The sequence below is a fragment of the Rattus norvegicus genome, chromosome 14 (assembly GCF_036323735.1).
Source record: "Rattus norvegicus strain BN/NHsdMcwi chromosome 14, GRCr8, whole genome shotgun sequence".
NCBI classification, from domain to species: Eukaryota; Metazoa; Chordata; class Mammalia; order Rodentia; family Muridae; genus Rattus; species Rattus norvegicus.
The window spans coordinates 29,459,379-29,531,467 of record NC_086032.1 but is presented as its reverse complement, the minus strand read 5'-3'; positions in this window follow the sequence as shown (position 1 = coordinate 29,531,467).

Genomic DNA, 72,089 nt, shown 5'->3' with positions numbered 1-72,089 from the left:
TCCTTTGGCTGGCTTTAGTGCAATCCATGTGAGAAGACATGTCATCGACAAGCTTAAAAATTGTGAGGCCTGCAAGCTATAATAATTAGAGCATTGAGGTAATATTGGCACATAGAGTTAACCACCTGCTTTTTGATTTGGTGGAAGATCTATTTCATAGAAGAAAATACATGTCTGGTACTGTAAGTCTGGCAAAATTCATGGGCAGAGAGCACCTAGACTCAAGAGGTAAAAACCTGCTGATATTATTTTGCTAAACAGACATGGATTCACACTGGTATTTGAATACAAATATTGATACCCTTAGATTAATTACAGGTATCAGTCCTCATTCAAGAAGCTAGATTTTGATATGGGAGAGTGAGGGAAGAATCTTAGGGTGAATCTATTCAAGAATACATTAAAATGATTTATAAAATTCTAAAAAAATTATAAAGACAGGAGAGGAGCAGGTTGAGATTAAATGTTTTTTAGGAAATTTGCGTGATTATAAAATCAAGATTTTAAACTACGTTGTGTGATAGATGCAAAACCATGTAAATACATCCAGACCCCATTATATTATAAAGTTTAAGTAAAATAATTGAATCATATATAATTGTAAAATAAACAAGGCCATTAAATAACATCCATAATATTTGTAACTACAGGTTTCTTGGGCATAAAATTTTAGATATAGAATCACATCTTTACACTTTCTTCTTTGATATGTAATTGTTGCTACTTTAAATTTGTGCAATACTGGCCCTAATGAAGACTAAAGAAAAGGGTTTCTAATAGAAACTCTGGTAAGATGAGTCAATAGAAATATTCCTTATGAACATTCTAGTTATATAGGTGGGCTCTAAAACCCTTTCTAAGTATGAGAGTAAAGTGTTGCTAGCAAGAAAGGGAAAATCACAAATTCTTTTGACAATTTTGTTTAAATCTAGAAACACACTCTTTTTGGAGTCTGTTTGAAAGATAGTTCCCTGGCATGTACAAGACACTCGATATCCTGTGGGAGTCATGTCAGACAGCACAGTGACACCTGCATTCTTTATGGTTAGCTTGATACAAGGTGATGCAGGAAACGGGCCTTTACATATCATATACAACAATTTTTAGCAAACCCAATTACAGAATTCCTTACTGACCTAAGACAGTTCTTGTGAACACATATCTCATGTTAATATTAGTATATAATAAGAAAATGAGAGTGTTCAGTCATAAATCTTACTATATTTCTCCATTGGAAATACAATGTCAAACAAGGAATATCAAATCATATTTTAGAAAACTTTTGCTAGGAAAATTTGATGTGCAAAGAACCATATGATATAGCAGTTTTTGTTCCTTCTTATAAAATGAAATTTCAATAAAATTATAAATTAATTAATATAAATTAATTCTTTGTCATGAGAATGCACTCTCTTAGCTTTAAAATATAGGAATTTTACACTAATCTTTATAACAAACACATGAAAAGTCTCCACTCTTTCTCACACAAATTATTGAACTGAAATATAAGACAAACCACTGGTAAATGTTGAGAAATAAATCCCAACTATCATATTGAAGCCTGTTTTTCTGATTACGTTTTATTTGCAAATGTGCCAAATGTTCCGGGAAGGGTTTATATTGAACATCTGAGAAGTAATCCTCTTGAACTCTGGCAGAAAGAATAGAAAATAATCCTTTAGGATTTCTCAAATGATAAGAATTACTACCTGAAAGGACAGAATTTTACCAAAGCCTTAGGTGGAGTGATCTCCTCCCTGTCAAGGCCCCTTTAGCTTTCTTGTATCACAGAGTGATAGGACAGAAAAATAATGAGACAACAAAATAAATAAAGGAAAACAACAACAAAACAAACAAGAAATCAGGAAAATTTTAACGATGTCTGAGCAAAGAGAAATTGATCAACAGAATGACTCAGGCTTAATTCCAAAATCATAAATCATTTGAATTCCTATAGTTTATCATAGTATTAAATATCTAGTAGGTGATTATAAAAGATGCAAGAGGATGACAACATCTCCGGGATGTCCAATGACACAAACAGCAATTGCAAATGCACTCAACACTTTTGATACTGAGAATTGAGAGGAATGATAGGTTGATCAGATGAACACATATCTCATCCTAAGGCTTATTATACTCAGTTCCTTTCTACTTCCTCCATGTCTGAGATTGAAAATTGCAGCACTCTAGTAGTATTTAATTTCTATTTACACTTTTACAGACTAGGACAAATAAAATTACCTGGAGAAACTCTACATAGTGCATGGCTTAATCATTGAGATTCAATTACCCTAGGAATCAAAGCAGGAAAAAGTTACATTATATGAACTTTGTTTAATAAAACCTTGATTCCATTACATTGTTCTGATAAATATTACCTGGATTTCTTATATCAATTTTGTTCCACTAAGATATGTTGACATACATGGGATTCAGGTCACTCGGAAAATTGTGTTTCTATTGATGCTTTCTAACAGAAATTATGATATTTGACAAATTATGTTTGCCTTATAATTTGTTTTCCCAATTTTATGTCAAAATGGAAGTCATTTATTTTCTTAACAGAGGAAATCCTCTCAGATGCCAATCTCAACATAGTTTAGAGACCATTATAAACACATTGTGAGGCAATGAAAGGGATCCTGGTTCCTGGTTGAGCTGAGGTTTGAAACCCCAGTGACCCTGAAAGGTGCCATTTCCCTAAGCTCCCAGGAAACCAGGCTGGTCACTAGCCTGCAGCTCTTTACAGATTTGTGACTATCAGACACATAAAGGCAACACCACAAGCCCCTTCACACAGGTAAAGGATGTGACCACAGGTCACATAGACTCAAGACAGATCTCCAGTATAATGAGGAATCTAAAGGCCTGGAGCCTTAGCCAATGACGCTTTCCTGCCCTGCAAAAGGTATTTATTCTCAGTGCCACTCTGAGAATGGTTTTATTTATCTACCTTCCGCCACGACAATAAATGCCTTGAAAACATGAACTGCTCCATTTCATGGGATACGTCATGGGGAGCCATAGAGAAACCCTTTGCCTACCATCTAATCTCCAGAGAGAGGGCTTCCCTAAGTCTCCAGAGGTAGCTGCCACCAAGCGTACGGCCTACTGCAGTCCAGTCAAGAATTCTCAATGCAGGACCAGCTGGAGTGTCTCCCTTCCATTTCTCCCTCTTTCTGGGCTAGATCCAGCCCCTTGGCCTCTACTCTATTCTCAGCTCTTCCGTGGCATCCCAAGGTGACTGGATGCCCAAAAGCCCGAGAACCAGACAGCTCAGGCCTCCTTGCAGGTCCGGAGAACACCCCAGGTACTTAATGGTGGGGGCTTGCATCTGCTCTGCCACCAGGGAGGCTGGATGTGGGAAGTTTGACCATGCTTATCTCATGCTCAGCAGGTATTGAGCTGTGGGAAGCCTCAGGAACTACTCCTGGGGTGGGGAAGGACAGTGTGAGTCACAGGACAAAGCTGGAGCTGGCTCAGGGGTCCCCCAGCCTGCCAGGAGGTCTGGCCATCATATTCTCAGGCTCTTGGGCATCCCAGGCGGATGCTGTGGAAGAGCTAAGTACGGAGTGTGGACCCACAGGGTTGGATATAGTCTGGGGCGAAGGGGGAAAAGAGGAAACTCTGGCTGGTCACCGGAAACAGTCCTTGGCTTTTCAGAGGCAGGCTGCAGGCTTAGTGGTGGTGGCTGGGAACCCAGGGAGGCCTTCTACAGGAAACTAGATGGCAGCTCTGTGGGCAAAGGATTTCTCTACAGCTCCCTTCCCATGGCAGATTCCGGTTAAAAGAGGTATCCATGGTTTAAAGGCATTTTTTTTGTCATGGCGCTAGGGGAATGAATAAAACCATACCCCACTTCTCAGAGTGGGTGTGAGATTAAATACCTTTTGTAGGGAGGAGTATCTAGGCAAGAAAGCTTCATTGGCTAAGCCTCCAGACCTTTAGATTCCTCATTATCCTGGAGATAAGTCTTGAACCTATGTGACCCGTGGTTACATCCTTTACCTGTGTAGGGACTTGGGGTGTTGCCCTTCTGTGCTGTGAATGGCAGCAGGCTAGTGACCAGCCTGGTTTCCTGGGAGCTTAGGGAAACGCCTACCTTCTCTTCAGGGTCACTGGGGTTTCGAACCTCACATCAACCAGGGACCAAGGCTCCTTTTATTGTCTCACAGCATATTATGAATAAACAGTTTGTAGAATGCAGACTACAAGTTACCTGTCAAACAATGAAAAATATACAGTGTATATGTTCCTAAACCCTGAAAGAATAAGATAAACCAACTGATGTTTCTGCTCCTTGAATGCTAAATAGCACGAGAATTATCCCTGTTTCTGTGCTTATGACTGGCCAATCCTTCACCTCTGAATCTTTTGAGGTGACATGCTACATTCCTGAAACAAGAGTTCTACTGAATCCAAAACAGAATAGGCTTCTTTTGTTCTTTCCAAAGGCAACAACCAAGTGGTACTCTTAGCAAACCACAGTCCATTGAGTAAAGTGCATTTCAGTCTGGGAGAAGTTCTAAATGTTCTGTATCAACATTCTTTTGGCAGACAGACAATATTTTGCTATAAAATTATAAATAGAAACATATACTGGTAATAAGATGGTGAAATTAAGTTGCCATATTTAAGAGAAAGAACTTACAGTTTAGGACAAGCATAGTAGTGTGTATTCCAACATACAACTGGTGATGTGGAGGCTTGCCAAGGCTGCATAGTAACACACGCGCAAATGCGTGCGCGCGCACACACACACACACACACACAGAGAGAGAAAGAGAGAGAGAGAGACAGAGACAGAGACAGAGAGAGACAGAGATAGAGAGACAGAGAGACAGAGACAGAGAGACAGAGAGACAGAAAGACAGAAAGACCCATCAGAGATAACAGAGACAGAGATAGAGAAAAAATATACAGAATTCTAAATAAGTATCTTATAGAAAGACACTCTCAGCCTCTACCCTCATCCATTCCAGAAGTCCCTGAGTGTAAGAAAGCCATTTCCTCCAGTGGGTAGAACTAAAAATTTATAATATATTGGCTGTCCTCTCCAGAGATAGCTAATTCCTTTATTCTCTACTTTGATCTTTGGTAAATAATGCATCAGTGAAATATTTCATCAATCATGAGCCTTCAGTTGCTACTTATAGAGTTATGGTTGAATAAATGAGTGAAGTACTCGTGATATTTTTTTCTTACTAGATAAGGTACAAATGTAACTGTTGAGAAAAATCCCTAAAGGGAAGAATAGTTTTTATATCACCTCTTATTATTATAACTATTCCTGAAATGGTACCAAAATATCACAGTATAAAATAAAAGAGGAATTTCAAAGAAATAAGATCATTAATTTAGGTACATGCTGTAAATGTGGCCTAGGGGCAGGAAAAAAATCTTCTTAAAATTAAGGAGATTATTATCATTGTATTTTTCATTTATACCTAATAGTTAGAATTTAATAAGCAAGACAATCCTTTACATTCCTGTATCATATTTCACATGGGGAAGTGATTTCCTATGAATAATTCAATTCCCCACAGGTCAATAGACATCACATATATTTAAACTTAATCTGGATTTATCTCTTATTATGTCTTATGAAAACTTATCTTTTCATATGTGTTTCTGCTAACTCTTTCTTTATCTTCAGTTTTTAACCAAGAAATTGTCTCTGGAAAGTCTCTGATCATCTCTACACCAATTTCAAAGATTTTCTTATTCAATAATACAAAATTGAAAAAGACATTTTGTGTTTCCTACTAGACCTTTTCTATTTCCTGGTCTGCATTTACATATTTATGTGTGTGTGTAGTTTGTATATGTAAATATATACATGTTTGAATATATGTATAATGTATGTTATATATTTTATATAAATATATTTAACTGAAACATGTTTACCACATATCTTTCATTGTAGGATGCTTATATGTAACTCTATAGAGCATGCTAAATAAATTAATGAATGAATAAAAATCAGAAAAAAATATGTCAGTGGAAACATAGTTCAAGACTCTACTGATCAGTTTTAAGTGGGAGGCCATAACATACTAAAATAGAAAAGAGTTAGCAGGCATTTATATAGGCAAATATCTCAGCTCTATCATGTAAGATCAATATGTAGTGAGGTCCAAAGAATAGCTACATACAAGGTCTAAGAAGTTATATAAAAAGGCAGGCAGGAAAATGTGTTGTAGATATAGAAAGCAAAGGAATATAATATAGATCTCATCTGTAAAACTGTGCATGCACCCACATGTGCGTGTGTGCACACACACACCCCCACATTACTTTTTTAAAGGTTGCTTTCAAGGAAAAGACAATAATGACATATTTCCAAAATACCTCAAAAAAACTTAATAATCACATAAAAAGAGAAAATTCCCTAATTCATCACATACAAAATAAACATCTATCAATTAAACTCTTAAAATAATACTATAAATTCACAACTCCTTTAAGAAAATAAAGGAAAATCCAATGAAGCTGATGGGTTCAACAATTATTTTCAAACACGACTTGAAGTTGACTTGAAATGCGTAAGCAAATAAACCAAGAGTAGAAAACATAAAGGAATCGAATAAAATGTACCTAAATATCAGAGAAAAATCTCAAGTGTTGAACCTGATAGGAAAAGATGTTGAAGATGAAAGGTAAGATATTTGCAAATTATCATGAGGCATTCATGTTTAAAATATAAGAGAAACTCAAATTTGGTATAATGATAAGTAAGCAGAAAAATTTCGAAACAGATAAAAGATGAAAATGGGCATTTCTAAAAATATATCCAAATGGCCAGTATATATGTGACAAAATTTTCAACCTCAGTAATCATCAGAAAGCTTAATCAAATCTTTAATGAGGTAGGTACCAGTCAAGCCTGTGTGATTATAACAAAACAGAAGCTGTGGAGAAATCGAAGTCATTTCTCAATAGTGATGAGTATCAAATTATAGTAAAAATGTGGCATGAGTGTTCTACAGGCACTGATTGTAAAATAAGTTTGATTTAGAAAATATGTTACTAGAAATGCGTGTAGATAGATTTAATTTCTTAAAGCAATATCTCTACTCTCATTGTGACACAGTATTCAAGGTATGAACTACACTTGTACAACAGCCTTTCACAACTCAAATAGACAAAATGTCTTGTCAGGTACTCAAACTGGAATGCTCTTTAGTCAGAAAGGGAACATTGTGCTTTGTGAAAACCTGAATCAACTTATAAAAATATCAAAATAAGAGAAGAGGTTGCTCGGAAAAGCACACTGTCCAGTTGCTCTCATGCATTTGTGTAATCTGTAAAGGTGGATGTCAAGGAAATTAAAAATAGAAAGATAGATAGCAGAGCCTGAAAAGAGGAGGATTAGAATGGCACTGATGTGTGTCAAGGACAAACAAGCCCTGCAAGGCATGATGGATAGATCCTAGAAAGTTACTGCTCAGCAGCAGGAGTCCCTTTGATAATTATGCATTAAGTTCTTGACAATTCATCTTGAGAATAGATATATAGATGTTTTTATGACAAAATTATAAACACTAAATATGTTAAATAAGATATATGCTAGTAAAATATAACCACTTACGACCTACATGTATTTAAAAGGAGTTTACTTTCTAGGTCACATATATACAATTTTAATTTAAAAGTAATTTCAAACATAATCAAAAACTTGTACCCTTTAGAAAAATAAGTATTCATTTTCCTTGATAGATAATTCATTTCACTCAGCTGCAAACTGATTATGACAATGTTTCAAACAATTAGAAGAGTAAAACTGCACCATCCTTACACATCAGGAATTGAAAATTAATATTAATTTGATATTTCATCTATCCCAGTTCCAGAAGCTAATACCAAACCACAAAAGGCAATATTTTCAGGCTTAATAATTGGCAAACTTTTCGTTTCTACTTAGTTGATTTCAGCTCTGAGTTTGATTATTTCCTGCCTTCTAATCCTCTTGGGTGTATTTGCTTCTTTTTGTTCTAGAGCTTTAAGGTGTGCTGTCAAGCTGCTGACATATGCTCTCTCCTGTTTCTTTTTGCAGGCACTCAGAGCTATGAGTTTTCCTCTTAGTTTCATTAAATTCTAAGAAGTCTTTAATTTCTTTCTTTATTTCTTCCTTGAGCAAGTTGTCAGTGAGTAGAGCATTGTTCCACTTCTATGTATATGTGGGCTTTCTGTTGTTATTGTTGTTATTGAAGAGCAGTCTTAGTGCCTGGTGATCTGAGAGGATGCATGGGATTATGTCTATCTTCCTGTATCAGTTGAGACCTGTTTTGTGACCAATTATATGGTCAATTTTGGAGAAGTTTCCATGAGGTGCTGAGAAGAAGGTATATCTTTTTGTTTTAGGATGGAATGTTCTATAAATATCTGTTTAATCCAATTGGTCCATAACTTCTATTAGTTTCTCTAGGTCTCTGTTTAATTTCTGTTTCCATGATCTGTTGAGTGATTAGAGTGGGGTGTTGAAATCTCCTACTATTATCATGTGAGGTGCAATGTGTGCTTTGAGCTTTAGTAAGGTTTCTTTTATGAATGTTGGTGCCCTTGTATTTGGAGCATAGATATTTAAGATTGAGAGTTCATCTTGGTGGATTTTTCCTTTGATGAATATGAAGTGTCCTTCCTTATCTTTTTTAATGACTCTTGTTTGAAAGTCCAAAATATTCCACAAAATTGAAACAGGCAGAGCACTACCAAATTCCTTCTATGAAGCCACAATTACTCTTATACCAAAACTACACAAAGACCTGACAAAGAAAGGGAACTTCAGACCAATTGCCCTTATGAATATTGATGCAAAAATACTCAATAAAATTCTGGCAAACCAAATGCAAGAACACATCAAAACCATCATCCATCATGATCAAGTAGCCTTCATCTCAGGGATGCAGGGATTGTTTAATATATGAAAATCCATCAGTGTAATCCACTATATAAACAAACTCAAAGATAAGAACCACGTGGTCATTTCATTAGATGCTGAGAAAGCATTTGAAAAAATTCAACACCCCTTCATGATAAAAGTCCTGTAAAGATCAGGAATTCAAGGCCCATATCTAAACATAGTAAAAGCAATATACAGCAAACCACTAGCTAACATCAAACAAATGGAGAAAACTTGAAGCAATCCCACAAAAATCAGGAACTAGACAAGGCTGCCCACTCTCTCCCTACTTGTTTAATATACTACTAGAAGTCCTAGCCAGAGCAATCAGACAGCAAAAGGAGGTCAAAGGGATACATATTGGGAAGGAATAAATCAAAATATCACTATTTGTAGATGATATGATAGTGTACTCAAGCAACCCCAAAAGTTCCACCAGAGAACTACTTAGCATGATAAACAACTTCAGCAAAGTGTCAGGGTATAAAATTAACTCAAACAAATCAGGTGACTTCCTCTACTCAAAGGATAAACAGGCTGAGAAAGAAATTAAGGAAATGACACCCTTCACAATAGTATCAAATAATATAAAATAACTTGGTGTGACTTTAACCAAGCAAGTGAAAGATCTGTATGACAAGAACTTCAAATCTCTGAAGAAAGAAATCGAGGAAGATCTCAGAAGATGGAAAGATCTTCCATCCTCATGGATTGGCAGGACTAATATAGTAAAGATGTTCATTTTGCCAAAAGCAATGTACAGATTCAATGCAATCCCCATCAAAATTCCTACTCAATTCTTTGTAGAGATAAAAAGAGCAATTTGCAAATTCATTTGGAATAAAAATAAACCTTGGATAGCAAAAACTATACTCAACAATAAAAGAACTTCTGGGGAATCACCATCCCTGACTTCAAGCAGTATTACAGAGCAATAGTCATAAAAACTGTATCGTATTGGTACAGAGAAAGACAAGTAGATCAGTGGAACAGAATTGAAGACCCAGATATGAATCCACACACCTATAGCCACTTGATCTTTGGCAAAGGATCTAAAACCATCCAATGAAACAATGATAGCATTTTCAACAAATGGTGCTGGTTCAACTGGATGTCATCATGTAGAAGAATGCAAATCGATCCATTCTTATCACCATGTACAAAGCTTAAATCCAAGTGGATCAAGGACCTCCACATCAAACAAGATACACTCAAACTAATAGAAGAAAAAGTGGGGAAGAGTCTCAAATACATGGGCACTGTGGAAACTTTCCTGAACAAAGCACCAATGGCTTATGATCTAAGATCAAGAATTGACAAATGGGACCTCATAAAACTGCAAAGCCTTTGTAAAGCAAAAAAACACTGTCATTAGGACAAAACGGCAACCAACAGATTGGGAAAAGATGTTTACCAATCCTACATGATAGAGGGCTAATATCCAAAATATACAAAGAACTCAAGAAGTTAGACTTCAGAGAGCCAAATTACCCTATTAAAAATGGGGTAGAGAGCTAAACAAAACATTCTCAGCTAAGGATTATCGAATGGCCAAAAATCACATAAAGAAATATTGAACATCGTTAGTCATTACGGAAATGCAAATCAAAACAACCCTGAGATTCAACCTCACATCAGTCAGAATGGCTAATATAAAAAACTCAGGTGTCAGCAGATGCTGGCGAGAATGTGGAGAAAGATGAACACTCCTCCATTGTTGGTGGGATTGTGAACTGGTACAACCACTCTGGAAATCAATCTGGTGGTTCCTCAGAAAATTGGATATTCCACTCCCTGAGGACCCAGCTATACCTTTCTTTGGCATATACCCAAAAGATGCTCCAACATACAACAAAGTACATGCTCCACTATGTTCATAGCAGCCTCATTTATTATAGCCAGAAGCTCATAAGAACCCAGATGCCCTTCTACAGAGGGATGGATTCAAAAAAATATGGTACATCTGCACAATGGAGTAGTACTCAGCTATCAAAAACAATGACTTCATGAAATTCATAGGCAAATGGAATGAACTAGAAAATATCATCCTGAGTGAGGTTACTCAATCATAGAAATACACAATTGGTATGCACTCATTTATAAGTGGATATTAGCCAAAAAGCTCAAATTACCCAAGATGCAATCTACAGACCATAGGAAGCTCAAGAAGAATAATGACCAAAATGCAGATGCTCCCACTCCTTATTAAAAAGGGGGAAAATATTCATAGGAAGGGATATGGAAGCAAAGTTTAGAGCAGTGACTCAAGGAAGGGCCATTCAGAGCCTAATACACATGTGGCCCATATATATACAGCCAGCAAATCTAGATAAGATTGATGAAGCTAAAAAATGCATATGGAAAGGGACTGGATGTAGATCTCTCCTGAGAAACACATCCAGAGCATGTCCAATACAGAGGTCAATGCTACCAGCAAATCACGGAACTGAGAATAGGACCCCATTACGGGGGATTAGGGGAAGTATTGAAAGAGTTGAAGGAGCTTGCAACCCCATAAAAATGGCAATGCCAACCAACCAGAGCTTCCAGGGACTAAACTACTACCGAAAAACTATATACATGGACTGACCCAGGGCTCCATCTGCATATGTAGCTGAGAACAGCCTTGTTGGGGCACCAGTGGAAGGGAAAGCCCTTGGTCATGCCAAGGTTGGATCCCCAGTGCAGGGGAATATGGGGGAGGGCAATAAGGAGGATGTATAGGAGGAATACCCATATGGGTGAGGGAACGGGGAGGGAATGGGAGCTTATGGACAGAAAATCAGGAAGGGGAATAACCTTTAAAATGTAAACAAATATATAATAAAAAATTAAAAAAGGAATACAACAGGAACATGTCCCACAATAAACAGCAACCGCCAAACCATAATAATAATAATAGTAATAATAATAATAATAATAATAGTAATAGTAATAATAATAGTAATTGGCAAACTTTATTCATTGAACCTCAGGGTACAAGCTAGTGCTTCCACTATTTATATCACTGTTAAGCCTCCTCAAAAACTAGAGATAGAGATCAATAGATGTTAATAGGTCCAAAGAATTCCATATCCTATTCTAGAGAAACCAGCGTTTATCCATGTCCATTGTTCTTCTATTCACAACAGCTAGGAAATAGAAACATATTAAATGCCCTTCATTTAGTGAATAAATAATGAAAATATGATATGTTTACACAATGTCATTTGTTATATTCAAGGTTTCTATTTCTGCACAAAACATCATGACCAAGGAGCAAGTTGGGGAGGAAAGGGTTTATTCAGCTTACAGTTCCACATTGGTTTTCATCACCAAAGGAAGTCAGGACTGGAAATCACGCAGGTCAGGAAGAAGGAGCTGATGCAAAGGCCATGGAGGAGTTCTGCTTATTGGCTTGCTTCCCCTGGCTTGTTCAGCTTGTTTTCTTATAAAATCCAGGACTACCAGCCCAGGGATGGAACCACCCACAATGGGCCCTCCCACCCTTGATCAGTAACTGAGAAAATGCCTTACAGCTAAATCTCATCGAGGTCTTTCCTCCAGGGAAGTTCCTTTCTTGTGATAACTCCAGCTTGGGTCAAATTGACACACAATACCAGCCAGTACATAATTTTATTCAGATGTTAAGAAAAATAAAATTATGAAACTTCCAGGTGATTTATGGGACTGGAAAGAATCATCCTAATTGAGAAAATTCAGACACAGTAAGAAAACTGTCCCATATTTTCTTTTCTGTAGAGGTTACTTTTGAAACTTCAGATATGTATATGAAATTTGTATACTTTGCTTCATATCTTCCTATCTATATCCATAAGATGGGTATATCTATTTATATCTACAAGATTGGTGTAAAAATCTCTATTAACATAAGTCACATTTACCATATGCTTATAGAGAAATTATATAGTCTTCTAAGTAATAAATAATAACTAAATCAAGTTCCTCAAAAGTGTGTTAACTGTGTTAATAAGAGTGCTGATCAAGTCATCCAACTCAATCAGTAGTGATCTATTAGAAGCTTGTGTGCCATATATTTCCTGTGACATTCTTAATCTAATACTCTAACTTATATATCTCCAAATATCAAGTGACTGTTGAGAATAACTCATTGTATAAGTAGTGTTTGCCATACATGATTATCTACCAACATAAAACTAGTTTGAGAAACTTGACTGAAGTAAGCTGCCTAATTAATGTTTCTAGGATGAATTGTTGAACCTGAAACTAAACTACTACATTACATTGATAGTTGTGTCCAGTTCTAGAAACGTTTTATCATTATATGAGACTGATGTAGTTTATAGAAGTATATTTTTAAGTTGAGATAGTCTAGTGTTTTATAACATCCTTTTGTCATTTGTAAAAATGAAGCTATAAAATGTTAGCACCATAAAATATTTTAGATGTTGAATTATTTCTGTGAGACATAAAGGGCTAACACATTTACAGACATTATCTACTACATAATTAGTATTTTACCATTTGTACTGAGTTAATGCGACAGTAACAAACACACACAGATCACTTAAATATTTGCAAAAATTCTGACATGTGTCCAGATAAGTTTGGCATTGAGACTACATCATAAAGTGTTCTCATACAAACTCTGAAGTGATAACCTACTTTATATGGCTTGGTTTAGTTTTTCTTGGCCAACAACCAGCATAGCATACTATTTTAGTTAAACTGTAGAAAACTTTTGACACAATGATATAGAGGTATGCACATAATTGTGTGAAAATATGCAAAAGTTATTGGATAAGTCTGTATAAAGACAAAAGACAGGTATATTTATAAAACAACTACCATCAACAATACCTACAGGAGACTACTTGAGTGACTGGTGGGCAGATATGCCAGCCTAAGACTAATGAAGTGCTAGAGAATTATAGACATTGTATGTTTAAGCTATGATGTTTCTTAAATACTTATTAAAGTAAAATAAAATTAAAATTTTAAATAATATTCTTTAATTATATATTTATCATTGAATATAAATTTTATAAAATTTATATAACTGTACATTTTAACTATTGTAATTGCTTTTGTCTCTTTTGTCCACTCTACTGTTCACTTAAGACATAAATACAGAGCAGACCTAGAACCCGTCCCCTCTTCACGAACATCATCTCCCTTCTGGTCTTCATGCCTCCCTGGGGAGATTTACATGTCTGGCCCTGTAAGCAGCCCACAGTCTCCAGGTCTACTAGTAAGGTGATGATTTAATCTGGCTTATTTGGTAGTATTTGGTAGTTGCACCCAGTGATCGACATACCTGTTAATTCTAAACTAAGTTCGTGTGGTGTTTTCCTTGTCGACTCATCTGAGTTAAACAGAAAGGTTTGAAGCACCAGGGAATTTGGATGTGTGGGCCTGGTGTGGTAGCGACCCTCCGTGGAAACAGCGTGAGTTGGGTGGAGACATTTTGAGAGCTCGGCGGAGTCTGGCTGGGAATGTGCGCAGAGTCCACAACAAGAGAGCCAACAAGAGAACCACACAATTGGCAGACTCTGCCGTGGAGGCAGTGAGACCGCTGGGGCCTGAGAGTAGCCAGCGAGAGCATTAGATGGAAAATTCTTTTTTATTATTTAATGCTACAGAAACCCACACCCAAAATTACTTACATGGTATGTACTCACTAACATGTGGATCCTAGCAAAAAGCACAGAATACCTAGGATACAACTCACAGAACTTAAGTTTAACAAGCAGAAAGGCCCAGTCTCACTTGGAAGAGGAGAAAGTAATCATGGGAGGCAGAGGAAAGGAGGGATCGGTGGGAGAGTGGAGGGGGAGGGGAAAAGTGTATCAGGATCGCGTACAGGGGGTTGAGTGGACAGACACTACCAGACCTTGGTCCTTTGTGTGTATTTTGGTTGTGTTCTTACAGGAATCCTAACAGTGGAAGTAAGGGCTATCCCATATGTAAAAATTGTAAATCTAAAATATAGTAATGTTATTATCCCTTTCCTTCTCGAACCTCACGAACCCTTGTTTGAATGTGAACAACCAACTTACACTCTTATCTTTGCATACTTGGTCCACAGATTTTTTGGAACAGTTTGGGAAGGAGAATTTTTCATTTAGTTTTAGAATCCCAATTAGTTACATAGGGCACTAATAGCTACGATTCTTTTCTTGAAGTTATGAAACGTGTATGAAAACTTATCTTTATAAAGTAATTTAATTTCCAACTTAACTGCAGCTGAGACTGACACTAGATGACTAAATATTGGCTAACTGAGTTCTATAAAGATTTACTTCTATTAATGTTGGTTCTGTGTGCATGTCTTTGTATATGCATCCGTCTCTGTCTGTGAAGGCCAGAAGAGGGCAGCAGACCTCCTGAGGACGTTAGTATTTTCAAATCAATTGCATTTTACATTTAACATTCTCAGTTTCAAGAGAAATAATAAAGCATGCAATAAAAAAAAACACCAATTTCTAGTCAGATAAGCAAATTGAAACATTAACTAAAATTTCTAATTATTTTCATGGCACTAAATAGAAATTCTATATTTATATAAATAGCAAATGCAGAAAAAGGAGACTCAAAATGCTCTCTAAAAATAGAACATTTTGAAATTCTAATATTTTGAATTTAGTTTTATCAAAAATAGCATATACTGTATTAAATTTACCTGTACTATATTACATCTCTCATGTGCATACTTTTGCAATTTATTATGTTATATATTAAATATAAATTACATATTATAAATAAAATACAAGAAAGATGCATACATATATACATATATACACATAATTTAAATGAATATACATATATATGAACATATGTACAAATATATGAATTTATATACATATATGTCTACAATATATACATGTACATGTATATAATTATATATTTTAAGTTTTTGGTCTAGAAGTTTCAAATGTATTAAAACTAGCTACATATTATATCAACAATTCAAATAAAATTATTTAACATCTTTTTCAATCAATTTAGAGTTAGTGAATTAGAGCTTAATATTATGGGAACAATGACTTTGCGAAGTCAGACAAATTGTCCTTGGGGTAAAATGCTCATGCCACAGTTCCTTGAAGACATTATTTCTATCAGATTTCTTAGGTTTAGTTTACATAAACATGTAGTTTTATTTTTATGTGTACGTTCTAAAGTTACACTAAGAAGTCTGTAGATATAATTTAATATTTTTCTGAGCATGTCAATGGGTATTGGCTGACATTCTAGCCAATTCTTTTTCTGGACTGTTATATCACTAACTTTTGATATTACTTTATTGCCTCCTTTAATAAACAATTCTAATGCATTTTATTAATTAAAATTAATGAACAAATTAATTAATGAACATTAATTAACATTAACAAATACATTAATGAACAATTGTAATAACTTTTAGTTATATTATGTGATCTGTTTGCATCTGTCATATACAAAATTTTTACAAAAGAAAAATGTTTACAACATTCCTTAATTACACTATGATTCAAAGGTTACAGGGGTATTTTGTAAGCCAATGGTATATTTCTCCTAAGTAAGAAAAGAAAAGATAGGAAATAATTAATTCCATACCAGCAAAAACAAGGGACATAGATACAAACATACAGAGATACTGCTACTACTAACACAAAAATAAGAAGTAACAATCACTGGTCATTAATATCTCTCAGCATCAATAGAATCAATTCCCCTATAAAAAGACATAGGCTTTATAGAAGAGACATTAAAAGCAGGATCTATCAATCTGCTGCATATGAGAACCATACCTCAGTATTAAAGGTAAACTTTACCTCAGAGTAAAGGGCTGGAAAAAGGTTTTCCAAGAAAATAGACCCAAGAAGCAAGCTGAAATAACCATTCTAATTTCCAATAAAATAGTCTTTTAACCAAAATTAATCAACATATACAGGGAAGGACACTTCATACTCATGAAAGGGAAAACCCATCAAGATGGTATGTCAATTCTAAACATCTACCCTGCCAGCACAAGGGTACCCATAATAAAGGGTAAAAGAAACATTGGTAATGCTTAAATCACACATCAAACCCCAGACATAAATATTGAGAGTACTCTGGGTTAAGTTATCAGGAATCAACTGAGACCCAAGCAAAAAATGTTAAGAGATATTTTAGAATTCATTAGTTCATGAGTTTCAAAATTGCATTCTGCCCTGACAGAAAGCAATTTCACATTCTTCTTCATCAGGAATACTCTCCATGCTTTTGTCATCCGCTATAAATGTAAACACACACAAACACCACACCACACCACACACACACACACACACACACACACACACACACACACACACTTAAATATTTTTAATGTATTAAACTTCATAAGTATATAGAGATACTGATGCTACAGTTTTACCAATGGCTTCTCTAGTTTTGTCCTCTCTGGGGGCTCAGAGGTAGATTTTGATATTCGATTGTGAGAAACCTCCCAAGAACTTAATATTTGCCTGAATGTGCAGAACAAGGCTTTCCCAGAAGAATGGACATAGGCCTATAAAGGGGAACAGAATGGTTCTGGAACAATTTTTATTGCATAAATTTTATTATTCAAATTAATTTGAGATTTTGCAGTCAAAACTTACAATTTTTCAAATTAGTTCATACAAAATTTGAAGTCCACTATTTTTTTATTCTTGTGTATCAATAGTAATTACTATGTTTGGAATCTTAATAGCCTGGTTATTGGTTTTATTCAGCAGAAGAATAGGTTTATTACCAGTATCATAATTTTACTCATTACATAATTAATTAAAATCATTCATGTTGCTGTTTTATGTCATTAATATTTATTACAATAAAATTTGTAACAAAATTTTTATCTACTTTTCAGCACATTGTCCTTCAATGAGGAATCTATTTGTTTTCTGCTATAAATAGATGTCCTTCAGCAGGTAGTCAAATTTGGTACATGACAAGTGCCTTGTCTGTCAGCTAATTCCAAGTGACCTGTTCAGTTGCAAGCCAAATAATGCTCTTCATAGCTAACAATAATTAGAGATGAGACAATGTATGCATATTTATGTCAGATCATGTAGCAGTTACTCTGGTTCCTTACATGTAAAAGTATTTCTCTCTGTGTTTATAGAAAATATTTCAATGCCAACATATACTGACTTCAATGTCCTTTAGAACATTCTATAAATAGGGCCCCATATGTTATTCAATTAGAAGATCTTCCCTTCTGAGAACACAAGTAGTATTTTAGCAACAAGACATCCTTCTGTGCTATTAAGTCACGGACATGGCCCCTCTTGTGAGGTATCCAGCTGCATTTTCCTTCCCATATGGTAATAATCAAGAATTTATAACTCGTTGTTATAACGTCTGTTTTTAAAAATTTTTGCCTACTAATTAAATTGGAAAACATCATTTTATCATTTATTTGAATATGTATGTTTTTCACTCTAATTCAGCAATAAAAATAAAGAGAGCGGTCCATTATAAAGAGTGCAAGTATTATAATTTAAAGATGTATAACTGGTTACATTTTACACACAGCTGTTTTGTTAGGCATAACTCATAAGTGTGTCTTTATTTGTTTTTTTTTTTGTTTTTTTTTTTTTTTGGTTCTTTTTTCCGGAGCTGGGGACCGATAAGTGTGTCTTTAAAGTATGGAGAAGAAAATACAGGAAGTGGGTGTTTGGAGCTTCAGGAATATATGGGGGATTCTGGACACATCACAAGATGAGTCTGGTCAACTCGTTTTCATCAACATTAGTAGTTGCTTACTTCTTCAAATGCACCCTGTGAGTCTGGTTTTTTTGTTTGTTTGTTTGTTTGTTTGTTTGGTTGGTTGGTTTTGGTTTTGGTTTTGGTTTTGGTTAAGATAATTTACAAAATGCAAACTCCTGAAAAAGAAAACCTAGCTATCAGAAAGAGAATTTGGTAATCTCTGAAAGGATAGCAGAAAACCAAAATGTGTGATGCAAAGAATGTGAGATGCCAAAAAGGAAAGGTCATCCAGAACGGTCAGCTTCTAAGAAATCCACGGCGAGTAGGGAAAAATCGTATTGTAGTTGTATTTTAAGAGATTATGAAAGTGTGGTGACACAGGTCCATGACTCTGATGGAAGATAGCAGCGTAGAGTGGTAATGTCCGAGAGCATACTGAGATGAGCTGATCCAAGGCAAGGCTTTCACGCATCCTGCTTGAGGATTAATTAAGACATGAAAACTTCTATGTAGTTTAAAGATGTCTCTTACGTAGCTACTAACTTATCCTGACTTCTGAGCTGTCCTGTCTTTCCACATGTTCTCACTGTCTGCTTAGAGCTCCAACCTTTTCCCTTCTGCTTCCTTCTGCCTCCTTCAGTATGCCTCTCCATCTCCTAGTTCCTCAGTTCCTCTGGCTGTCCTTACTTCCTGCCCCAGCTCTAGCTGGACAGTTCTTTATTATGCAAAACCCCACATTCCTTACTCAACTACTAGATGGAGAAAGGTCACCTTTCCCAAAGCAGCTTGCTTTACTTTTAAAGGCAGGTGAGGGTGTGACATTTACATGTTCTGCTAGCCTGGCACTGCAGCCTCTAAACAATTATCAAAAACACAAGATAACACTTTTGGAGAAAATAGAATATTTCTGGGCCACCCTAATACTGATGAATGGAGAAATGGGTACATTTCACGTTTTTATTGGGTAAAAACAAGAATAAGTTTCTTGTACAATTTCAGGAATTTATGAGTGTGTTTTAAGGATCACAACAAAAGAATGTTCCTTTTGTGAAAGGAAGAGCCTACATATTTCTCTCCCTCAGAATTTTACCTACAGTTCATCAACTAGAAGCTAGAAAAACATTGATTTAGGAAGATCTGTGGAGTAAAGCACACAAATGAGGGAACTATATTGAAAACCATAGCAACATGTGCTTAGATTTTTTTTTCCATTCACATATGAGGGAACATTTTAAACTAATTAACAAGTCACTTATTTTTACCTTATTCTGTGAGTTTGTGGAGAAAGCCTTAGGAAATGTATAGATTGAGCCACCCCAGCTAAGTTTGAACACTAATTAACAAACAATAGCAGTTTAGAAAGTAAACGTATTCTTTTAAATTCCAGACAAAAATGTCTTTGCTCGAACTGTAATGATCACTAGTGACCTAGAGAACATTGGTGAATACAGTAAAAGCCAGAAATGTAGAGGAATATTATTCCCAGTAATATGACTGGAGTATAGACATACCATTAATCCCAGGAGTCAGAGACAAGTAGATCTCTGAGTTCAAAGCCAGCCTTGTCTACAGATCAAGTTCCAGTTAAGAAAATCTTACGTCTGGGCATGGTAATGCACACCTTTAACCCCAGAACTCAGGAGTCAGTTCTCCTCAGTCAGGGCAGTTCTGTGCAGTGAAGCTGAGTCAGTCAGTTGGGAGGCAGGGTAGTGAATGCACTGTAGTGGAGTTGAGTTTGTTCAGTGAGTTTATGAAGTTCAGTTCAGGTCAACAGAAGCAGTTAAAGACAGAGAATAAGAAGGAGCCAGAAGATTAGAATAAATCGCCAGAGTTAGTTTGAAGCCATGCAGAGCAACTCAGTGAGAAGCTGAGCTAAGCCAGAGTGACTCAGTCATGCTGGAGAGGAGTTTGAGTCAGAACAGTTGGTTCACAACCAGACAGAGCTAGAAAGGTAAATATATTCAGCAGTGAGCCTCTGACACATAATTATATCAGATAAATAAAAGTTACTTTACACAGGAGCAAGGCCAGGAGCCATTCTCTGGTTTGAGTATGTTTTTGTTTGTTTGTTGGTTGTTTTTCTCAACCCACAGCACTAATTGGACTGTAATCAATAGATGATCTTTTTTTTTTAAATGTAATCTTGGTTTACCAAGCAGATTTCAAATGCTGGAAAATTTGCAGCTAAGCTCTGTATTATATAAGTGACCAACCACTGAGGTGAGATTGCTAAACATTTCAGTGAGACAGTATAGTAGAGCAAAAAGGAGTGTGCAAAGATAAAATGTAGTAGAGGGAACTACAAAGGGAAGACACAAGGTCTATCATCTACCATCTATCATCTATCTATCTATCTATCTATCTATCTATCTATCTATCTATCTATCTATCTATCTATTTGATAGAGAGAGGGAGAGAGAGAGAGAGAGAGAGAGAGAGAGACTATATTCTACTTTATTAATGAATGAGAGGTAGTTCTGTCATTCCAAAAAATGTAAAGTTTAGTTACCCAAATATTAGAAATAAAAGATTAATTTTGTTGCCTCTAGGGGAATTAAACCACCACAATTGTAATGTTACAGGTGATTATTTGAAATGTATTTTTTTCATAGAAACCTTTATCTTTTCTCTACCAATGTACAGACTGATTGCCAACGGAAATAAAATTATAAGCAAAAGTTTTATCCTTCTAACAGAACTGCAAACTGCTACAAATGTCACTTTTCTATCATCTATTGGCTATTCCTGATTCTGTTTTGTAATAAGGAAATAGGAATGTATATTTTTCTAAATTCTTTCCTTTTGTTTTCTACTCCAGTGGCTGCATTAAACTCAGACTCCCTTATTCATTTAAAAAGTATTTGACGTGTCTACCATATTGAGTTTTTTCTATTACTGATGGCAATTGTATTCATCAATGAAGTGAACAAAACTATCTTCAAGTAACCATTAGCTTTCCCCTTAGTTGCATGAAAATTTATATATAAAAAAGAAGTGAATATCAACATTTTTGAAAGCATTGCCTGTAAATTCTTACACATTATTACTTACTGAGACTCCTCTTATGTGGCCTTTAAGTTTCAGTATTTATTCATATTTAAAACAAGTTGAATATTGAGAATAAGTCCCGGAAGGGTTGACACAGATATTGCTACCATAAATCAAAGAGTTGTAACAATACACAAGATATCTTAATCTTGTTGGGCATTGCCTTTCATATCAAGAACAAAACAAAGGACAATTGGCTAAAATGTCAAAATCACTGAAATTTATTGAGCTGATCTGAATATTAGAATTACCCACAATTTATGGAGAAAACAAAAGAGTTACATTATCATTAGTGTCAATAAATGTCCATTAGAATTTTCATTTGTACAATTTAAAAAGCATGAGTAATAGACACAATTTTAAATCTATAATGAATCTCTTTAACCAATAATTTATAAAATTCTATCATTAATCTTTATATTAAGTTTAAGAGGATTTTTGGTTGTTGATACCCAAAAATCACTAAGGACACTGTGATGACATGGCTTTACTTTTTCCCACCAGGTTTAGGTAGGTAACATGTAAACAGAATGTGCTGCAAGAGAGAAGGACAGACATAAAGTTCAAGTCAAAGCTGAAAGAAAAAAAAACCCTTATAATATAAATTTTAGACCTTTAAATTTTAGAGAAGTTATAAAAGTAAAAACATATGTATTTATATCCAAATGCACACACACATACACAATATATATGTATTATAAGTCATATATATAAAACACATGTGTCTGTGTGTGTTTAATTCAGATACTGAAATTCACACACACCAATTAATTTTGATATGCCTTGACTAGCTCAATTCCTGGACACTTGTAAACCTCCCTGCAACTAGCACACAGTTCCCTCCAATATTCCTTTCTTAACATCTTTGTGTTTTTTTTTTTAATTGGATTTTTTTCCTTACATTTTAAATGTTATCCCAATTCCTGGCTCCTGTCCATAAATCCCCTATCCCATCCACCTTTCCCCTTCTTCTATAAGGGTGTTCCCCCTCCCAAACCACCCACTACTCCCCTACTCACAGCCCTGACATTCCTCCACAGTGAGGAATCCAGCATAGACTTTGGGTAGTGTTTTAATCCCTGGGAGCTCTGGTTGGTTGGTATTGTTGTTCATAACAGGTTGCAATACCTTACAGACCCTTCAATCTTTCCCCAATGTGGACTCTGTTCTCAGTTGAGTGGTTTGCTATAAGCCTTTGCCTCTGCATTTGTCAATCTCTGGCAGAGCCTATTAAGAGACAGCTATATCAAGCTCCTGTCAGCATACACTTCAGTATCCCCAATACTGACTGGATTTGGTGGTTGTTGGTATATGGGTTGGACTGCCAGGTAGGGTAGGGCTCTGAATGGCCATTCCATCAGACTCTGCTCCTAAATTTGTCTCCATTTCTCCTCCTATGAATATTTTTGTTCCCTCTTTTAAGAAGGACAGAACCATCTGCACTTTAGTCATCCTGTCCTTCTTGAGCTTCATGTGGTCTATGGATTGTATTTTGGGTGATTTTAGCTTTCTGGTTAATATCCACTTATCAGTGAGTTCATACCATGTGTGCTTTTTTATGATTTGGTTACCTCACTCGGGATATTTTCTGGTTCCATTCATTTGTCTATGGATTTCAAGAAGTCATTGTGTTTGATAGCTGAGTAGTAGTACTCCATTGTGTAAATGTACCACATTTTCTGTATCCATTCCTCTGTTGAAGGACATCTGGGTTCTTTCCAGCTTTTGGCTATTATAGATAAGCTTGCTATGAACCCAGTGGAGCATGTTTCCTTGATATGTGTTAGAGCATCTTTTGGGTATATGCCTAGGAGTGGTATAGCTGGGTCCTCAGGTAGTACTATGTCCAATTAGCTGAGGAACCTCCAGACTGATTTCCAGAGTGGTTGTACTAGCTTGCAATTCCACCAACAATGGAGGAGTGTTCATCTTTTTCCACATCCTTGCCAGTATCTGTTGTCACCTGAGTTTTAGATCTTAGCTATTCTGACTGGTGTGAAGTGGAATCTCAGGGTTATTTTTATTTGCATTTCCCTGATGACTAAGTATGTTGAACATTTCTTTAGGTACTTCTCAGCCCTTCAATATTCCTCAGATGAGAAGTCTTTGTTTAGCTCTGTACCCCATTTTTAATAGGGATATTTGACCCTCTAGAGTCTAACGTCTTGAGTTCTTTGTATATATTGGATAATAGCCCTCTATCAGATGTAGGATTGGTAGAGATCTTTTCCCAGTCAATTGGTTGGTGTTTTGTCCTAATGACAGTATCTGTTGACTACAGAAGCTTTACAATATTATGACATCACATTTGTTGCTTCTTGATCTTATAAGGCACATAAGCCATTGGTATTCTGTTCAGGAAATTTTCCTCAGTACCCATGTGTTTGAGGCTCTTCCCCACTTTTTCTTCTACTAGTTTGAATGTATCTCTCTTTTTTTTTTTTTGTGGAGGTCCTTGATCCACTTGACTTGAGCTTTGTAAAGCTTAAAAAGAATGGATCAATTTGCAATCATCTGCATGGTGACCTCCTATTGAACCAGCACCACTTATTGAAAATTCTGTCTTTTTTTTTCCCCCACTGGATGGTTTTAGCTCCTTTCTCAAAGATCAAGTGACCATAGGTGTGTGGGTACTGAAAGATCCCAGTCTGAGAGACACCCTTATTCAAGTCTCGGGAAATCGCGGACCCCAGACACAGAGAGACCATTTTGGATGTAATAAGCAAAGGCAAGGTTTATTACGGAGATCTATTATGGGGATCTCCGGGCCAACACGTACCCCACGCAGGAGACAGAGGTGTCGACCCCGAAACTTAAAAGTCAGGGGTTTATATAGGGAAAGCTAGGAGGTTTGGCGCGGTTACACACAATTGGCTAATTTTTGGCGCGGCTATAAGTGATTGGCTCATTCAAACAGACAACACAGCAGAAGAGTACGTGCTGACTGGGGCGTACAGGATTTTAGAAGCTAGGGGCTTATCAGGGTTTGAAAGACCTCTGGTTAAGGTGTGACTCCGAGTAAGCTGGGGGAGGTGCCCTTCTGTATCTTAGTGGCCCGTCAGTCTTGTCTGTAGGACGGGCCCCGCCCTGTCTGGATTTTGAAACTTATTCTTTTAATTTTATATTTTAAACCCTAAATCTGTATAATTTTCTTTTCAGGTACATTTCGTGGCCTTCAATTTTATTCCATTGATCTATGCACCTGTCTCTGTACCAATACCATACATATTTTATCACTATTTTTCTGTAATACAGCTTGAGGTCAGGGATGGTGATTTGCCCAGAAGTTCTTTTATTGTTGAGGATAGTTTTCACTATCCTAGATTTTTTGTTATTCCAAATGAAGTTGCAAATTGCTCTTTCTAACTGAATGAAGAATTGAGTTGGAATTTTGATGGGAATTGCATTTAATCTGTAGATTGCTTTTGGCAAGATGACCAGTTTTACAATATTAATCCTGCCAATCCACAAGCATGGGAGACTTTTCCATCTTCAGAAATCTTCAAAATCTTTCATCAGATACTTGAAATTCTTATCATACAGAACTTTCACTTGCTTGGTTAGAGTCACACCAAGGTATTTTATGTTATTTGTGATATTGTGAGGGGTGTCACTTCCCTAATTTCTTTCTTAGCCTGTTTATCCTTTGATTAAAAGAAGGCTACTGACTTGCTTGAGTTAATTTTATATCCAGCCAATTTGATGAAGTTGTTTATCCGACTTAGTAGTTCTCTGGTGTAACTTTTGGGGTCACTTAAGTGTGTATTATCAGATAATCTTCTAATGATGATGTTTTGACTTCTTAACTTCCAATTTGTATCCCTTTGACCTCCTTTTGTTGTAAGGTTGTGAAAGATCCCCGAAGAGAGAACCTTTCTAAAGACGCGGGAAATCGCGGACCCCAGACACAGAGAGACCATTTTGGATGTAATAAGCAAAGGCGAGGTTTATTACGGAGACCTATTACAGAGATCTCCGGGCCGACACGTATCCCGCACAGGAGACAGAGGTGTCGACCACGAAACTCAAAAGTCAGAGGGTTATATAGAGAAGGCTAGGGGGTTTTGGCGTGGTTACATATAATTGGCTCATTCAAACATAGCAGTGAGAACAAAGCAGAAAGAGTACGTGTTAGAAGTCAGGGGCTTATCAGGGTCTGGAGGATGGCCCTGAGTGAGCTGGGGGGAGATGTCTTCCTGCCAGACGTCCCATGAATCAGTCCCGTTAACTCAGGCTGGTTCCTGCATTCCTTTTCCTTATCTTTATGGCTTGCCAGTCCTGCCTGGACAGTGTTTCCTGTGCTCCTTTATCTTTATGGCCTGCTAGTCCTGGCTGCAGGGCTTAGCCCTGGGTCTGTGGCCTTTTGGGGTTTATTCTTTTAATTTTGTATCTGTGGCCTTTTGGGGTTTATTCTTTTAATTTTGTTTCTCCAAACCTAGAATTCGTATAATTCTCCTTTCATTTGCTCTGGCTAGGACTTCAAGTCCAATATTGAATAAGTAGGTAGAGAGTGGGCAGACTTGTCTAGTCCCTGATTTTGTAGGATTTCTTCAAGTTTCTCTCTATTTAATTTGATGTTGACTACTACTCTGCTGCATATTGTTTTTACTTGAATTCCTGATCTTTCCAAGACTTTTAAGATGAAGGGGTGTTGAATTTTGTCAAATGCTTTCTCAGCATCTAATGAGATGATCATGTGTTTTTTTTTTCCTTTGACTATTTTTATATAGTGTATTGCGTTGATGAATTTCCATATATTGAACCAACCCTGCATTCCTGAGATGAAGCCTACTTGATCATGATGGGTGCTCGTTTTGATGTGTTCTTGGATTCAGTTTGGGCAAATTTTATTGAGTATTTAATGTGTTGATATTCATAAGGGAAATTGGTTTGAAGTTCTCTTTGCTGGGTCATTTTGTGGTTTAGTATAAGTGTGTTGTGACTTCATAGAAGTAATTGGGTATTGTTCATTCTGTTTCTATTTTGTGCAAGAGTTTGGAAAGTTCTTCTATGAAGGTATGATAAAATTCTGAAGCAAAACCATCTGGTCCTAGGCTTTTTTTGGTTGACAAACTTTTAATAACTGCTTCTATTTCTTTAGGAGTTATGGGGCTGTTTAGATAGTTTATCTGATCCTGATTTGGTAGCTGGTATCTATCTATAAAATTGTCTATTTCATCCAGATTTTCCAGTTCTTGAATATAGGCTTTTGTAGTAGAATATGATGATGATTTTTTAAAAATTTCCTCAGATTCTGTTATGTGTCCCTTTCCATTTCTTATTTTTTTTTTATTAACTTGAGTATTTCTTATATACATTTCGAGTGTTATTCCCTTTCCCGGTTTCCGGGCAAACATCCCCCTCCCCCCTCCCCTTCCTTATGGGTGTTCCCCTCCCAACCCTCCCCCCATTGCCGCCCTCCCCCCATAGACTACTTCACTGGGGGTTCAGTCTTAGCAGGACCCAGGGCTTCCCCTTCCACTGGTGCTCTTACTAGGATATTCATTGCTACCTATGGGGTCAGAGTCCAGGGTCAGTCCATGTATAGTCTTTAGGTAGTGGCTTAGTCCCTGGAAGCTCTGGTTGCTTGGCATTGTTGTACTTTTGGGGTCTCGAGCCCCTTCAAGCTCTTCCAGTTCTTTCTCTGATTCCTTCAATAGGGGACCTATTCTCAGTTCAGTGGTTTGCTGCTGGCATTCGCCTCTGTATTTGCTGTATTCTGGCTGTGTCTCTCAGGAGCGATCTACATCCGGCTCCTGTCGGTCTGCACTTCTTTGCTTCATCCATCTTGTCTAATTGGGTGGCTGTATATGTATGGGCCAAATGTGGGACAGGCTCTGAATGGGTGTTCCTTCAGTCTCTGTTTTAATCTTTGCCTCTCCCTTCCCTGCCAAGGGTATTCTTTTTCCTCATTTAAAGAAGGAGTGAAGCATTCACATTTTGATCATCCGTCTTGAGTTTCATTTGTTCTAGGGATCTAGGGTAATTCAAGCATTTGGGCTAATAGCCACTTATCAATGAGTGCATACCATGTATGTCTTTCTGTGATTGGGTTAGCTCACTCAGGATGATATTTTCCAGTTCCAACAATTTGCTTACGAATTTCATAAACTCGTTGTTTTTGATAGCTGAGTAATATTCCATTGTGTAGATGTACCACATTTTCTGTATCCATTCCTCTGTTGAAGGGCATCTGGGTTCTTTCCAGCTTCTGGCTATTATAAATAAGGCTGCAATGAACATAGTGGAGCACGTGTCTTTTTTATATGTTGGGGCATCTTTTGGGTATATGCCCAAGAGAGGTATAGCTGGATCCTCAGGCAGTTCAATGTCCAATTTTCTGAGGAACCTCCAGACTGATTTCCAGAATGGTTTTACCAGTCTGCAATCCCACCAACAATGGAGGAGTGTTCCTCCTTCTCCACATCCTCGCCAGCATCTGCTGTCACCTGAGTTTTTGATCTTAGCCAATCGCACTGGTGTGAGGTGAAATCTCAGGGTTGTTTTGATTGGCATTTCCCTTATGACTAAAGATGTTGAACATTTCTTTAGGTGTTTCTCAGCCATTCGGCATTCCTCAGCTGTGAATTGTTTGTTTAGCTCTGAACCCCATTTTTTAATAGGGTTATTTGTTTCCCTGCGGTCTAACTTCTTGAGTTCTTTGTATATTTTGGATATAAGGCTTCTATCTGTTGTAGGATTGGTAAAGATCTTTTCCCAATCTGTTGGTTGCCGTTTTGTCCTAACCACAGTGTCCTTTGCCTTACAGAAGCTTTGCAGTTTTATGAGATCCCATTTGTCGATTCTTGATCTTAGAGCATAAGCCATTGGTGTTTTGTTCAGGAAATTTTTTCCAGTGCCCATGTGTTCCAGATGCTTCCGTAGTTTTTCTTCTATTATTTTGAGTGTGTCCGGTTTGATGTGGAGGTCCTTGATCCACTTGGACTTAAGCTTTGTACAGGGTGATAAGCATGGATCGATCTGCATTCTTCTACATGTTGACCTCCAGTTCAACCAGCACCATTTGCTGAAAATGCTATCTTTTTTCCATTGGATGGTTTTGGCTCCTTTGTCAAAAATCAAGTGACCGTAGGTGAGTGGGTTCATTTCTGAGTCTTCAATTCTATTCCATTGGTCTATCTGTCTGTCTCTGTACCAATACCATGCAGTTTTTATCACTATTGCTCTGTAATACTGCTTGAGTTCAGGGATAGTGATTCCCCCTGAAGTCCTTTTATTGTTGAGGATAGCTTTAGCTATCCTGGGTTTTTTGTTATTCCAGATGAATTTGCAAATTGTTCTGTCTAACTCTTTGAAGAATTGGATTGGTATTTTGATGGGGATTGCATTGAGTCTGTAGATTGCTTTTGGTAAAATGGCCATTTTTACTATATTAAGCCTGCCAATCCATGAGCATGGGAGATCTTTCCATCTTCTGAGGTCTTCTTCAATTTCTTTCCTCAGTGTCTTGAAGTTCTTATTGTACAGATCTTTTACTTGCTTGGTTAAAGTCACACTGAGGTACTTTATATTATTTGGGTCTATTATGAAGGGTGTCGTTTCCCTAATTTCTTTCTCGGCTTGTTTCTCTTTTGTATAGAGGAAGGCAACTGATTTATTTGAGTTAATTTTATACCCAGCCACTTTGCTGAAGTTGTTTATCAGCTTTAGTAGTTCTCTGGTGGAACTTTTGGGATCACTTAAATATACTATCATATCATCTGCAAATAGTGATATTTTGACCTCTTCCTTTCCGATCTGTATCCCTTCGATCTCCTTTTGTTGTCTGATTGTTCTGGCTAGAACTTCAAGAACTATATTGAGTAAGTAGGGAGAGAGTGGGCAGCCTTGTCTAGTCCCTGATTTTAGTGGGATTGCTTCAAGTTTCTCTCCATTTAGTTTAATGTTAGCAACAGGTTTGCTGTATATGGCTTTTACTATGTTTAGGTATGGGCCTTGAATTCCTATTCTTTCCAGGACTTTTATCATGAAGGGGTGTTGAATTTTGTCAAATGCTTTCTCAGCATCTAATGAAATGATCATGTGGTTCTGTTCTTTCAGTTTGTTTATATAATGGATCACGTTGATGGTTTTCCGTATATTAAACCATCCCTGCATGCCTGGGATGAAGCTTACTTGATCATGGTGGATGATTGTTTTGATGTGCTCTTGAATTCGGTTTGCCAGAATTTTATTGAGTATTTTTGCGTCGATATTCATAAGGGAAATTGGTCTGAAGTTCTCTTTCTTTGTTGTGTCTTTGTGTGGTTTAGGTATAAGAGTAATTGTGGCTTCGTAGAAGGAATTCGGTAGGGCTCCATCTGTTTCAATTTTGTGGAATAGTTTGGATAATATTGGTATGAGGTCTTCTATGAAGGTTTGATAGAATTCTGCACTAAACCCGTCTGGACCTGGGCTCTTTTTGGTTGGGAGACCTTTAATGACTGCTTCTATTTCCTTAGGAGTTATGGGGTTGTTCAACTGGTTTATCTGTTCCTGATTTAACTTCGATACCTGGTATCTGTCTAGGAAATTGTCCATTTCCTGAAGATTTTCAAATTTTGTTGAATATAGGTTTTTATAGTAAGATCTGATGATTTTTTGAATTTCCTCTGAATCTGTAGTTATGTCTCCCTTTTCATTTCTGATTTTGTTAATTTGGACGCACTCTCTGTGTCCTCTCGTTAGTCTGGCTAAGGGTTTATCTATCTTGTTGATTTTCTCAAAGAACCAACTTTTGGTTCTGTTGATTCTTTCTATGGTCCTTTTTGTTTCTACTTGGTTGATTTCAGCTCTGAGTTTGATTATTTCCTGCCTTCTACTCCTCCTGGGTGTATTTGCTTCTTTTTGTTCTAGAGCTTTTAGGTGTGCTGTCAAGCTGCTGACATATGCTCTTTCCTGTTTCTTTCTGCAGGCACTCAGCGCTATGAGTTTTCCTCTTAGCACAGCTTTCATTGTGTCCCATAAGTTTGAATATGTTGTATCTTCATTTTCATTAAATTCTAAAAAGTTTTTAATTTCTTTCTTTATTTCTTCCTTGACCAGGTTATCATTGAGTAGAGCATTGTTCAATTTCCACGTATATGTGGGCATTCTTCCCTTATTGTTATTGAAGACCAGTTTTAGGCCGTGGTGGTCCGATAGCACACATGGGATTATTTCTATCTTCCTGTACCTGTTGAGGCCCGTTTTTTGACCAATTATATGGTCAATTTTGGAGAAAGTACCATGAGGAGCTGAGAAGAAGGTATATCCTTTTGCTTTAGGATAGAATGTTCTATAAATATCCGTTAAGTCCATTTGGCTCATGACTTCTCTTAGTCTGTCGACATCACTGTTTAATTTCTGTTTCCATGATCTGTCCATTGATGAGAGTGGGGTGTTGGAATCTCCCACTATTATTGTGTGATGTGCAATGTGTGTTTTGCGCTTTAGTAAGGTTTCTTTTACGTATGTATGTGACCTTTTATTTGGGGCATAGATATTTAGGATTGAGAGTTCATCTTGGTGGATTTTTCCTTTGATGAATATGAAGTGTCCTTCCTTATCTTTTTTGATGACTTTTAGTTGGAAATTGATTTTATTTGATATTACAATGGCTACTCCAGCTTGCTTCTTCTGACCATTTGCTTGGAAAGTTGTTTTCCAGCCTTTCACTCTGAGGTAGTGTCTGTCTTTGTCTCTGAGGTGTGTTTCCTGTAGGCAGCAGAATGCAGGGTCCTCGTTGCGTATCCAGTTTGTTAATCTATGTCTTTTTATTGGGGAGTTGAGGCCATTGATATTGAGAGATATTAAGGAATAGTGATTATTGTTTCCCGTTATATTCATATTTGGATGTGAGGTTATGTTTGTGTGCTTTCATTCTCTTTGTTTTGTTGCCAAGACGATTAGTTTCTTGCTTCTTCTAGGGTATAGCTTGCCTCCTTATGTTGGGCTTTACCATTTATTATCCTTTGTAGTGCTGGATTTGTAGAAAGATATTGTGTAAATTTGGTTTTGTCATGGAATATCTTGGTTTCTCCATCAATGTTAATTGAGAGTTTTGCTGGATACAGTAACCTGGGCTGGCATTTGTGTTCTCTTAGGGTCTGTATGACATCAGTCCAGGATCTTCTGGCCTTCATAGTTTCTGGCGAGAAGTCTGGTGTGATTCTGATCGGTCTCCCTTTATATGTTACTTGACCTTTTTCCCTTACTGCTTTTAATATTCTTTCTTTATTTTGTGCGTTTGGTGTTTTGACAATTATGTGACGGGAGGTGTTTCTTTTCTGGTCCAATCTATTTGGAGTTCTGTAGGCTTCTTGTATGTCTATGGGTATCTCTTTTTTTAGGTTAGGGAAGTTTTCTTCTATGATTTTGTTGAAGATATTTACTGGTCCTTTGAGCTGGGAGTCTTCACTCTCTTCTATACCTATTATCCTTAGGTTTGATCTTCTCATTGAGTCCTGGATTTCCTGTATGTTTTGGACCAGTAGCTTTTTCCGCTTTACATTATCTTTGACAGTTGAGTCAATGATTTCTATGGAATCTTCTGCTCCTGAGATTCTCTCTTCCATCTCTTGTATTCTGTTGGTGAAGCTTGTATCTACAGCTCCTTGTCTCTTCTTTTGGTTTTCTATATCCAGGGTTGTTTCCATGTGTTCTTTCTTGATTGCTTCTATTTCCATTTTTAATTCCTTCAACTGTTTGATTGTGTTTTCCTGGAATTCTTTCAGGGATTTTTGCGATTCCTCTCTGTAGGCTTCTACTTGTTTATTAATGTTTTCCTGTGCTTCCCTAAGTGTGTTCAGGTCTTTCCTGAAGTCCTCCAGCATCATGATCAAATATGATTTTGAAACTAGATCTTGCTTTTCTGGTGTGTTTGGATATTCCATGTTTGTTTTGGTGGGAGAATTGGGCTCCGATGATGGCATGTAGTCTTGGTTTCTGTTGCTTGGGTTCCTGCGCTTGCCTCTCGCCATCAGATTATCTCTAGTGTTACTTTGTTCTGCTATTTCTGACAGTGGCTAGACTGTCCTATAAGCCTGTGTGTCAGGAGTGCTGTAGACCTGTTTTCCTCTCTTTCAGTCAGTTATGGGGACAGAGTGTTCTGCTTTCGGGCGTGTAGTTTTTCCTCTCTACAGGTCTTCAGCTGTTCCTGTGGGCCTGTGTCTTGAGTTCACCAGGCAGCTTTCTTGCAGCAGAAAATTTGGTCTTACCTGTGGTCCCGAGGCTCAGGTTTGCTCGTGGGGTGCTGTCCAGGGGCTCTCTGCAGCGGCAGCAACCAGGAAGACCTGTGCCGCCCCTTCCGGGAGCTTCAGTGCACCAGGGTTCCAGATGGTCTTTGGCTTTTTCCTCTGGCGTCCGAGATGTGTGTGCAGGGAGCAGTCTCTTCTGGTTTCCCAGGCCTGTCTGCCTCTCTGAAGGTTTAGCTCTCCCTCCCACGGGATTTGGGTGCAGAGAACTGTTTATCTGGTCTGTTTCCTTCAGGGTCCGGTGGTGTCTCTGGCAGGGGTCCTGCCGCTCCTGGGCCCTCCCCCACGGGAGCCCAGAGGCCTTATACAGTTTCCTCTTGGGCCAGGGATGTGGGCAGGGGTGAGCAGTGTAGGTGGTCTCTTCCGCTCTGCAGCCTCAGGAGTGCCCACCTGACCAGGAGGTTGGGTCTCTCTCTCACCGGGTCTGGGAGCAGAGAGCTGCTGCGGGCCGGGATCCGCGGGTGTGGGACTTCCCTCTTATTTTGTTAAATTGGATATACTCTCTGTGCCCTCTGGATATTCTGTCTAAGGGTTTATCTATCTTGTAGATGTTCTCAAACACTAGCTCCTGGTTTTGTTGATTCTTTGTATTATTCTTTTTGTTTCTTCTCGGTTTTCAATGCTGAGTTTGATTATTTCCGGCCGTCTAGTCCTCTTTGGTGCATTTGCTTCTTTTTGTTATAGAGCTTTTACGAGTGCTGTCAAGCTGCTAGGATATGCTCTTTGCAGTTTCTTTTTGGAGTCAGTCAGAGCTATGAGTTTTCCTCTTAGCGCTGCTTTCATTTTGTCCCATAAGTTTTTGTTGTTGTTGTTGTTGTTTTGTATATAATAACTTTATTTTCATTGTATTCTAAAAAGTATTTAATTACTTTATTTCTTCCTTGACCAAGTTATCATTTTGTAGACATAGTTTAATTTCCATATTTATGTAGGTTTTCTGTAGTTTTTGTTGTTTTTGAAGACGAGCTTTTGTCAGTGGTGATTTGATAGGATGCCTAGGATATTCGCCTTGTATCTATTGAAGCCGATTTTGTGACTCATTATATGGTCAATTTTGAAGAAGGTAGAATGAGGTGTTGAGAAGAAGGTATATTCTTTTGTTTTAGGATGAAATGTTCTATAAGTATCTGTTAAATCCATTTGGCTTATAACTTTTGTTAGTTTCTGTATGCATCTGTTTAGTTTCTGTTTCCATGATCTGTTCATTGATGAGAGTGGTGTATTGAAGTCTCCCACTATTATTCTGTGAGGTGCAATGTGTGCTTTGAGCTTTAGTAACGTTTCTTTTATGAATGTAGGTGCCAATGTATTTGGAGCATAGATATTCAGGATTGAGAGTTCATCTTGGTGGATTTTTCCTTTAATGAATATGAAGTGTCCTTCCTTATCTTTTTTGATAACTTTTGGTTGAAATTTGATTTCAACTGATATTGAAATGGCTACTCCAGCTTGTTTTTTGGAAGATTTGTTTGGAAAAATCTTTTTTCAGCCTTTTACTCTGAGGAAGTGTCTGTCTTTGTCACTGACAAGTTCCCTGTATTCTTAAAAATGTTCTGTCCTGTCTACATATCCAGTCCATTAGTCTGTGTACTATTTTTTTGAGAATTGAGCCCATTAGGGGTTGGGGATTTAGCTCAGTGGTAGAGCGCTTGCCTAGCAAGCGCAAGACCCTGGGTTCGGTCCCCAGCTCCGAAAAAAAAAAAAAAGAAAGAAAAAAAAAGAGAGAATTGAGCCCATTTCTTTTAAGAGATACTAACAAGTAGTGATTGTTTTTTCCTGTTATTTTTGTTGTTATATTATGTTTCTGTGACTTCTTTTGGTTTTGTTGTAAGAAGATAATTTTCTGGCTTTTCCTAGGGTATAGTTTCCCTCCTTGTTTTCCATTTATTATCTTTTGTAGGACTGGATTTGTGGAAAGATATTGTGTATATTTGGTTTTCTGATGGAATATGAAATCCATATTGGTTTCTCCATCTATATTAGTTGAGAGTTTTGCTGGATATAGTAGCCTGGGCTGGCGTTTGTGTTCTCTTAGGGTCTGTATGACATCTGCCTAGGATCCTTTGACTTTCCTAGTCTCTGTTGAGAAATTTGGTGTAATTCCGATAGGACTACCTTTAGATGTCACTTGATCTTTTTCCCTTACTGCTGTTAGTATTCTTTCTCTGATTTGTGCATTTGGTGGTTTGACTATTATGTGACAAGAGGAATTTCTTTTCTGGCCAATCTATTTGGAGTTCTGTAGGCTTCTTTTATGTTTAATGGGCATCTCTTTCTTTAGGTTACGGAAGTTATCTTCTATAATTTTGTTGAAGATATTTACTGGCCCTTTAAATTGGGAATCCTGGCTCTCTTCTATACCTATTTTTATTAGGTTTGATCTTCTCATTGTGTCCTGGATTTCCTGGATGTTTTGGGTTAGGAGCTTTTTGTCTTTTACATTTTCTTTGATGGTTGTGTCAATGTTTTCTATGGTATCTTTTGCCCTTGAGATTCTCTTTTCTATCTCTTGTATTCTGTGGGTGATGCTTGCTTGCATCTAAGACTCCTGATCAAGAGGTTTTCTATTTCCAGAGTTGTCTCCCTTTTTGATTTCTTTATTGTTTATTTCCAATGTTAGATCCTGGATGGTTTTGTTTAATTCCTTCACATGTTTGGTTGTGTTTTCCTTCTTTAAGGGATTTTTGTCTTTCTTCTTAAAGGGAGTCTACTTATTTATCTATGTTGTCCTGTATTCCTATGTCCTTCTTAAGGTCCTCTCTCATCATCATGAGATGTGATTTTAAATCCATATCTTGCTTTTCTGGTGTGTTGGGATATCCAATATTTGTTTTGGTGGGAGAATTGGGCTCCGATGATGCCATGTAGTCTTGGTTTCTGTTGCTTTGGTTTCTTCACTTGCCTCTTGCCATCTGGTTGTCTCTGACGTTACCTGTTCTTGCAGTATCTGCCAGTATCTTGACTCTCCTTTATCCCTGTGTGTCAGCACTCCTGGAGACCAGCTTTCTCCCAGCAGGATCTGGGTATAGAGTACTGTTTGACCAGGTCTGCTTTCATTGAAGGCAGAAACTCTAAGGTCCTGTCTCAGACTGTTTCTGAGTTTGTGTCTCCTGAGTGCGCCAGGTGGGTCCTTCAGTGCAGAAATGTTGGTCTTACCTCTGCTCTCAGCTGTGTCAGCGCTCCTGGTAACTGACTTTCAGCTCTCAACTTAACACCTTCTAAATTTATTATTTATTTTTACTTCCCTGTTACCTTCTATTTAACCATGCCCCCCACACCCCAACCCAGGCTCACATTCTCTGTCCACCTATATTGTGGGATATTTTCTCTCCCACAGCTGTTAAATTTGATCCTTCTCCTTCCTAGTCATGGTGATTATCCTCTTCTTCCTCCTCTTTCTTCTCTCTTGCCTGCCCAATCTAAAAGTCCTGCTCTGTCTCCTTGCCCAACCATTGGCTGTACAGTAATTCTTTATTACTGATTGAAGCCAGCTGGGTCTGACACCCTCAGATATGGAAGATCAGCCTTTGAGCAGAAATAAGACAAAGCATTAGAACCAATTCTGAATACATTGTTTATCTTATGTTCACATTAATAATAAATAAAACTGTGAAAGTATATTCAAAAAAGTTTTTATTCCTGCTCTTTAGTAGAATATTTTTCAGAATTTAATGACTTTTTGCCAATAATAACTTCTACATAAGAACCAAAGAACTGTAAGATGGGATAAAAAGATTAAAAATAAACATAAAAAGCTACAATATTTCAAAGGCCTCTCCTACAATATTTAAAAAGCAAATTGCTTTTGGCAAGATCTTTATGTGCACTTCTTTGTGATCCACTACCTGCTCCGTAATCTAGTACACCAATGGTTCTCAATGTTGACAATTTAACCAAAATTAGCGTATTTCTTTCCCAATTTCATGATTATTAGATTAGTAACATAATATTTTTGGAAGCAGATCTTGAAGTTTGTTGTAAACTAATGAGATGTCAAATTAAATTGCCTATTCTTGTTAGACTTTAAAAGAAAATGTCTGAAGAAACAATTACATGCAAAATCATGAACTTACTCTTTTATACCTGTTTAATTCTCATGGTTTCTTAGACAATAGTCTTTTTCTAATTATAGAAATGGTTTGGAATCACAGTTATACATGATTTTGAACAGCTATTTTGTGCCTAATATTGTATTGCATAAGTGTTAGAGGTATATTTTTAAGAAAATATAAACCAACATCCATTCTTAATCAATCCTATAACTGAAAGTCCAAGAAAAAATATTCATAACCAAATGTAAAAACTCTGATAATTTTATGTACTGAGTTAAGTTAATTATCCAAAGAACTATTACTAGAATTTATATAATTATAACTTTTTAAAATGCAGATTGCTAATCTATTTTCAATTACATATCACTGGTGATTATCTTTTCTAACTTAATTTAATCCGTTTTTTACTTATTCACTTTACATCCCACTTACTGCCTCCTTTTTGTTACCCCTCCTATTATTCTTCATCCATCCCACTCCCCTTCTCCTCTGAGTGGGAAAGGATACCTCTAAGCATCTCAGTCTCGTCCTCCCATCCCATACTTCAAGTCTCTCCAAGACAAGACACTTTGAGGCCACACAAGGAATTCCAACTAGTAGAACATATTCCACTACATATAGGCAACAGCTTCTGGGATAGCTCCCACTTTAGTTTTTCAGGACTCACATGAAGTCCAAGCTGCACATTTGCTAAACATGGTCCTAGACTATTCTACCCCATAAATCTTTCAATCAACATAGAGGAAGAAATCATGATATTTCAAGACAAACTCAAACTCAAAGAATATCTATCTACAAATCCAGACCTGGACAAAATACTAGAAAAAAATTCTGCCACCAGAAGGATAACTACATTCAAGAAAACACAGGAAGTAAATAATTTCCTGTCAGCAAAAAATAAAAAAGAAAGAAAATCAAAATCACACACAAACGCTCTCTCTCTCTCTCTCTCTCTCTCTCTCTCTCTCTCTCTCTGTGTGTGTGTGTGTGTGTGTGTGAGAGAGAGAGAGAGAGAGAGAGAGAGAGAGAGACATACACACTGAAATTGAACAACTCTCTAATCAATGACCACTGGGTAAGGGAAGAAATAAAGAAAGAAATTCAAAACTTGCTAAAATTCAATGAAATGAAAGGATACTATCTGCAAATTTATGGGACACAATAAAAGCAGTCCTAAGAGGAAATTTAAAAGCACTAAGTGTTTCTATAAAAAAATTAGAAAGTTTTCATATCAGCATGATAAAGTGTACACCTTAAACCTGTAGAAAAAATAGAAGAGGAGGAGGGGGAGCAGGAGGAGGAGGAGGAGAGGAGGAAAAGGAGGAGGAGGAGGAGGAGGAGGAGGAGAGGAGGAAAAGGAGGAGGAGGAGGAACAAGAAGAAGAAGAGGAGGAGGAGGAGGAAGAGGAAGAGGAACAAGAAGAAGAGGAGGAGGAGGAGGAGGAAGAGGAACAAGAAGAAGAGGAGGAGGAGGAGGAAGAGGAGGAGGAGGAGGAAGAGGAGGAGGAGGAGGAAGAGGAGGAGGAGGAGGAGGAGGAGGAGGAGGAGGAGAAGAAGAAGAAGAAGAAGAAGAAGAAGAAGAAGAAGAAGAAGAAGAAGAAGAAGAAGAAGAAGAAGAAGAAGCAGAAGCTGCTAGAACATCAAAGAATAGAATGTAGGAATTAATCAAAATCAGGGCTGAAATTATTCAAGAACAAAGAAAACAATACAAAGAATCTAGAAAACCAAGACTCAGTTCTTTGAGAAAAACCAAGATACACAAACCCTTAACTAAACTAATAAAAGAAACTGAGAGACAATATTCAAATGAACAAAGTCAGGAATGGAAAAGGTGATGTAACAACGACACCAAGGAAGTTTAAAGAATCATTAGATCTTATTTCAAAACCCTGTACTCCATAAAATTGGAAAATATTAAAGAAATGGACAATTTTCTAGATTAATACCACTTATTAAAGTTAAATCAAGATCAAGTAAAATACTTAAATGGTCCCGTAACCTCTAACTGAATTGAAGGAGTCACTAAAAGTCTTGCAACAACACACACAGACACAGATACACACACACACACACACACACACACACACACACACATGCACACACACACACACACACACACACACACACACACACACACACACATACACATACACATAAACAAGCCCAAGGCAAGATAGTTTTGATGCAGAATTCTACCAGAATTTCCAAGAATAGCTAATGCCAATATTTGTCAAGCCATTCTATAAAATAGAAACAGAAGGAAAATTGCCAAACTTATTCTACTAAGTCATAGTCACTCTGATTCTAGAACCAACAACTGTCAAGAAGAACTTCAGACCAATTTCTCCTGTGAGTATTGATGCAAAAATAATAAAGTACTTGCAAACCAAATGCAGGAACACATCAAAGACACTGGTGATCATTATGTTCCTCATGCAAAAGAAACCAAAATATAATCATGTCTTAGAAAAAAATTTGGCAATACAAATATATAAAATGTAGAAAATTAGAATAATTCTAGATTGATTATCTTCCTAATAATTAAATTTAATTTACAAAGTTTAATCATAAAGTTCTTTTAACATAAGTACTTTGTGTTAGAGATTTATACAACAATGTGCAAATATGTTTTAATAGAAAATCAGAATCTGAATTCTTTATCCTCAAATCAAATTATTCTTTTACTTTACACCCAGCCTGAAATATAAACATTGCAACCTCAATATCCAATACTTGAAATATTAATCTTATTTAGCAGATTTATAAATGAAGTAATTAATGTAAAAATTCCAGTGCTCATAATCTTATAGAAACATCATAGCAAAAGTGAATATCATTTAGCAATATATAAATGGACTGGATAAGAACTATTATATCAACTAATTAACTTTTAACTTTTCCACAGTACAATTTTTATTTCATGAAATTTAAAAACTTCGAATAACATATTTAGTATAGATCTCATCTGAGGGTGACATACTATGATGTCATGCATAGGTTTTGACACAAGCTAGAGTTATCTGGGAAGAGGAATAAACAAGTTAGGGGTAGAGTTTTTGTAGTTAATAATGGTTGATGTGTGGCTGGAAGTCCTAGTCCACTGTGGTCATACCCATCCTGTGTAAATTGTTCTGAATTGTATATATAAGTAGGCTGCATATTTCTCACCAGCTTCCACTTCCTGACTTGTTCTAGTCCTGACTTCTCTCCTGGCAGAGTGTGACTCTAGAATTGTAAGATAACTTAAGCCCTTTCCTCTCCGAGTTGATTCGAACCATGCATGGTATTTTTCACATCAAAGAAATTCTAAATTAAACAATGGAAACATTAGATATTTATTTTGATCATTGAAATAATTGTCTGTACAATTTAAATGCTTTGTTATTATTTTGGCATAATCCATGTTACTATTGCAAGTAAAATTCTTTTTGTATTAGAAACTAGAAAACAATCATAAATGTAAATCATGGAGCAGTATTAAATAAATGCTACACTTTTATTTAAGATTAGAAATCATAACAAGATCCTTTAGAAATGTATCATATTAGCTCATAGTATCATGAGAAAATGCCTACATTTAACATTATTCTTATGGTAAAGTATTTACAAATCAATATACAAAATATTACAATGGACACTGCTCTAGGGTAAATGTGAAATGATGATTCTTTAGATTTAAAAATTTAAAGAGAATATTTAATTGTTGTCCCCTCTTTCCAAAATAAGAACAGTATAATGGTATCTCAAAAATATTTCCAAGATGGATAACTGTCAAGTTGACATTCATTTAATATCAACGTTACCACATTTCTATAGACAACAGTAGCAGAATTATTGAGTGATTCACTCAGTCACTGGCACCATAATGGTGTTTGCTCTGACATGCAACCCTGATTACTGCTGAATGAGGTGGAATCTTAGTGAATAAGTTAAAAATGGAGGGGACAGCTGCTCCACTCAATGATCCATCTTTACATGGTGAATAAAACAGCCACTGGAAATATAATGAATTCAGGCTTGTAGATGCTTGCTTCACCGCAGTACTCATCTAAATTTTTGGAGTGTTTCTGCTCTCCAGGAATCTGCCAATATGGTTATTCTCCTCGAAAGAAAGAGGTTTTGCAAGTGTAATGTACTTACTACATAAAACCTCATAATTCAATGTACAGCATGAAGTTTTAAAAGGCACTGAGTAGTTCTAAAGCCACAAATCATATAAATAGGTAAGAAATGTGCATTTTTTCTTAAAGATATGTCTAGATTGTTGCATATGTATTGATGTAGATCTTTATGAATATGTCAAAGTCCTTCCTTTACTGATTGCAATCTCCTGTGTTTCTGTATGCAGGATGTGCTCCCTTTTTATCAAAAGTTATGATTCAAGTAGGATTCATTTCATTGTGAATTTTTATACTTGAGGAAATTGATTTAGCATTTAGATATCATCATTACATTCAGATGTATTTTTTTCATGATTTCAGTTCTATAGCATATTATTACAAAGTGCATAGCATTGCATAAGACTTGATCTCTCTAATGATCTAAATATCATATGTAATTAGTGACATAATTCATTAAGTAATAATAATGGAATCTCAAGCTCATTAATAACTTTTATTTAGTTGTTTTGGTTTTGTTATTTATTTATTTTGGGGGCAGAATTTCCTGTAACCTACTCTTGCCTCAAACTCTCTGAGGAGCCAAGAATGACCTTAAATACATTCTGTTTCCACTTTCAAAGCAGTGGGATTAAATATGTGTGTCTATGCCCACCATAATTCTTAAATTATTCAGTTGTATAGTCCAGTACTTAGTAATTATTTTTGTAAATTAAACCAAATACTTCTTCATAATTTCATTTGTTGATTGATATCTTGGATACCTTGAAAGTTGATACATCTAAATTCTGGCCAATTGTATTATGGATACATATTAGCTAATTAACTTTGATCCTGACTCTGACGCTTAAATCCAGTAAATTTATAATTAGATGTGTGAGTGACGTATGTTTTTCTATCCCAATTCTTTCTCTCTCAACTCTCTCTGTCTTTCAGTCTCTCTATCTCTGTCTGTCTCTCTGTCTCTCTGTCTCTCTGTCTCTCTGCCTCTCTCTCTCTCTCTCTCTCTCTCTCTCTCTCTCTCTCTCTCTCTCACAGACACACACACACACATCTTTATCTCTTTGTATTGGAGATTGGATTGCAGGGCAGGCTCCTTAGGTGCAACAATGCGGCTACATCTTTGTCTCATACCTTTTGCAAAAGTATAGTCAATTATAATATTGATCTAATTCGTCAAAATTGGGGTCATTGAATGGTGTTTTATAATGTATTTATTCTATGATATTAGATGGCAAAAATAGTTAAATTGTAGCCTTCAGGGAAAACCAACATCTTTTCCTGAAGCATCATTCCATACTTTCGATCTTTTGCAAGTTAAATAAGAAGTACAAGATATCTAGAGGATTATAAGGAACTGAACTGACACTATAACAAAACAACCAAGACGGATGAGCATTTTCTACTGACTTACATAACACTTTCCAAAAACTACAGAATGTCTACTGTAGTTTGATCTTTGAGAAATTAGCATTAGATATTTCATCTTCCATAGGAGGAATGAGGGTCTCCATCAATAGTTAGAACTCTGTCCGCAAAATATGCCTCTCATATCAGCTGTCTGTTTTCATTGACTTTTTGAATTTCCATAGATTATTATGATTATCTATTATGAGATTTACAGGTGATAAGGAAAGGACATTCACAGAATATGAGAGAATAAAGAGTGAGAGTAACACACACACACACACACACACACACACACATGCTGAAAACTTTTTTGCTTTACTCTGTAATGATAAGTTCCTTAGGAAAAATGAAGTTAACCATCACAGTGCACAGAACTCTCAAGGAGTCCAGCACCTGCTTGAGGGGTGCAGAGCCACTGTCAACACTGGCAGTGCTGCCTATAACACTAACTGCACGATGATATAAGGCAGAAACCAATAAAATCCACTGTCCGACACCATGTGGCTTCTAGTGCCCATTGAAAGGCTCATTGTCATCAAATATCCAATGAATCACAAGCATACATGAAGCTCGTAGGATAAAAGCACCAGTAGATATAGACGCTCATTTTTTTATTTTTTAAGTATATGTATGTAAAAAGCTGAAATCATTAGAAAATCCAAGTAACTGTACGATGCACTCCTTAATTTTTAAGTTTGTTTCATTTCAAAATTAAGTTATTTAACATTCCCTTTTATCTTACAGGGGCTTTGTTCATTTATCTAAACTTTCAAAGATTTTGCTACAAATAAAAGCTGTTTATGTTCATGAGTGTATGTGCTGGAGAGAGGAAACACTTAAAGTTGGACTACATAAAATGTTCATTTCAGTGTATTTAGGATAAAAAATAAAGAGCAAGGTACCTAGATGGAGTCAAAAATCGGTTATTAGAACAATTTTAGTTGAAGCAATGTGTAGTTAAAAACATGGATAACTTTATAAACACAAACCACTCAAGAATTCTTCAGCAAGGTCTATCTTGATTCAATCATTGATGTTATATTTATCTATATCTTCAGGGATAGTGTGACCCTGGTTGCTACTTTGGCTATATACCCAATTCATCCCTCATGTAACATTTTATTGTGAAAAACTAATTTGTTCAAAACAAAAAAAAGGTAAGCCACACATGTTCATAAATCAACTGTTTATATCCTGCCAAAATATAATATATTTTGTTATACATTCTGTAAACACAAGCTCAAGGCACAAAAAGCAATTTAAAAATTGGTTTCAACAAAGCCTAACATTTTATTTCTGAGTATAACATAGGGAACTACATAGAAGGAAGCATTACACAGGCAAGTTCTACTCTTTAACTCAAAGTCCTAGCTCTGAGAAATGTAGGGTGGCAAAATCCATTTATGTGGGACCAATATGTATTCTATTAGTAAGAGGGGGAGAGGTAGGACTCACTATGCCTTTCTGCTGAGAATTTAACAGCATTAAAAATAATAGCTTTTACTTCTTAGACAGCAGGGTAATAAAAAGAAAACTGTTTTGTTTTTTGTTAAGACAAGAAACTTGATGGGCTTACATAAGTTGCCAAGTATAAACCCTGGAACTTGAATTTAATCCAAACATATTTAAATAAATTCAACTGATATTAGAGATAGAGAGGAAACTGATGGACTAGTAATTCAATGATTAGAATGGTTAAAATGATTTAAAAAATTCTAACAGTAATAAACCTTAGAAAATAACTTAAGGCACTTATAAATGTTTATTTTTATTTCATGTGCATATGAGTTTTGCTAGTATGTGTGCCTGTGAAAAGTAGGTGTGCAGTTCTCAGAGTGGCCAGAAAGGGGACTCAATGCCCTAGAACGGGAGATACAGGTCATTGAGAGCTATTTGTGGATGCTGGAACCATGGGAGATATGCCATCCCTTATAGCATCCAATCCTTTTAAGCACTTGGCCATATCTCCAACGTAATGGTCCTGTTTTATAATATATTTTATTTTTATATCTTTATTGCGTGCTTATGTGTGTGTGTTTATCTGGCTGTTGTGTGTTCAAAGTGCCAAGTGTAGAATCCATCGGAGCTAGAACTGCAAGTGGTTGTGAGGAGACAGTCGTGAGTGCTGGAAACCGAACAGGTAGGTTCCTTTCCAAGAGTAGCACCTGCTCTTAACAGATGAGCCTCCAGGCAAAGTTTGTTTATATTCATTTGTTAATTTACTTAGTCATTTATTTTTAAATCACTTTACATCCTGATCACAGCACCACTCCTTTCCTTCTTTCTATTCCCACCCTTAGATATTTTCCCCATTTTCCCCTCCCCTTCTATTCCGAGAAGGGGAGCCCCGTTTGGGTTACAATATCACCTTGGGACATCTAGTCTCAGCAGGACCAGGCATATCCTCTCCCACTGAGGTCCAAGCAGGAAGTCCAGATAAGGAGAAGGAGATCTAATGTCAGGGAACAGAGATTGAGACAGTGCCCATTCCACTTATTAGGGGAGTCCACGTGAAGACCAAGCTGCACGTTTGCTAAAGTGTGTAAGGAATCTAGATGCAGCCCTGCCTGCTCTTTGGTTCGTGGCCCAGGTTCTGCTTGCTCTCATAGTCCTAGGTTACTTGACTCTGTGGGTCTTCTTGTGGTGTCCTTGACCCCTCTGACTTATTCACTTTTATCCCCCACTCTTTTCAACGACTCCCAGGGCTGTTAGTGATGTTTGGCTGTGGGTCTCTGCATCGGCCTCCATCCAGTGCTGGAGGAAGTGTTTCAGGAGACAGTTGTGCTAGGTACCAAACTGCAAGCATAGCAGCGTATCATCAGTAATGTCAGGGGTTGGCTCTCACAACGAATGGGTCTCAAGTTGGGGCAGTCATTGGTTGGCTGTTCCCTTGGTTTCTGTCTCTTCTGTGTCTCTGCACAACTGCTAGGAAACAGATTTTTGGTTTAAGGCTGTGTGGATGGATTAATGTCTTCCTGCCTCCTCTGGAAGACCTGCCTGGCCACAGGAGATGGCCACTTCAGTCTCTATATTGCGTTTTGACTTTATGGCTAAGATCAAGTGTACTATCTGTTCTTATTAGTCAAGGCAAAGTTTTGAAAACACAAGTTATGAAGTTGAAATATTTTTGTACCATTAAAAGGTCACTGAACGAGTAAATCCCTGACTCAGAATATCTAGGGAAGATTTTTTTTCTCATATATTTAGTACTGTACCATTGTTCTTAAAACCAACAGTTCATTAACACTGTGAGAATCAGTTGCTATTTATGAGTGGTGGATATTAAATTTACACTAAAAGGCAAATACACTAATTTCAAAGATTTTCTTTGTAAGCGTTTAGCATTTGTTTCACTGTTCCTCATTTATTTGAAAGTTATTCAACTGATGCAAAGTTAACTGTAAGCTGCAAATGTTCCTTGATAAACTCTAACTTTCTTGTATTTCTAGAATGAGTCTGTTTTTGTTAAGGTATAACATTCTTTAGTCAATGATAGCTTTTTAGCATTTGGAAAAGAAAAGATAATGTTTACTCAATGGCTATACTTCTGAGACATTCTACACAACCTCACTGGAAGTGTCTTGGAAAAATTCAAATGAAGTGTTACCATTGATGCTTGCTAATTGTGGAATATTAATGAAGTTGTATGATTTGAGGATTATTTCCAGACATGAAGGCATTCATTTAATACTATGTGTAGCATGCTTGCTTGTATGTATATATGTGTGCTAGCTACCATGAATAAACATGGATACATGTGTATGAGGGGCAGAGTTAGAACTTAGACTCTTCCGTAGTTATTTCTACATTCTATATTGCTTAATTTGGACCTAGAGCTACCCTGTTCCTTTTTTCTTCTTAAGCAGACTATAAAAGGATCTTCTGTCTGTCTCCTGAAATAGGATTGCACGAAGATGCCAAACCTGCCTTATATTTTTCTTATGTTGGTGCTAGACACCTGAACTTCTGTCCCCTTGTTTGAGTGGAAAGCAAAAATCATGCAAATCCATGTACTACTAACCCATACTTAGTATTTATTGATGAAAGTCGGGTCATTTAAATGTTAAATTAATTATACATTGGAAGTAACAAAGACACATTTTGCTTGCAGTAAGAATGCCTGATTTGTGTAACATGTTCAATTCTCATTATGAGAATAGTAAGAATACGTTTGTTCAGATTTGCCATATAATGTGACGGTTATTGTTCATGTACTAGAATTTAAAATTCAAAGAGATTTTATTCATTCATAAAGTGTTTTATTCACTATAAAATATTTTGATGTTGAAAAATATTATGTCTTAAGAAATAAACTTTATATGAGGATATTATACAAGAGTTGGTAAATGGGATAACCAAAAAAACAAAAAACAAAAACAACAAGGAAATGCACTTATATAAAACTAGAGATGCTGTTAACTGAGACAGTCTCTCCAGTCACACTGCCTAGCTTTTCCAATGAAGTATGATATGATAGTTTGGGTTAAATTAGAAATGGAATAAACTTAGCATTAAATGATTCATCAATCAATGCATACCTTTGCAAGCTGCTCCACACTCTATTGACTCCCAAGCTGTTTATTCCACACTCTTTGTGCTTTCGAGCAATTATCCTTTAATTACGTTTTCTGTATATATCAAATTGTGCTTTCAATGTCTTCCTAGACCAAACAATCCTGAGCTCTGTATCTACTCATTAACCATGCGTTGTGTTTAGCCTTTCTTCTTCTGTACGCGCGTCTTGATTTCTGCTTGTTCACTAGATGGATCTCACAATAGGACCTCATTAAAGCACATTTAACATGCACTCCCTAATTATAATCATAGTTATTGTTCTCATTTTTTTACATCAAGATTGTTCTTAAATATAAACTGATGATGTGTGTTAGAGAAAATATAGCATACCATGAGTCAGAGAACCATTGAATTTTATAAATGTAGACCATAAATTCATACCTTTTGTTAAACATATCAAATGCTCTAGAGCAAGAGTATGATAATGAAGTGTACACTGAATATTCCTAATTTCATTTTATTTATGGGAAAATGCAATCTTCAATAAACAACTGTGAGGCACTGAAGTCATTTTTTTAAAGTTTTATAACTTGATGCACAAAAGGCTTTTCATTTATTTTTCTATATAAAGACTTTAGAAACAAAACTTTCTCTACTTTTGATAGAAATCTTAAAATCATCTTTCAGAAATAATGACAACTGCATGTGATGATCAGGAAAGAGACTCCTCATGAAGAAAATGCAAACTCTACATGATTCTGGCTAAGAAACGTGCATTGTCAGGAGAAATATATATATATATATATATATATATATATATATATATATATATATATATATGTGTGTGTGTGTGTGTGTGTGTGTGTGTGTGTGTGTGTGTGTGTGTGTGTGTGTGTCTATCTTATTTGGTGATAAAGCACCGTGACTAAATTTAACTTCAGAAGGAAGAGTTTATTTGCATCTAATTACAAAATGACAAGTCTCTAATCAGAGAAAGAATGGCAGCAAGTGGCAGACAGGGTAACAGAAACAGAAAGCTGAGAGCTGGCCTCCAGCTAGAAACTTATGGCCAGTATTATAGTACACAGCATGCAGGCCTCTAATCCAGTCAGAGAGAAAGTTTAGTTTCTCCATTACAGTTGTGTAATCATTGTATTAATGGGCATATCTTGCCTCGAAGGCCTGTATTATAGTATGTAGGGTTCAGCTCTTAGTAAGATATTTGATGTCTTTTATCACCACATTGCCTGCCTTGAACTTTCTGGTGTAAGCAAAGACATACTGCTGTTGGTTTTAAATTGATTACTTTACATTGTGCAACGAAAAGGCACAGTTGCTCTCACAATACAGTCTTATCATATTTATATAATATAAGAAGCATGTAAGTACTGTGCTCACAGATAAGCACAGGGAAAAACAGTAATGTTAAACACATAAGATGGGCTCTTCAAAGGCAGAGATGTGTTTTCCACCCAGAAGGCTGGGAACAGAAGTCGTTAGGCTGGTGACCCATGCACTCTCTGTATGATCGGACCATATAGACTTGCTAGACCCTTGATTTAAGCATGTAAATTTGTAGCATTGTCCTGTACCCGTTCTTTATCGTGAGCATTGTTTACTTTGAGCCTGCTGCCTTAGTTAATACATAGAATTTGTCTTCATGGAAGACGTCGCGTATTCTTTATAAAGAGCATCAATGTAATCGAGCCTTAAGCTTTGTTGTGCGTGTGGGATTGGGTCAATTATCATCAGGGTCCTTCTTCTTTGCAGATCTTCTGTGCTTGGATGTGCTTAAAATAAACTGCCCAGTGTCAAAATCACAAAGTTTGATCCAATGCTGGCTACTGACTTGTGTTGAACCTAATGTTTCTTCCCTCTCTTGTATCAATGCTTTACTGGCCATGGCATTTGCAGAAACACCTGCAGTAAAATGAGAAACCAAGGGCACGTTCTTTGGCTTCTATGGTTCAGAGACCTCTGGGGTCTCCTTGACCATTATCTCCTAAGAAGAAACTCCTGGCTATTTTTTTGCCAACTGGACACAAGCTAGTCATCTGAGAGCAGGGAATCACGATTGAGAGAAATGCTTCCGTAAGATTGGCCTGTAGGCAAGTCTATGGAACATTTTTTTAATTGGATATTTTATTTATTTACATTTCCAATGTTATCCTTTTTTCCAAATTATCCCTCTGGAAAACCCCTATCCCATCCTCTGTCCCCCTGCTTCTATGAGGGTGTTCCCCCAAACCACCTACCCACTCCCTTCTCACCTCCATGGCATTCCCCTACACTGGGGCATCGAGCCTTCCCAGGAGTAAGAGCCTCTCTTCCCATTAATGTCCAACAAGGGCATCCTCTGCTTCATATGCAGCTGGAGCCACGGGCCCTCTATGGTTGGTGGTTTAGTCCCTGGGATCTCTGAGGAGTCTGGTTGGTTGAAACTGTTTTCTTGTTATGGGTTGCAAACCCCTCCAACTCCTTAGTCCTTTCTCTAACTCCTCCACTGGGGACCCCGTGCTCAGTCAAATGGATAGCTGCTAGCATCTGCCTCTGTATTTGCCAGGCTCTAGCATAGCCTCTCAGGAGACAGCTACATCAGACTCCTGTCAGCCAGCACTTCTTGGCACCTGCAATAGTGTCTGGGTTTGGCACAGAGCAACCTTTCGATTTATGATTGATGTAAGAGGGATCAATGCTGACGCTACTTCAAGGTAAGTGGTCTTGGGTTGTCTGAAAAACAGAATCACCTAGGAGAGGCATCCAATCAGCAGCATTCCTCCTTGGCCTCTTCTTCAGTACCTGCCTCCAAGTTCATAATTTGAATTTTAGTACTAGCTCCCTCTTAATGATGAAGGTGGTCTGAAATTTTTAAGCAGAATTATATTCTTTTCTTCATTAGTTGCTTTTAGTAAGGTGTTTTATGTAAATGGTAGAAATTTCAAGAGAGAAGCATCAGTAATCTCTTGTGCATGGTTTTTGTCTAAGAATCTTTGTTTCTGGGAGTAGCTCATGAAACCTCCATTTGGTTTCTTTGAACTTGTACTTTTCAATTAGCTTAATAATAACTGAGTACCAATATGAAGTTTTCATTCATCTTTAAGAGCCATGAAAACAGCAACTGTGCCAAAGTTGCTTTGCCTGTATCTTCCTGAGAGGCTGACATGCCTCTCAGGCCAAATGGTTTCCTCCTGATAACTAAAGTCTGGTGAAATGTGTATGTAGGTTTTATAATTGCATGCATTTCATAACAATGCTGTGTCTTCTCTTCTACTACAATGGAACACTGTTAGTGTTTCTGTGTCTCTTCTAATACCTTTGAAATTACTAACATGTAAAGTAATTTTTCCCCAATGAAATACCCTATTGCCAAAATAATTATGATTTAATTTGAGTGTCACTGAATTATATTGTACAGTGAAGTTTTCATTCCCCTGCTCCTTCGTTGAATGTTAGATTGACCTGCTTCCTATGGAGAAAATTTCAAAATTAGCACATTAAATAACCAAAATGGAGGGAGCAAAACTCTGCCAACTCCAATTTGCACTTGCACCTCTGTGAAAAATGATGCCAGATTCCACTATTATTTATAGCAAATTCAGAAAATCTGCTATAAAATGGTACTCGATGTTGGATATATACATGTTATTCTATTTATGAACACTAAAATCACTTGGAGTTGTTATAGTTCCAAGTAAAATAAATGAAACTAAAGTTTTTCATAATATGGGTAAGGCTTTTAATTTTATTTATAATTTTATATGTAAGACCCAGTTAATTAATTTTCATTCCAGAATATGAAAAAGCATGTGTAAATGTGTTAATAAAGAAATAGAAACAACCGTAAGTGGAGTTTTTACAGACAGATTATATACAAAATTTATATGAATTTCCTATTGCAGTTTCTGAATTTTACATGAAAGTTCCTAAAGAATTGGCTTCAATGTACCCATGTTACAGCTTAATGGTTTCTATTCACTCTGTGCAACTTCTTGGCCCCATCGCATGATAACACAATCAGAATTTCGGGTATAGTAGAAGAGATGACTCTTGGAGGAGAAGCTGCTATGTGTTCCTAAGTTATGATACCATTTTTTAAAGCATTTTTGCCATTTCAAACCTGTTGTGCTTGTGGGATGTATGATATGCATTCACTTGTAAAATAGATGATCACTCTATTGAATTATTTGTAGTTTAAAATTAAAAAAAAGAATAACAAGGTCATCAATAAACATAAAAATTAAGCTTCATATTTTATTGTAGTTCTGGTTATGTTCATAAATATTTAACTATCCATGGTCAGACCAAAATTTGGAGTTTGTGCACACTTAATATAAGATACTAATATAGGGAGAGGGAGAATAAATACCTACTTGAAAACTGGTACCAAGATGGTGATATTTTAGGGAGGAAGAAGCATAAGAAAAGAAACACTCCTATTATGGTGAGTTATTGTACACTTGAGTCTATATAAATACAATTTTATATCACAGGGGAACTCTGAGAGGCAATGCAAAGAACGTATCTCAGAATTATCTCACACAAGGAACAGAGTTGCCAGTACATGTAAATGAATAGGGGAATCTTCTATTGAGAGATGCTTAGAGGTTGCAATAGGTATTCAGCCTTTGGACTTGGATGAGGTTAGTTTGACTCCAGAGAACATTTTTTTTAAAGTGGCATTGGGAAGTACTTGTGGGCATTAAACTATTAAAATCAGAGATATGGATAGATTTAATGTAGAATGAGGTCTGCTTTAGCTTTGGTAATGAATTCAAAATAAACAAAAACGCTACATAATACATATTGCTGTGTTTAAGATAAATTGATCTACAAATTAATTATTATATAATACAGTTACACAGTCAAGGACATGAATAATGCTATGTATGTGAAGGAGGGAGAGAGAGAGGAAGAGAGAGAGAGAGAGAGAGAGAGAGAGAGAGAGAGAGAGAGAGAGCGAGCGCACTGGCTGTCTGGGAAAAAGGCTATTTTCTAGGAAGATATTAACATTTATCGTTAATACCCATAACAGTCTGTTTTGAGTGTATTGTCTTTGATAAGGCACTATTTTCAAGTCTGTGGAACCTTTAGATCATGGGATTTAGCTGAGACATCGAGTTGGGGAAACATTTGGTGGTCATATCAACCCTCATTCTGAGATCCAAGCTCTCTGCTTCCTGTCTTCCATGTTGTAAAAAAGCTACTGCCTCTCACTCTTGTGCCTATATATTCGCTACTATACAAACAGAAATCCCTCTAAGCCTTCAGCAAAAATCAACATTTCCTCATTCATTTCTGTCAGGTGTTTTAATCAGACTAATGCAAATTATCTAAGGTAGTGTAGAAGCCACGAAAGAAAGTTGAATTGCTTAGTGAAATGCCGAAGTGGCATGCATGCGGTAAGTTCAAAGAGTACCAAAGAAAAAGCTACAACAAACTTTTGCAAATAGAGTGTATGTAGATTATTGAAGTCCAAGTGCCATGAGACACTTCATGATGACATAAATAACAGTAAGGACTTTACATGTTCCTCTGAGTAAAAGAAGAATCCATTAGGGATTCTATGAAAACAAATAGCATGAAGCCTTCAACATGAACAATTGAATACTGCCTTGACAACAGTCAGCGAAAACAGATTAGGGAGAATTGGAGACAGTTGCAGTGATCTGGATGGATGATAATTGTGTCTTGAAACAGGGTTAGAGATATGGAGTTGGTAGAATATCTTTAAAGTCTGAAGGCAGCAGAAGCACTGACACTCTGATTGAAGGGTATAAGCCAAGAGGAGTCTAGGAGGACCCCGAGTTATTAGGCTTGACAAAACAAAATGATCATGACCTGAGATGGAGACATATGAGCACAGCAAATCTTAAAGGGAAGACAAGGAATTCACTTTTGGACATGATAAATCCCAGTACTGGTTACACATCCATGTCAAAATGTCAAAAGAGATTCATGCTATTTCTGAATTCCACTAGAGTAGTTCACGATGGTAATATTAGATATGGGGAGACAGGAGAATGGATGATATCATCAGGAGAGTCAGTAGGATGAAAAACTCAGGACATTCAGTTGATAAAATTGGAAGCATTCCAAAATTACTGAAGTGAGTCAAAGGATGGCGGAACCATTGAGGACAGCAAGGCAGTGACAGGCAAGAAAATAGCAACCACAGAAGTGTGTACTGGGATGGGAGTTAAATAGACACATTATTCTATAAGTGGAAACAGTTACATTTTGCCAAATGCTGCTGAAATGTTAAAGAAAATGTCAAGGGAATGTCAATGGTGGGACTGAGAAAAGTGGAAATCATTGTGAACTTTGACAGAAGCCTCTCAGGAGGGGAAGATATCAACTTAACAGGAGTAGGGTCAGGGAATGATAGGTAGAAATTGGAGTCAGAGAATCAAAAAGAATTATTTTTCTATTAAGGAGAAATCTCAGAGTACATACAAAAGAAGAGAGGGCAGACACACACAGGGAAAATCATCAAGTCTTTGTTGCTATGGAACTGTGGCCAACCAATCATTACATGCATTCCATGAACAGAGCATATGAATGGTATTGGAATACAGTCTGTTTGCTTGACAGTCCTGTACTGTTCAATAAGTTTCTTCCTCCATTGTACTGGTGTCTCTTTTCAGCTTCAAAAACTAACCACCGGAATTTAAATGACAGCCCTTTTTCTGTTACACTCTAAATTCCCCTAGATAAACAGATTTCTAATTCTGTCTTTAATTAAACACACACACACACACACACACACACACACACACACACACACACAGATGCATACATACACACACGACCACATATATATTAGAGACATATACACATATATTTGTATTAATCATTCTACAAGTTTAGTTTAATGACTACATTCCATTTTCCCAACTTATAGAATGAATTGTAAGGTTTACACTCTTGGTATTTTTGGACCAGAAAAAGGAACACAAAGATCTCTTGTGCAAGGACTGTAGACAGTCTTCTAGTATGATCTCCAGAACTTGTTGCTGGAATTCCAGACTCCAGTGTTGCACATGTGAGCTCATTCGATCTTTTCAGTTCACTGTAGGATTCACCTTTATTCTCTAGAAAACAATTCTCATAAATTTTGTTGGTGGGCACTAGAAATACCTTTCTTTAAAGTAGCCAAAATTCTAACCCTAGAATCAACTCAGCCAAAACTAACAGTACTCTGGGATTTGTCCTGGTCTCATCATACCCTGACCTGCATGAATAAATCTAGTATTTAATGTAACTACATGCCTTACATTGAAAAGGTACTTATATATTCATATAAAAGTTTTACTTTTACTTTTTATGTTGTGCAAACCTACATTGGTATTCTTCAACAAATTTTTTGTGTGCTTAAATATTTACACTTAAAGAAAGCATAGAAGGCATACATGACTGAAGACTCAGTTGAGAACACATTTTATTTATGAGACACCACACTACTTTAGACTGACTAGAACACATCAATATTTGATTAAAAATCACTAGTACAGGGTGTCTTCTATTTTATCCTTTTCCTTCCCACAAACCCTGAAATAACAGTTCAGGCCAATAAGATATTTTCTAACTAAAACCTTGATTACTTAGTTTTCTAGATTGCTTGCATATTACAAATTGTTTATGTGTAGTTAAGTTGTCATTAATAATATTAAATATACAGAGAAATGAAGCATCTAGTAACTGTTCTTCTTAAGCTTTTGTGATAGCTTTATTTTGTGCTGGCCACAGATAAAGATAATGTCTTAGTTCTGAGACTTTACAAATAAAACTTTGAAATTCAAACAGCTCATACATTCAAAATAAGCCTATATTTAGAATAATTAACATGTGCCTACATTTAGCTGAATTTTTATATTGCATTAATTTAACCAATCCTTACAGCAACTTTTTGGCACTCAATCTCATCATGGTTCTCATTTCATAAAGGAGAATGCCTAGTTTATTCTACTACATTAAGAAACATTACAAAACTCTACAATTTTGGTATGAATGAGACACTGAGTTGGTATGGTGGTACATGCCTAAAATTTTGGCTCTTGTGAGGTAGAGTCAAGTTCCCTAGACTAGATTCAATTCACTATCATTCTCTACTACGCAGCATGGTTGAGGTCAACTGGGCATACATCGCACCTTGTCTCAAATGTGTAAAAATACTACAAATATTAAATAATTGGTCTTATTTCCAAGTATATTGTAAATTTTGTTTGTATGCTTCAGTACTGTTATGAATGTATATATAGGTATGGATGATAGGGAGATAGAGGTAGAGAAGATAGAGGTAAAATTAGAAGTATAGGTAGACATAGATGAAATAGATATAAATAAATAAATATGTACCTATGGATCTTTAGGTTTATGTCTATCAATTTATATATAAGGAAAGTTGTTCGTTGAATAAATGCTGACCTTTCTAAACTGAAGGGGCAAAACTACTCTGAAGCCATTTTTGAATTTGTCTATACAAAGATCTATACAAGGGGATAATACTATACCTTATATTTTTGTGTTCCCAGGTCTTTAGACACATTACAAACAACTAACTAATTGAGATAATTAGCATATAACTCCGCGTTCTTTAGAGCTGTTATTGTTTATACTAACATACTTGTATCCAGTGAAATCAAAGCCATCTAGTGAAGAAGTTAATGCACAGAGAGCAGCTAGATATAGTTATTCAATACAAATTACGATGAGGTTTTCTCTCCTAAGAAATTGTTTCCCACCAGCAGGTCAAGGACTTGCAGATCAGTCATCCATCAGGAAGCTCCTCACAATTATGAGTCATTGACTCATTAAGATTTTAGTTCTTGAAATGATTATTGTCGTTAGGCCCTTAAAATAAAATCACAAAATGATGGGTGACTTCACGGATAAGGAAGAATAAAGCCTCTGGTCATCTGAGACTGTATGTGGTGGATGAAGAAGAGAAGGTGATGGTAATTTCAGAATCTCTCTCAGGTAGAGAAGCTCAAAGCCAAGGGGTAATTCAAGCCTAGAAACAAGATACATTTTGTCTAAGTTTTCATGTTTTTACAAAATTATTAATAACCGGTTGGGGATTTAGCTCAGTGGTAGAGTGCTTGCCTAGGAAGCGCAAGGCCCTGGGTTCGGTCCCCAGCTCCGAAAAAAAAGAACCAAAAAAAAAAAAAAAAAAAAAACAAAATTATTAATAACCTTAATCTATCATATTTCTTATCTAATTGATTGCATAATGACATTAAACAGGAAGTAGCTGTATTTTAGATCTCTTCTATTTACCTCAGAATTTTAAAAATTTGTTTACAATTTAGCCACAGAGATATGTGAATTGCTCTTGCTCTTTTTTATTGAATGTCTAATGATTGATGTAACTACAGCAGTTGTATCTTAAGCACTGTTGGAGATTAGGCCATTTTTTTTCTTATACTATGCAGCCTTTTTATTCATCATTTATAATAATATTCTGGTCAATATCTTTATTTCCATATGGACTCAATATAATGAGTGAGAGGTTTATATTTTTGTTAGATTGTTGAATCAAAACAAGCCTTAACCTGCCTCTGTCTCCCAAAGCAATATATTCGTATTTTGACAGGACTATAGTGTTCAACAAATAAACTAGCTCATTCTGAAATACAAAGTTTGTTGGGTTTTGGTAAACATATGTGTCTAAAAACACCATCATAAGGAAGATAAAAGAAAATCATCACTGCCAGAGCTAGAAACAGGACTCAGTAGTTACACCTACTGGCTACTCTTCAGAGGAACATGTTTGTTTCTAAGCATAGAATAGTGGCTTAAAACAGTCTACCATTTCAGCACAGGAAATATGACAGCTTCTAAGGTCTCTTTAGGCAATGTGCACACTCACAGATAAGCAGTACACCCACACATATTAAAGAAATAGATAAATATTTTAAAAACATTTTAAAAATTATCATGTAATGTTTTTCTATATAGCATGTCTGTTACCCTATACACATACTGAGTAGTATATTTTACTATGAGCACATATAACTATTTATCATGATACATCTAAGCAAATAGAATTTTGTTATAAGTCTGTATGAATATATTGACTTTCATTTATTTTAATTGTTGTTCCAACTAATTGTTCTAATTAATTGATCATTTTGTTACTGTATGAAAATATTTACTTCTTTTGCCCTATTAATGGACATGTTGTGAATTTGTAATTTTCAACTTTGTTAAGATTGTTTTAAGTAATTCCATAAAACTAACTTGATATATGGCTGGGTGCTGTAGTGTCCAGAAAAGGTTTATGTGTTACAGACTCAGTATTTTCCTAGAACTATTATATAGTGATAGTGTTTTTAAGGAGCATAACTTCAGTGAGAGGTGTTCGTGTAGTTGAAAAAGCACACTTGATAAGACTTTGAACACCAATATCTTCTTTCATTCGCCTCCTTTTGCTGATGATATGGTGAATTAGAGTTTCTCTTAATCAAGGTTTCCCACAATAATGTGTGGTCAAAGGCCTAAAGAAATGAAGTGAAACCTTCAAAATAGTAAACTCTAATAAACCATCTAAATGTATAAACTGGACACATCTGAGGTATTTGATATTATGATAGAATGCTTATCAGCATGCTAAATTACTTTCAAATGGTACATTTAAAATCTAGAATTGAATAATAATACCTTCTTCCATTTCTTTGAGCCTTTTCTTTACTGACAATAATCAGTTTCTATCCACTTCTGCCACTCGCTTTCTGAGCTAATATCTTTGTATGAATGGCTTGACAAATGTGGCCATATCCATAAACATTTATCTTTAACAATTACTTCAACCTACTCTCAGGGCTCTGAGTTGAATATATATTAGTGAGCTCCAAGCTACCAAAAATTCTGTTGATAATTTTGATACTTTTTAATTATAATGTTTAAGTGCATCAAGTTTCAGAACAGAGAAATGCACCATCAAAGATCATATATTTTATTTTTTTATCTTTATTAACTTGAGTATTTCTTATTTACATTTCGATTGTTATTCCCCTTCCCGGTTTCCGGGCCAACATCCCCTGCCCCTCCCCTTTCCATTCTATATGGGCTTCCTCTCCCCATCCACCTCCCACTACCGCCCTCCCCCCAACAATCACGTTCACTAGGGGGTTCAGTCTTGGCAGGACCAAGTGCTTCCCCTTCAAATGGTGCTCTTACTAGGCTATCCATTGCTACCTATGAGGTTGGAGCCCAGGGTCAGTCCATGTATAGTCTTTGGGTAGTGGCTTAGTCCCTGGAAGCTCTGGTTGGTTGGCATTGTTGTACATATGGGGTCTCGAGCCCCTTCAAGCTCTTCTTGTCCTTTCTCTGATTCCTTCAACAGGGATAGCATTCTCAGTTCAGTGGTTTGCTGCTGGCATTCGCCTCTGTATTTGCTGTATTCTTGCTGTGTCTCTCAGGAGCGATCTACATCCGGCTCCTGTCGGTCTGCACTTCTTTGCTTCATTCATCTTATCTAATTGGGTGGCTGTATATGTATGGGCCACATGTGGGGCAGGCTCTGAATGGGTGTTCCTTCTGCCTCTGTTCTAAACTTTGCCTCCCTATTCCCTGCCAAGAGTATTCTTGTTCCCCTTCTAAAGAAGGAGTGAAGCATTCGCATTTTGGTCATCCTTCTTGAGTTTCATGTGTTCTGTGCAAAAGATCATATTTTTAAATGATAAGCTATTATGTCAATTTTTGGTATAAAATCAAGTATTTTTTAAAATTAAAACATTTTCAAGTAAATATGGAACCTCTGGAATTCTTTATGTATTTTAAAAATAATTCCTGTTATTGCCATGAAATTATTTTTTGACTCTGTTGCTTGACTGTGGATCCTATCCCCTTAACTGGGCTGCCCTGTCCAGCATCAGTGAAAGAGGATAGACCCAGTCCTGCAGTGATTTGAGGAGCCAGGGTGAGTTCATACCTAGGGGCTCCTCTCCCTTCTCAGAGGAGATAGGGAAAGTAGTAAGGGAAAGACCCTTAGGTCTAGATCCTGGGTGGGAGACTAGGAGGAGTAGGTGGACTGTGATTGCAATATAAAGTAAATAAATTAATGAATGGAAAAATAATTTTCTCCCTTTTAACATTAACTTTGTGATATCCCTATAGAGGAGGAAAAACATCTTCAACTTCCTTCAGTATAGTATCGTCTTTTCAACTTATGGGGAAACTGCACGAATAAAATGTAAGACTTTGTACAGAACAACAAATATCGAATGTGACAAAACTGCAAATTTACTTTCACTTATTATATTTTGGGCTGAGGATGGCCTCTGTTTTGATTGTTCCATAAACAGAGTTGTATGCTTGTATTTTCAATTTTTCTTTCATTAAAACAGTACCCTATGTACTGCTTTCCTTTTTAAAGTGTTATTTTTAAAATAGACAACTTAAAAACACAGAGCCTTATTTTTGAGAGTCATGCACGTAACATTTATTTTATACTTGTCACCCCTTTTCCTCTCATTCATCCCACTCCCTCTCCAACTGAAATCTTTTCTTCTCCCAAAACATCTCCCTCCTATCTTAATGTATTTCTTTTTTGAGTGATCTTTGAAGTTTAGTTAGAACTAGCACCCTGCCATTGAATATACTACTGAAAAATTGAGGCAGCTTCCCAGAACACCTATTACTCGTTAAGAACATTCAGGGAGAGGTAGTGTGGTATTCTTGGGGGATGGTGTGATATTCTTTATCTGATATAGATGTCTATTTTAGTTCCAAGAGTCTCCTGCCATCATTTATTCTTGGCACTTTAATCAATTGTTGTATTCTACCAAATACCACTTTGTAACATGACACAGAGGACCTTGCCCTAATTCCTCCCATTAATGACTTCCTGACACTGTGTACTTTCAGTTGTATCTATCTCTAGCTTTGTATAACAATAGTTGGTGAATTGTCCTGCCCAGGACTCAGGAGTTCATAATGGGTGGGTCTGACTATCCTGAATACGAGTGATTTACATTTTCATTATAATTGTGAGTCACATTTTTACATGTCATTTCATTCAAACAGAATGTGTTTCCAACTTATTTACCCCTAACCAAACATAAACAATGGTCAGAGCAATTCTTATTTCATATCACATTAGGAAACAAAAGGAACTTAATGGACAGTAAGCTGAAGTAAACAGAGACCCCCATCTTTAGTAAATGACTTCATTATGCCTTATGCTTCATTTTTTGGAACTGCGGTGATGTATTATTTATATAACAATACATTTTTAGTTTCTTTCCCCAAAGCCTTGGAATGATCATGAATCAACGAGAGAATTGATGTTTAGATGTAAGTGATGTTATATTAAAGTGTTCCCCAACTCGTATTTTCTAATTTTGCTGGTTTTAACTTATCAATAGTTTATACATACTTAATATAAGGAGACATGTTACAAGTCTATTTGTATGTTAAGAGCATACCTGTGTGCACTATATTATCCAATAACCAATATAAACTACATCATGAGGTGGAATTGAATATTCTCTGAATTCATTGTGTTTGAAAAGATTCTTTTGTGTGAACTCTCAGAGATAAGTGTGTATCCATTCATTTATCTATTTATTTTATTCTGGTTTCCTTGGAGATAAAGTATCCACGTATCTCCACGTATGCTTTCATAGTAATGTTAGCAGGAGAAGGACCACCCTGTATTTTGGCAACACTGAGAATTGAATGTTTCAGTTGGAAATAACATGGTATTTCTCCTGTTTCCTCAATAGCTAGTGTTAGAAAAGTCAAATGCAAGATACTCAGCGGGCAGAATCTTCAACATGAGTAGGAAGAGAGTAGAGAAGTGGTTATGAGTGAATGGCACATTCTAAAAGGCATCTCAGCCTTGTGATCACTGGGAAATATGACAGTTATATTGGCTCTCCTTACTGTAGTTTCATCAGAGTGTATGATTAATTATATCTTAAATTGAAAATGATCATAACTGAAGTGTTTCAAAATTTTATTAACTGAATTCTGCATGAAGACTGTGACATAGTTTAATATTTAAGGCAAAATTTCCACAGTGATTTTTGAGTGAAACATGATAAGTAGTGAGTTATGATGAGTAAAAGCACGCACAGAGCTTTCATTAAGATGCTACGCACTGGATGTGTCCCATCAGGTCCTTGGTTTAAAAGCTGAGATTATAAATCTTTCATGACTTGACTCAGAATTCTGAGCTTTGTCTACTAATATGCTTTGTCCTAACTTTCTCCCATCCTGGAAACTTGACCAAATAAATGATTTATCAATTTCTTCTAAGATTTGCCACCTATTTTCTTAAATGGACATAGTATTTAAACTATTGGTAGAAGCTTCATTTCTGACAATTCTTATTTTCCATGTGAAATTGTTTCGATGGAACATGTTTTGTTTTTCTTATTTGATTTATATAGTTCTTAATATTTAATGTATTCTATGTAGAATATGTAGAGAGGAATCAAATGTGACCACTGCCATCAAGAACATTGTAAATAACACTGAGACCAAAGATCATTAAATAAAGAAATCGTGAAAAGGAATCTGTCTTGGATTAATTTTTCCCATGATAGATTACTCAAACACAAGAAATCAAAGGAATAAAAGTGTATTCTTGCACACATCTTCAGATTACCGAAGAGTTCATTATTACATAAAAATCACAGCAAGATGAGCAAGATAATATATAGATATATAATATTTAATCAAGAGCAAATACTGGAAGAATACTTATAAGTTCACTTGACTGTTTTCATTTTCTTGAATTCTCAACTATTATATGGTTTAGTATCACTTATGTAGTGATTGAAGCCACACACAATGGGCCGAATCTCCCTAGCTCAATTAACTTAATACACATTTCCACAGACATGCATTCAGAAAAACCTAATATATAAACCTGCTAACTGAGAGTGTCTAGTCCATTGATTCTAGGCTCTATCAAGTTGAAAATTCAAGTGAATCACCACAGGGTCCAAGGCTGAGAAAATTAATATAACGTAACATGAAATCCATGATTTAATTCAGAAACTAATTAAAAATTATTTGAAGAAAAATGTACATTGATAAACATGTTAATATTTATTGCATAGTAATCTGAACACAGTAATTGAGGACATCTTTAAGACAGACTTAAATTGAAGGCTTATTAGGAATGCATATTTATTTAAAGCATTAGTTAGTTGTGTCTAGTGTACATACTGTCATTTACAATGACTAGTTTTATTGTTTTCTCTGGCCACTCTGCTTCTCGCCTTTATTTTGTCATAGTAAAATATAAAAGCTTGTTCAGAGACCTAATGAGGGTGGACTGATCCACTTATGCACATAAGCTTCTCAAATTAATAACAAATCATTCCAGACCTCCTTTATATACATATATATATATACTATTTATATACATATATATGTGTGTGTGTCTAAATAAATACAGATATATACCATATATCTCTAACTATCATCTATCTATCTCTTTTTCTATCTATCTATCTATCTATCTATCTATCTATCTATCTATCTATCTACCTACCTACCTCTTTTCTATCTAGCTCATGATACAATGTATTGGGGGAAATAATTGTTTTGTCAAAATCTTATTATTTGAACTTTCATTGTAGCCACAAATTCTTGAAATTGTATTTGTACTACTAGTGTTTATTCATGATTTCTTTTAAAAATCCTAATTGCTCTCAATGTGTGATCATGATCAACATAGAGTTAGTTAATGCTTTGTTTAAGTCATCGAATTCAAACAAACAGTCAAATAATTATGTTATCCAGCCATTTAAACATTAGCAAAAAATGGTCAAGAATATTTGCGGCAAAACTTTGGAAGATATATGTTTCTTCAATGTAACATTGATTTTCAATTAAAACTCAATATATAGAAGTGAAGATAGTAAAATTATTCATCATATAAAACAAGTTTTTCCAAAAACAATTGGAATACATAATACATACAGCAATTTTCAAATGCTATCTAATAAACACAAAATGATAAATTCATGTATGAATGTTATTAATGAACATTATGGAAAGGAAAACTAAACGATATGTTTATTTGATTTTAAAATGATTTTATTATTAAATATGTGTTGATCTTTTGTCTGCATGTGTGCTTGTGCAGCATGTACATATCTATTGCTCTTGGAGGTTAGGAGGAACATTGGATCCCTTGGTTTTGAGTAGTCTGAATGATGCTAGGGATCAAATCCAAGTCATCTGTGAGAGCTGTCAGTGCTCCTAACCACTCAGTCAATTCTCCAGCACAGAAAACTGTAAATGTAATAACACTAAAGTCTTTAGTCTTCTTTCTTGAGCTTCAAATGTCTGTAAATTATATCTTGGGCATTCCGAGCTTTCAGTGAGTGCATACTGTGTGTGTTCTTCTGTGATTGGGTTACCTCACTCAGGATGGTATTTTCTAGTTCCATCCATTTGCGTATGAGTTTCATGACATCATTGTTTTTAATAGCTGAGTAGTACTCCACTGTGCAAATGTACCACATGCTCTGTATCCATTCCTCTGCTGAGGGACATCTGGGTTCTTCCCAGCTTCTTGCTATTATAAATAAGGCTTCTATGAACATAATGGAGCATGTGCCCTTGTTATATGGTGGGGCATCTTTTGGGTATATTCCCAGAGGTGGTATAGCTGGATGCTCAGGTAGTGCAATATCTAATTTTCTGAGGAACCACCAGTCTGATTTCCAGAGTGCTTGTACCAGCTTGTAATTCTACCAACAATGGAGGAGTGTTCCTCTTTCTCCATATCCTTGCCGGCATCTGCTGTCACCTGAGTTTTTGATTTTAGCCATTGACTGCTATGTGATGGAAATTCAGTATTGTTTTGATTTACATTTCCTGATGACTGAGAATGCTGAACATTTCCTTAGGTGCTTTGCAACCATTCGATATTCAGTTGAGAATTCTTTGTTTAGCTCTGTACCCCATTTTTAATAGAGTTATTTGATTCTCTGTAGTCTAACTTCTTGAGTTCTTTGAATATATTAGATAATATGCTTCAGTCCTACTTAGAAGGAGGAACAAAATACTAACAAGTAGAAATACAGTGTCAAAATGTGGAGCAGAGACTGAAGGAAAGGCCATCCAGAGTCTGCCCCACCTGGGAATCCATCCCATATACAGTCAGCAAACCCAGACACTGCTGCACATGCCAAGAAGTACATGCTGACAGGAGCCTGATATAAGCTCTGCCAGAGCCTGAGAAGTACAAAGGCAGATGCTTGCAGTCAACCATTGAACTAAGAAGGGGTCCCCAATGGAGAAGTTAGAGGAAGGACTGAAGAAGCTGAAGGGGTTCACAAACCCATAGGAAGAACAACAATATCTACCAACCAGATACTCCAGAGCTCCCAGTGACTAAACCACCAATAAAAGAGTGTACATGGAGTGACTTACGACTCCAGCTGCATATGTAGCAGAGAGTGGCCTTGTTGGGCATGAATGAGAAGAGAGTCCCTTGGTCCTGTGAAGGCTAGATACCCCAGTGTATGGAAATGCTAGGGTGGGGAGGTGGGAGGGAGTGGGTGGATGGGTTGATGGGGGAGCATGCTCATAGATGCAGGGGCAGGGGGAATGGAGAAGGGATAACATTTGCTGGAGAGGAAACTGGGAAAGAGGATAACATTTGAAATGTAAATAAAGAAAATATCCAATAAAAGAAAAAAGAAAAGAAAACCTATTTGTTGACTAACGTGGAAAAATGATATTGCAAAAAGGATGGCATTTGACAATTTCTAATTTTTGTTATAATTTGCAAGCCCAATTTCCTGGTCTTTAAAACAAAGATAGATGAGAATGCTGAAAAAAATTAAGTCTTAGAAATAAATGAGAATGTCTGAATGCTAAAATCTACAAATTATTTTACAATTAACTTTAAGGTGTACGTTAATAAATTATTAACTTTTGTTTGGGGGCAATATGAGTTTATACAGAAGTCACTACACATTCCAGCCAAATCCTTTGTTCTTTCATTTTCCTTTATAAATAGATTATCTGGTTCACTCTTATGTTTGGAATTCTAAAGAATATGCAACAACATAAACTCTTTTAAAGGAAACTGAGGTTTCATCTTTTTTAATTACAAATCAAAAAGCAGTATTCAATAACAAAGCAGCATGATGTAATCATGAAGACATATGTTTCAGCTAATAGAAGAAAGTGAATAAAGAAATAAAATTTAGTGGCCTGCCCCTCTCCTATGTCCCACAGTCTGCCTGTCTGGCAGAAGTTTGCCATAACCAGGGACAAAGGTGAAAGTCCCTGCTACAATACCTGCTCCAGCTGGGACCCCCGTAGATCCTGCAGATATGGAACCCATCAGCTCTGCAGTAGCCCCATCTTTCTTCTGGGTTGCAACTCTGCCTGGGGCAGATCAGGCTAGCCTGCCCCTCTCCTATACCCCATAGCCTGCCTATATTACCTAGGAGGTCTGCTATCACCAGAGAGACACAGGGAGTCTCTGCTCCGAATACCTGTCCCAGCTGTGACTCCTATGGAGCCCAGCAGACAGCAGACATCAGACCTATCTGTTCTGCTGAAGTTTCATCTTCCTTCTGTTCTGCAACTCTGCCCTGGGCAGATTGGGCACTCTTACCCCTTTCCCACTCCCCACAGCCTGCCTTCCATGAAGTCTGCTGTAACCAGGAACAAAGGAAGTCTGCTCTAACCAGTAACACAGAAGGTCTCTCCTAAACAGAGACAGCATTTCCTGCCTTCCAGGAGGTCTGCTCTAACCCAGGTCATGGATATCTAACTGCTAACAAGGAGTGACAGGGTCCAGTCAGAGACTCCCAGACAAATTAACACCAGAGATAACAAGATGGCAAGAGGCAAGCACAAGAACATAAGCAAGAAAAGTCAATTTAAGTTTAGAACCCAGGTCTCTCAACAAAGCAAACCCTGGATACTCTAACAAACCTGAAAAGCAAAAGATTTTGAACTAAAAACCCATTTCATGAAGATGATAAAGGCCTTCAAGGAGGATATAAATAACTTCTTTAAATGAATACAGGAAAACACAGACAAATAGGTGAAGATATTAAAGGAAATGGTCCGAGGCCTAAAAATTCAAATAGAAACAATAAGGAAATCACAAATGGAGGCAATTTTGTTGATGAAAAACCTTGAAGAGAGATCAGGAGCTACAGATGCAAGCATCAACAACAGAATACAAGAGAGAGAAGAGAGAATCCCAAGGGTAGAAAACACCAAGGAAGATATTGACACAACAGTCAAAGAAAACGTAAAGAAAATACAAAAAGTTCCTAACCAAAAACATTCAGGAAATTCAGGACAAAATGAAAACACCAACCCAAGAATAATAGGAAGAGAAGAGAGTGAAAATTCCCAGTTAAAGGGCCAGAAAACATCAACAAAATCATAGAAAAACACTTGCCTAACTTAAGAAAGTGATGACCATAAATGTACACAAAGCCTACAGAACACCAAGTAAATTGGACCAGAAAAGAAAATATTCTCCTCAAATAATAATCAAATCCCTAAATGCTCAGAACAAAGAAAGATATTAAGAGTGGTAAGAGGAAAAGGTCAAGTAACATATGATGTCAGAAACTGAAAGAATACCACTAAAATCAGGGACAAGACAAGGGTTCCTACTCTCTCCTTATTTATTCAATATAGTATTTGAAGTTCTACCTGGAGCAATTAGAAAACCTCATATGGCATAACAACCCAGAATACCAAAACCGATTTTTAATAATAAAGAACTTCTGGTCATCATCCCTGACCTCAAGCTTTCCTACAGAGCATGGTAATAAAAAAAGCACATGATATTGGTCCAGAGACTGATCAATCAATGGAATTGAGTGGAAGATCCAAAATTAAACCGACACACCTATGGACACTTGATCTTTGACATAGAAGCCAAAACTTTACAGAGGATAAAATTAAGCATGTTCATCAAACCGTGCCGGTATACTGGCAGTCTGTATATAGTAGGATGCAAATTTATCCATATATACCAACTTGTACAAAGCTCAGATCCAAGTGGATCATGGACCGCCACACAAAACCAGATATACTGAATCTAATAGAAGAAAAAGTGAAATAGCCTCAAATACCTTGGCATAGGAGAATGTTTCATGAACAAATCAGCAATGGCTAAGGCTCTGAGATCAACAATTGAGGAAGGGGGGCTCAAGAGAATGAAAATCTTCTCACTGTCAATATTACAAAATGGTATCCTATAAATTGGGGAAAGATCTTCACTAACCCTATACCCAATAGAGGGCTACTATCCAAAATCTACAAAACTTCATGAAGTTAGCTACAGGAAAACAAATAACCCAATTAAAAATATGCAGTACAGAGATAAACAGAATTCTCCACAGAGGAATCTTAAATGGCTGAAAAGTAAACACAGAAACATTCATTAGGGAAAAGCAAATCAAAATGTCTCTTAGATTCCACCTCACACCAGTCAGAATGCCTAAGATTGAAACCTCAGGTGACAGCAGATGCTGGCAAGGATATAGAGAAAGAGAAACACCTCTCCATTGCTGATGTGATTGCAAACTGGTACAAGCATTCTGTAAATCAATCTGGCAGTTCCTCAAAAAATTGGAAATAGTTCTATCTGAAGATCCAGCAACACAGATTCTGGTCATATACTTAAATGATGCTCTACCATATCACAAGGACACATGTTCCATTGTGTTCATAACAGTCTTATTTGTAACAGCCAGAAGCTGGAGGCAACCCAGATATCCTACAACGGAAGAATGTATCCAGAAAATGTGGTCCATTTACACAATGGAATACTACTCAGCTATCAAAACTAGGACCTCATGAATTTTTAAGCAAATTGATGGCACTAGAAAATATAATTGAGAGGGAGGTAACCCAGACCCAAAAGCACATACATAGTATATACTCACCAAAAAGTGGCTATTGGCTAACACTTTGGCTAAAGTGTTCAGAATACCCATGATACACTCACAGACTGCAGGAAACTTAACAAGAAGGAAGGCCCAAGTATGGATATTTCAATCCCATTTAGAAGGGGGAGGAAAGTAATCATGGGAGGCAGAGGGAAGGAGAGACTTAAGTGGAAAAAGGGAGTGCGAGGGGAAAAGGGGGCAGAATCAGTTATTAAGGGTTACAGGAGAGACGCCTAGAGGACCAGAATAAATAGAATTATTCAGCAGTGTGGGTGGGGGCAGAGGAAATAGCTAGAAAATCCCAGATACCAGTGATGTGAGAGGCTCTCAGTACCCACTGCAGATGACCTTAGCAGAAATGCCCAACAGTGGGCAGATGAAAGCTAAAGAGACCACCTACAGTGGATAGATATGGCCCTCATTTGAGATGCAATATCATCCACCAATCTTCAAAATTCTTGAGCCAGAATTGCTCCTGTCTAAAGGAAGTGCTAGGACAAAAATGGAGCAGAGACCAGCCCAACTAGGAATCCAACCCTTGTGCAGGCACCAACCCCTGACACTATTACTGATGTAATGTTGTGCTTGCAGACAGAAGCCTAGCATGGCTGTCTTCTGAGACACTCTACCAGCACCTGACTGAGACAGATGCAGATACTTAGAGCAAAGCATTGGACTCAGGTGGGGCACACCTGTGTAAGAGTTAGCAGAAGGACTGAAGGGGCTAAAGGGGATTGCAGCCCCATAGGAAGAACAATAGTATCAACTAACCTGGACTCTTTGGAGCTCCCAGTGGCTAAGTCATCAAACAAAGAGGATGCATGTACTGGTCTGTGGTGCCTGCTACATTTGTAACAGAGGACTGCCTCATCTGGCTCCATTGGGAAAGGTTTACTTAATTATGCACAAACTTGATTCCCCAGTTGAAAGGGATGCCAATGGAGTTAGGTAGGAGTGGGTATGGGAGTGCCCTCTCAGAAGCAAAGGGGAGGGGAAGGGGGTAATGAACTAGTTGAGGAGGGACCAGGAAGGGGAGGCAACATTTGGGATGTAAATGAGTAAAATAATAAATAAAAATAAAACTAAAGCTTTGCATATTATGGTCAACATTTGTCAACAATCTCAGACTGTTTATTGAAAAAATCAGAAATTATAGAAATAATGTTAGAAAAATTAAGATCAAACACAAAGGAAAGGCACTGAATTTTTCATTTTACACTCTGTACACAATTAAATAGACATAAACCTCAGATAATAAGGATCATGATAAAACTTCTGAATGTAGCAAAAATTTATAGGCAACAAAAGAATAAATGACAAATCAAATAACGTAAAAGCTAAAGCTTTTATAGTAACGTCTATTAGCTGTCATAAAGGAGACCTATGTAATGGGAAAATATTTGCATATCTGATGAAGCGTTAAAATTCAGAATATGTAATGAAGTATTATGGATCATTAACAAAGCAACAAAATATGATTTTAAAAATGATAAAATCTCTTAGTAGATATTTCCCCAAGTGAAATATTCTATCAGCTAAAAATAATATAGAAAAATTTTGATCTACTTAACTAGAGAAATAAAAATGAATCTGTATGAGATAACTACCTGAAATAAAAGTAGATGACTAGACACACACACACACACACACACACACACACACACCACACCACACAACATGAACCACATACCACATATACCTTTGTAAATGTGTTAAATAATTGGAAATGTCTCACATTATATCCAAAAATCGGGAAAATACCTATCATTTCCTACAAAAGAAAAAATATATTCAACAATTTCACTTAGTTTATATACCAAAGATTCAAAAGCTGAAGTTTGTATGCTCATGTTTGTAGAAGAGTCAATCAAAATTGTTAAAGTATCCCTCTTGCTAAATTCATTAACAAAAAAATTGAACTGTTTGTCAGAGACTGAGAAGGATTGCAAAAGGAAATACTATTAACTAGGTAGAGAACTTCAGTTACTGAAGGCAAATAAAGTATTAAAGATCATGATGATAGATGAAAGGTAAGGGAATGTGTAGTATAATTTTCATATTACCTTTTAATTTTTGTATTTCAAAGAATTTCAAGTGATGTTAATGATTTAAAAGCAGTTTACCAATTTACTTACATCTTTTCATTTATATATTAATTTTATATTAATAAGTTAAAGTTGTCTTAACTTAAAGTTGCTATAAAGTCACTTTAAGTATTTTTTGAAGTAATAAATGTAATATATACCATTTGATATGGAATGACATATTCGATAGCTACAATTCAACATAATTCTCTGTGCTGGATGATTTATTTTGGGAAGAGGGACCTGTGCTACAGATTAAAAACAATAAGAAGCTATTTATCTTATAGATACATTTTATTTTATAATGACTGAATAATTAGGTAGAATGCTAGCAGAAACTGTTACAGTCAATGAACACTGACAATTGAGTCTTATTATAAATGGTTCAAAATTGCTTCAAGTATTTATTTGCATTATTTATCTCTACTGATGTGAAAAGACTTGTGAAAGTGGGAGCTTGATTGTTATAGTATATGCTTACTTAAGGTTTTTAATCAGAGAGAAATATCAAGGAACAGTAAGATTAGATTTATGGATTTGTAGCCTTGCACATCTTGATGCAGACTTATTAAAAGGGGTAACTTAAGGCTTATAGGTTATGGCTAAACAGCAATTACTAATCAGCGCTAGACACAGTTCTTATTCAAGAGAAAATAATTCTTCAACTTTCAAGACATTAGAAAATAAAATAATATGACCTGAATATGAATAATATGAAGTGGCTATACACCTGTACTCTGCAGGGTGCTGCAAACACTTGATGTCCAGTTCTCTATTCATAGGTTTGCTGCTTCTCTTCTTCAAGTCTTCCAATGATGACAAGAAGAACTCATATCTAGAAAGAAGAAACAAATGTAAGGACCTCAGATATTTTATGGGAAATAATATGCCTATTTTTTATTATGTTGCCAATTATATTATTCATATTCTGATTCGTATGACTACCACCTCATTTACTCTGTAGTTTTAATTCATCTCTCATAAAATACATCCTAACCACTGTGTCACCTCCATTCACTTCTCCCAGCACCCCCATCTATACTTCCTATCTCCTCCTCCTCCTTTTCCTTTCAAAAAAAGAGCAGACCTCCCAGGAGTATGAACTGAATACGGAATAACAAATTACAATAAAACTAGGCATAAACCCTCATAACAAGGTTGGACAAGGCATCCCACTAGGAGGAAAAGGTTCCAGGAGCAGGCAAAAGAGTCAGAGATCTTCCCACTCCCTTTGTCAAGAGTCCCATAGAATGTCAAGCTACATAATTATAACATATATGCTAAGGATCTCTCACAAATCTATGCAGACTCTGATCCTATTGCTAAGAATACCACAAGAATACTGGACCAGACAACTAGAGCATATCTGCAGAGGACCCATGGAGGTACACACCCATGGATGCTCCTTGATTGCTTCTTCAGTCTCTGTAGAGCCCCTATGATCCCTGATGAGTTGATTCTTCAGGTTGTGTTCCTATGATGTCCTACACCCATCTGACTCCTACAATCCTTCCTCCTCGCCTTCTGTGGGGTTCTCCTACACCACCTGATGTTTGGCTATGGGTCTCTTCATCTGCTTCCATAAGTTGCTGGATGAAGCCTCTATAACAACAATTGGACTAGGCACCAATCTGTTCTGGATGGTTTGGCCTGCAATTGACTGATAGTCTCTTCTTAAGCAATGGCTGGTCACAGGCAATTTAACATTTCTGGGGCTGGGATCATGGTATTGAATTCTATGACATATCCTACTTACAGAAGTACAAAAATGCAAGAGATATTCTGTAACAGTTTAATCTGGATGGTACCATGATTTTATGTAGATTTGGAGCTACCTGATGAGTATACTCAATGAGTACAGGCAGCTTAAAAGCAGAAGCTTTGGGTTAATTTGAAGTTGCAAAGGAATAAACAGTCCATTAAAGCAAGGAATGTCAGAGCCAATTTCTATCAGCCCAAGTAGAAGGAATGAGAATGCAAAATTACATTGAGAACTGGCCCTAAATAGGAATTTAGACAAAGAAAGCAAGCCTTCTGTTAAACCTGGAAAATTAATTTTTTTAAATTTATGTCTCCTAGCATCAAAGTCAGGTACAAAGGCACAAGTACAAATGTTCTACTTGTAAGTGGGCAGTGAATATCAGAG